Source organism: Chelmon rostratus, chromosome 9 (assembly GCF_017976325.1).
Source record: "Chelmon rostratus isolate fCheRos1 chromosome 9, fCheRos1.pri, whole genome shotgun sequence".
In the NCBI taxonomy this organism is placed as follows: domain Eukaryota; kingdom Metazoa; phylum Chordata; class Actinopteri; order Chaetodontiformes; family Chaetodontidae; genus Chelmon; species Chelmon rostratus.
Window position 1 is genome coordinate 28204421 of NC_055666.1, and position 70640 is coordinate 28275060.

Below are 70640 nucleotides of genomic sequence, written 5' to 3' on the forward strand. Positions count from 1 at the left end.
TGCAGCATGTGAAGCGTTTTTCTGCTGGCTGTTAAAAGACGATTAGCGGGCGTGTCCACGCTTTGGCAGCCAGAACGTTCAGCGAGATGCTCAGCAAACACTTTAAAAACAGAAGTTTCATTTAAAAAACTCACTGAGTGATAAATCTGGACGAGTCGATGGAGACATAAGGGCTGAAATTAAAATGCAGAGCGGAGACGACTCGCACAGTCTGGTCATTTCAGCTTTCCCTCCTCCAGCTTCGCTCTTTCTCCATTAAAGGCTCACAGCGCTGACAGTTTGATTTCAGTCGCAGCTGATAAAATCACTCTCATCCCTGTGATGTGATGATGGAGCCTTCAGTGACTCCTCAGCGGAATAATCTGGAAAATGTTTGTGTGTTATTTCATCACTGAAAAATCAACTGTGTGGATTTCGAATATTTGCAGTTTTGCGTAAACTTTTCATCGTTGAGAAGCTCCATAAGCGCCGGCGGGGGTAGCTAGCTAATATCTTATTGAACTTATGCAACGATTGCCGACGAAGAAATGTTCACAATGTGACCAAACCAGCACGAACATTAACATGAAGGAAAATACGATCAAACAGCCAGTTTAATGGAAGGATAACGAGGATAACCTGACGCTTCCAAAGCAGCAGAAACACTAGGAGGACGAACATTTAGCTACCATTTAGCTAATGCTATTGCTAACGCAAACCGCTAAGAAGAACAGAAGAAGACAATACAGTTCCGATGCTACCATTTAGCTAATGTTAAGTGCAAACCACTACCTGCTAAGAGGAACAGAAGAAGACAATAAAGCTAGATTCACCTATACTGTTAATGTTAACTGCTAGCTGCCAATACTTAGCTGCTACAATGCTACTACAGGCCTAGATGCCACATGTAACTGCCAATTGCCACACAACCATCATCTACCCCTGCCTCTCACCAACTGCACTAATGAAAGCGGGGTGGGAATACAAACCCTGGTTCGGGTAGGGGGTAGAAAGTAAAGAGGTACAGTCAAAGATGAAAGTAGGGATTGGATACAGACCCTTGTTCAGGTTGTTCAGGTAACTAACTAATTTAACTGTTTCATAGTGCATGCTACTATGAAAAATACTATGCAGTATGGAGTACATTCATTGGTATCATGTAGTAAATGGTTCAGAATAAACTCAGTTAGCTCACTAGTATTTGGATAGCAAGACTCCTGGACGGGACGCAGCCGAGGTCTGTCTCGTTTTGGGGTTTTGTCTTGTCATTTCCTGTTTTATTTTGAAGGTCTAACTCTCCTCTCGTTTCAGAGCACTTGCCCTTCCTCATGTGTCCTGTGTGTCCGCCCCGATCACCTGTTGTCTCCACCTGTTCCTGATTACCCTCCATGTGTTAAATAGTCTGCGTCTCCTATCAGCCATCGCCACAGCGTTCTTTCTCGTAAGCCTTGTTCCTCTTCGTGAGTGTTTTTTGTTTGTACCTTTGATAATCTAGTTTTCTGTTTCTCTTTTCTTACTCATAGCTTGGCCGAATTGTTTTCCTCGATTACGAGTGATTTTCTGTTTGATTGTTTTGCTGGTTAGAATCTTGTTCCTCCAGTTTTTTAGGACTGTATTTTATTTTGGTAGATTTTCTAATTCGATTTGTTTTCTCGCTCAGTATCTCCTTTCATAGCCATTGTGTTCATCGTTTTTGTTTTCTGATTTCATAGCCATAAAGATTTGTTTCTTAGCCCCATTTAGAGCGTTTTCTGTTATCTTGTTTGTTCTTGTGTGTGTGTGTATATATATATATATATATATATATATTGCTCGTGATTCCCTGTACTTCTTCTAGTGTAAGTTTCATAGCCTGTTTGTTTGGCACGAAGCGAAGAGGTTACTTGGTTGCCTGAATAAATCTCTGTGAGTAAAATCACTGCACTGCTCTGACAGAGTTGAGAATAGTTTGGAAAATGTCTGTACTTCCAGGTTAAAACATCATCCAGACTGGACGCAAATATACTCTGAGTGTGCTGCAACTGTCAGTGTCAAATCACAACAGTTTGTGGTGTCACATTTCCCGACAGCGCGAATGATTCTTCAGTTCGGATACGTCGGATTAGCGCGTGGACAGTGGAGTCTGTTTCCGTGTGGCTGTTTCGACGGAGCCGCTGAAGATATCGCTAACAGTGGAAGTTAAGACTTGCTGTAGTTTTAATGATGCGTGGTCCTCAGAGAGCAGCAAACACTGGCTAAACCTTTAGAAGACGAGCTGAGCTCCGAACCGCCTGCTCGCTAATTAAAATCCCATAACTGCGTTCAGTTGAGAGTAAACATGATAAAGTCTGACAGTCGCTCACTGCGTCGATTACACTGTTTCCTGTTTTCTTTAATTGCACATTAGACGATATAGCGTGGCTCTATGTATGCAGTATATGTCTTTAAGTGAATGAACATACAGGATGCAACCAGTAAGAAACCAGTGAGAGAGCCGACATGAAACCAGAACATCCAGTTTGTGCTGGAGAAAAAAAAAAGTCATTCAAGGTCACATGTTTTTGTCTTTTACTCTTTTTACTTCGTTCCATTTGTCTTTGTTGAAGCTTTAGCAGCTGCAGCTCCAGGGGTGGAAGCGTTGGTCCACCACTTTAGTCCACACTGAAATATCTGAACGACTACTGGATGTGTTGTCATGACGCTGGGTTCACACATTCCCCAGAGGATGAATTCTGCTGACTTTGGTGATGCTGATGTGACCTTTATAGCTCAGAGTGAAAAGTCTCCACGTCTCCTGGATGGAGATGTCGTGCAGTGTGGTGCATTCGTGGTCTTTGTGAATGTAGTAATCCCCTGACTTTTCATCTAATGTCATCGTAGCTGGACTGTGTTTCCCATCAGCCCCTGGACAAACGCACCTGTCGTGCCTTGAAGGCGTCATGATTGAAAAGGCTGATATAACCTAATATGGCACATATTCCAAAAACTCATTCACATTCTCTCAGGTTACCATCAAGTGTTGCAGCACTGAGGCCTTCAGGCCCCAGATCCAGGGACCCTGGGTGGTTGCCTGCCTTGCCATTGTTGTGGAAAAATTTCCCAGTCTGCCTCTGCAATTAGAGAGCCAAACAAACCACTCTGGAAAGCAAGTATCGTGCACGAAGTGTTTAATCTCTATAGAGAGGAGACACAGCTACAGAACCACACGGCAGTAAGCAGTTCAGAGTTGTGCTCCCTGATCAGATGTTGTCACCCCATTCTTATAGTCTGACATTCCTTTGGTCTCAGCAGAACTGGCTAACAGATGGCAACAGAAAAACAGCTGTCTGCAATAAAACTTGATGATGTCCTGTTCTCGGGAATTTACAGTTAGGTGTGATAACATCAGGTCATTTACCCTGGCACCCCTGGGAGTTAAAACAGCTCAGACTACAGATCAACTATATAAACTAGGAAAACAAAATAGAAAAGTATAGAAACATGTAAAAATTCCATCACATCTGCTCAGTAATCCAGGCAGTCTGCATGTCCACCCTTAAAGTAGGTGTTTTTGTCATTTTAGGAAGTCTGAAAACCTTTTTAGCGTCTGCTCTGGGTGAGCAGCCATCATGGAGTCCAGTATTTGGTTCTCATAATACCTCAGTAGGCAGCCGTCAGTGAGCACAGGTGACTTATTTGAGGAAGACTGTGTGGTGTGGGGGCACGATTCAAGGCTCTGGAACCAGACTAGAGAAACTCAGAATGTGTTTCGCCTGAACCAGATTCTCTCTGCTGTGCACAGTGTTAGCAGACCCCGGTTGAGCCTCCCTCTGCAGGTTTTGATGGCGGTCTGTGGACTCGCCGCCTCCTGAGGACCCTCTATGCAGCCAACCACATCAACCCCCCACGGTGTTTAACCTCCCCGCCGCTCTGATTGTACCTCAATAAAAAGTTCAGTTTAACAAGCCGAGTCTGAGATTTCAAGCAGCATTGTCTCGGCTTTTATTCTCATTAAGCAGGAGGGGGACGATGATTTCTTTTCTTTTCTTCTCAGCAGAGCGCTGAAGTGGAATTACACACTGCTGCTGCTTTTCTTCTGGGTGCTTTTATGGATCTCAGCTTCTCCTGCAGCAGGGCGGCAGATTATTAATCAGATTCATAAATAATAGAAGATGGCAGCGAGGGCCCTGGGCGCCGGGGCCACTGCTTCTTCCACAGAGAGGAGAAGTGATGGAGGATAAGTCAGAGAGAACAATATTAACACAAAGCCAGCTGGATTTATCCAAAGTCTGCATACAGTCCAGCTGAGGAGGACACCGCTCAACGTCTGTATAAAACCTGAGCTGGGTAAAATTCTGCCTGCAGCTCAGGACTGCGCAGGAAATTAGCATGAGGCTAATCCCTGATTCTCTGTGTGTTAAAGCTAACGGTGGTGCTAACCTGCTACCTGAGAGTTAAACTTTCTGTCACAGGTGACCTCTGCAGCACACAGTTATTCTGAAGAGTTTGCTGAAGGTGTTTAGTCCTCCACAAACTGAATTCAAATATTTATATTAACTTTTTTAGAATGATTTTGAATGAGCCAATCAGAAGTTAACACCATAGCTGATGGATGCTTGGAGATATTATGGGTTGCTGCACCTTCTTTTTGTTCCTTGCCTCTTTACCTTCCCTTAAACTCCTCCTTGTTCCTCCTCGTTCTCATTTGCACACTGACTCGCTGCTCGCGCTTCACTTCAGTCGACGCCGCTGATGAAACACGAGCAGTCGACGCCTTCTGACACGACGTCTGACCTCGGCTCATCAGAGGCCGGCTCAGGTGCGGCGAACAGCAGATTCTTCACGCGTGTTTGCTCCCCTGCTGCGTTCCTACATGATGAGGTTACATGGACGTGACATCACAAACATGGAGGAGCGGCGAGCGGTCGAGACGGACAGCTGACGAGCGGAGAGAGAGAGAGGAATTAATGAGTGGAGATAATTGTTGAAGGATGCTTGGATAGATAAAAACCACGAGAGCTGAACTAATGCGTGATGTTAAGATGCAGAGAGGGAAGTCAGCTGTGAAATGTGAGAACACACACACACACACACACACACACACACAGTGATCTGCCTTTTAACACAGCGGGGGTCGTGAAAGACTTCTCAGTCTTTACACTAATCACTTTGTATTGTAACGATGGATCAAATGAGAGCTTTTCACCTCTTAGAGCTCCTGGTTTTGTGCCACAGATTCAGCCTCCAGCAGCTGTTTTCATCAAACAGTCGTCCCGTCGTCTGATGCGTTCATGGTACCTGTCCTACATCACAGAGGCAAATATGGCACTTTTTACTCTACTACACTTATCTGACAGCTGTAGTTAGCTGCAGTGAAAACCACGTATCTCCAGATGTTCATGAGGAACTGAAGGATACAGTTTTCCTTCATGTCTTTGGCTAAATAAACAGTTTGAAAAGCCTCTCGGATCAGCTGGAAATGCATCGTCACCAAGCTGAAAACAGGCTGTTTTTCTGAGATACGAGGTTCTCGCAGGACAAACACATGATGATCTTATAGAATATGAAACATGGTGGAGCAACACGGTGGACTCGCTGCTCCCTCTGTAGATATAAAGACGATTCTGATTTCCAGGTGATTAAACGCTGATTAATAACAGAACTGTGAATGTTACGTCTCTGCTGGTGGATCCACTGGATCCTACATCCTGGATCTGGAACAGATCTGGAAACTTCCTCCATCACTGACTGACTCTGAGAATCTTATTTTATTAAAGGTCCAGTCAGTCAACTCTAATCCTCCCAGATCATTAATGAACTGAATGACTGTATCGATCAATGACTGATGTGAGAACTGTGCTTTACACCAGTCACACCTGTCAAACCAGTCACACCTGTCACACCAGTCACACCTGTCAAACCAGTCAAACCTGTCACATCAGTCACACCTGTCTGTGCGTCTGCTCACACAGGTGAAGTAAATCTTGCATCAAGTTGAGTTTTGGTGAAATTTGGCTCAAAAACCAAGATTTTATTGATCTTGAGGGGAAACTGTTGCGTAACATCAGCGCGATGGTCGACGAAAGCAATAATTATATCTGCAGATCAAAACAGCGATCAGCGACGATGACTCAGCTAAAACCACATTTCCGTTCTTCAGCTCGTTCACGGTAAAGTTCAGTTCGGTTGTTTTATTGAACTTTAGTGACACTGAACTTCTACATTTAATCATTTGAAATAAACGTTGACTTTATATGAAGAGTCTGTTTAAAAGGCGCATTAATGAAGCGCTTTAACATCAGAACAATCTAAAGCACATGTTGGATTTTCCACCCAGTAATTCAGGTCCAGCGAACGTCGAACCCAGAACGAGCGCCACCTCTGAGGTCGCCGCTACTTATCGGGCCGTGACCTCTGACCCCTGGCGGCTGAATGTGGAGGAATAAATGAGCAGGTTTTAGAGGGCCGAACGCAGCGGGCCCCGCAGTAAGTGGCAGTTTATGGAAATGAGAGTTGATCTTTCCACCTGGGCACGATAACCTCAGCGTTAATCCTCGCTCCTCCGCCCTCCCCCCGCCCTCCCCCCGCCCTCCTGTTCAACACTTTCATTAGAGTTTAATCACTGGCCAAAAAAAAGAAAAACAGCAAACTGAAGTTTAAAACCTGCTGCTGCTTAGCTGGACGGACGTTTAACAGAGACACGGGTCTGTCCTAAGCTCCTCAAACTGTCTCTGCTTTCCTAGCTCCTCATTTCCATCCATGTCTCCTCCTTTCCTTCCCTAATTCCTCATCATCCTTTCCTTTCTGGCCTCCTCCAGTTCCTCTCAACCTCTCATTTAATTCCTTTCCTCCTCCTCTTCCTTTACTTTTCTGTCATACTGTCCCATTTCCTTCCTCCTTTCCTTTCCCATCTCATCTTTGCCCCTACCTCCTTATTTCCCTCACTCCTTCCTTCTTTCCTTGGTACTTTCTGATTTTCTATCTTACCTCCTTGTTTCCTTCCTTCCTGATTTTTCTTTCACTTTCATGGATCCTTGCCTCCTGCCTCCTTAAATCTGACTGTTCTTCCCCTCTGGACTTCCTCCTTTCCTTCCCTGCAGCGTCCTTTCTTTTCCTGCCTTCTCTATCTCATCCTTTCCTTCCTTACCTCCTCGTTCCTCCTCGTTCTCATTTGCACACTGACTCGCTGCTCGCGCTTCACTTCAGTCGACGCCGCTGATGAAACACGAGCAGTCGACGCCTTCTGACACGACGTCTGACCTCGGCTCATCAGAGGCCGGCTCAGGTGCGGCGAACAGCAGATTCTTCACGCGTGTTTGCTCTCCTGCTGCGTTCCTACATGATGAGGTTACATGGACGTGACATCACAAACATGGAGGAGCGGCGAGCGGTCGAGACGGACAGCTGACGAGCGGAGAGAGAGAGAGGAATTAATGAGTGGAGATAATTGTTGAAGGATGCTTGGATAGATAAAAACCACGAGAGCTGAACTAATGCGTGATGTTAAGATGCAGAGAGGGAAGTCAGCTGTGAAAAGTGAGAACACACACACACACGCACACACACACACACAGATCCTTCCTTCACCAAACACACATTTTCATCTCAACCTCTCCTTTACGTTCTTACCTCCTTCAGTCCTTTCTAGACCTCCTCATTTCCTTTTTCTTCTCCTCTCTTTCCTCCTCCTCATTATTTCTCTGCATCCTTTCTTCCTTTCCTCCTCAATTTTAATTCCATTCTTTCATTCCTTCATGCCTCCTCTTTTCCTTCCCTACTTCCACTCCCCTCACCTACCTCGACAAACTTTAATTTCCTTTAGTTTCCTTCTGCACCTCTTTTTGTATCTTTGCTCCTACATTCCCTTCCTTTCTTTCCTACCTCCTCCTTTCCTTCTCTATCTCGTCCTTTTCTTTCCTGCCTCTGTTCAATTTGTATTTTCCCTTTTTTTGCCTCCTATTCCTCCTATACTTCCACCTTTCCTTCCTTCCTTCTTCTCTCTTTGCTTCCATACCTCACTCTTCCTTTTGCCCTCATCAATCCTTCTCTATCATTTCCTTCCCTACACCCTCTTCTCTGCTTCAGTTCCTTCCTTATTTCCTTTTCTGTCACTTCCACTCCCTCATTTCTTTCCCGGCCTCCTCATTGCCATCCCATATCATTTCCTGTCTTACAGCCTCCTTCCCTTCCTCCCCTTCACGTGCATTCCTTTCTTTGTTTCCTCTCCTTACATCCTCCAATATTTCCTTGAGCAAAACACACAAACAAGGTGTGCTTCCTTTCATCACAGAGGTCGTTCTGAAGCTTCCCGGTTTGTGAAGTTTCCTCAAGTTGACGTAACTTTCCTTTAGGAGTCTTTTCTTCCCTCTCGCGTGAAATCATTAAACCAGATCGCAGTCTCTTTGTTCACCTCGCCGCTCTCTTCCAGCTCCGCAGGTCTCGCTGCTTTTTCCTCAGACCGCCATTCTCTCCCTCGTCCTTTTTCCCGCCTTTGTTTAATTTCTTCTGTAAGCACATGAAGATTAATTGGGCCTCTCTTTCAACTTTTCCTGGCACCTTTCCTCTCGCTCGCTCTCTCCCTCTCGCAGGAATGCCTCTCATCATCTTTTCATTAGTGCTACCTCTGCCCTTATACATTATTCAGCCTGAGTCTCTGTGCAGAGCTTGTCCTTTATTAGACTGTCGCCAGAGTGCATTCCACAAACTCATTAAAAAACTATTAAAGGCTGATGATTTCCTCTGATAAAGCCGAGCAGGCTTCACGTTTGCTTTTCTGACTGATCTTTTGACGGGATCACACAACGTTTCGGCTCGTGTCAAGAGGAACATCTGCACGCCGGCTCGGGCTCACGCTTTTATTTAACCTTTAGAGCGGAAACGGAACGTCCGCCATGGATCTGAGAGAGCAGTGGCGACGCCCACATTACCGCCACCTCACAGCTTACACTGACTGTGCACCTTTAGCTGTTTCCACCGGCAGATCATGATGAGACTCAACCGAACATGAAACCGCTGTCAGCGCTTCTGTTTTGGTCTCTGCTGGCTGAACTGAACCACCTGGAACCTGCACAGCGTCATTGGTCCACACTGAAACAGCAGAGATGCTCGCTGTGTTCTGAGGATGAAGCCATGGATGTATTAAAAAAAGGTGTTCCAAGATGGCGCCTCATTCATTCCAGTGAAAGGAGCTCAAAGGGATTTGAATCATTGATCATCTATCAATAATTCAAATCCAATGATGGAATATTTGATATTTGTTATTTTTGTCACTTTAAGTTTAATTTGATTCTAATACTTGTACTTTTACTAAAGTCACATTTTGAATGTAGTATTTCTACATTATGGTATCAGTACTTTTACTTCAATAAATGATCTGAATTATTTCAGAATAAAACAGTAAATGTTACTGAATTGATGCATTCATGTGTTCATCATGTTAATGTTGCAGCAGGTAAAGGTGGAGCTCGTTTTTTCTGCTCAAAGTATTTTTATTGGCATATTAAATTTATACAGAATGACAAAGTACAACTACAACAATATTACTGTACCATTAAGTAATTAAATAATGATCTTCTAAAGAATTGCTTATACATACAAATAGACAAATAGATGTATAAATCAAAAATAAGCAAATGAGAAAAAAATAAAAATAAATAAATAAATCATTAAAATAAAATAAATAAGGTAGCAATCGAGATTAACAAAATAATATTCGAGTATTCAAAAAATAAAAAACGAAGCTGAATTTGTAATTTTGTTTTACTGATCTGAATGTGCAAAGTAACTAAAACTGTCAAATAAAAGTAGTGGAGTAAAAATTCTCACCTGGAGAAGAATATGCAGATACGGAAGTAAAGTACAAGTACCTAAAAACTGTACTAAAGTACTTCCTGTTGACATTGATGCTCATTTGGCCAACTGCCTCTCGTTTTACTGTGAAAGGCAGTCTTTGTGGATCACATGACGTGGATCAACACCCAATCATACTTTTGGCTGACGTGGATCGGACCGGGATCAGGACTGTGATCAGACCAGGATCAGGACTGTGATCAGACCAGGATCAGAGAGGTTGAAGAGCAGGAACCGGCAGACTGAAACCTTCCTGAACATCCTGTGCACACACTCGTCTAACACGCCTTTGTTTTATTTGATTGGTGTGGGGTTTTTTTTTTATTTTTTGCAGTATCAGCAGCATCATTAGACCCTCGCAGTGATCAGTGACACCTGTTCGCTGTGACTCCTCTGTACTTTAAAGAACATCCAGAGAGAGATGGTTTTATTTCCGCAGGGGATGTTGGAGTATTTTGGAGCTCCGCTCGCAGCTCTTCTGCCTCCTCTGACATGTTAATTGATGCTTTTCGTTTTTTTAGCGCCTCTGTTCTCTCGGCGCTCTCGGGGGAGTTGCTTCCTCTCTGTGATTTGCCGTGGGAGTTTAACAGCGGCTGTGATCACACGGGCGCAGATAAGACGAGAGCGCGCACACAACAATCAGCCTCGCGGGGTATCAGCTGATTCGTCGAGGCCTTTTAGTTTCTCTTCTTCTCCAGTTAAAGACGAGCGGAGGTGTCAGGTGAAGGGGAGTGAAGCGGGGATCATTTCTTCTTCTTCTTCACTAGAAACCAAAACATTATTCATCCTTAAATGTTCTTCATTTTTCTGTTAAAATGTTGCAGCTTCCAGCAGAACAGTTCAGATCAGCAGAGCTGAAACATTAATAAGTCAAGTTTTGTTATTTCCTGTTTTATGTTTAAAGTTTTCCTCATGTGTCATCTTTTGCTTGACAGTCACAGAGAAATACAGAGTGCAGTGAAGACTGAAGGAGGACAACGAATTGAAGCTTTCCACTTATTATCAATATTATCATTCACTGAACTCTCTCTGAACAGTCGTCTTACTGTCCAGCTGCCAAAGTTCAGATGACAGAAGAAGAGTGGAGGTGATCAGAATGTTGATGCATTTAATTACTTTATTTACCATCAATTTTCTAAAAGCCAGAAGCTTTTCAGTCCTGATCCGAACTCCAACAAGCCGCCGGTGCTCCGAGCTCTCAGCTGGGTCAGCCTCAGTCTGCTAACTGAGCTAACTAACAGCAGCTAGTAGCTACAGCAAAGAGCACAGATAGCAGCAGGTAGCAGCAGTTAGCATCAGATAGCAGCAGGTAGCAGTAGTTAGCAGCAGTGTGCAGCAGATAGCAGTGTGCAGCAGATAGCCATAGCTAGCAGCAGTGAGCAGCAGATAACAGCAGTTAGCAGCAGATAGCAGTAGTTAGCAGCAGGTAGCAGAAGTTAGCAGCAGTGAGCAGCAGATAGCAGTAGATAGCAGTAGCTAGCAGCAGATTGCAGCAGTGAGCAGCAGATAGCAGTAGTTAGCAGCAGTGAGCAGCAGATAGCAGTAGTTAGCAGTAGTTAGCAGCAGTGAGCAGCAGATAGCAGCAAATAGCAGTAGTTAGCAGTAGTTAGCAGCAGTGAGCAGCAGATAGCAGCAGATAGCAGTAGTTAGCAGTAGATAGCAGCAGTGAGCAGCAGATAGCAGCAGATAGCAGTAGCTAGCAGTAGATAGCAGCAGATAGCAGTAGATAGCAGTAGATAGCAGCAGTGAGCAGCAGATAGCAGTAGTTAGCAGTAGATAGCAGTAGTTAGCAGCAGTTAGCAGCAGTGAGCAGCAGATAGCAGCAATTAGCAGTAGTTAGCAGTAGATAGCAGTAGTTAGCAGCAGTTAGCAGCAGTGAGCAGAAGATAGCAGCAGATAGCAGCAGATAGCAGTAGATAGCAGTAGTTAGCAGCAGTTAGCAGCAGTGAGCAGCAGATAGCAGCAATTAGCAGTAGTTAGCAGTAGATAGCAGTAGTTAGCAGCAGTTAGCAGCAGTGAGCAGAAGATAGCAGTAGCTAGCAGTAGATAGCAGCAGATAGCAGTAGATAGCAGTAGATAGCAGCAGTGAGCAGCAGATAGCAGTAGTTAGCAGTAGATAGCAGTAGTTAGCAGCAGTTAGCAGCAGTGAGCAGCAGATAGCAGCAATTAGCAGTAGTTAGCAGTAGATAGCAGTAGTTAGCAGCAGTTAGCAGCAGTGAGCAGAAGATAGCAGCAGATAACAGCAGTTAGCAGCAGATAGCAGTAGTTAGCAGCAGGTAGCAGAAGTTAGCAGCAGTGAGCAGCAGATAGCAGTAGATAGCAGTAGCTAGCAGCAGATTGCAGCAGTGAGCAGCAGATAGCAGTAGTTAGCAGCAGTGAGCAGCAGATAGCAGTAGTTAGCAGTAGTTAGCAGCAGTGAGCAGCAGATAGCAGCAAATAGCAGTAGTTAGCAGTAGTTAGCAGCAGTGAGCAGCAGATAGCAGCAGATAGCAGTAGTTAGCAGTAGATAGCAGCAGTGAGCAGCAGATAGCAGCAGATAGCAGTAGCTAGCAGTAGATAGCAGCAGATAGCAGTAGATAGCAGTAGATAGCAGCAGTGAGCAGCAGATAGCAGTAGTTAGCAGTAGATAGCAGTAGTTAGCAGCAGTTAGCAGCAGTGAGCAGCAGATAGCAGCAATTAGCAGTAGTTAGCAGTAGATAGCAGTAGTTAGCAGCAGTTAGCAGCAGTGAGCAGAAGATAGCAGCAGATAGCAGCAGATAGCAGCAGATAGCAGTAGTTAGCAGCAGTTAGCGGTTACTGCGGTGCTATGCTGCCACCTGTTTGTTTGGAGGAACCCTGAACAGCTGGCCAGTTCTTCCAAACTGTTCCTTTAATTGAGGTTCAGCTCCTGTTTTTAATGGTCTTTTATCAGAAAGGAGGCACTGATGAGCTCTTTAAAAAGCAAAATGAGCTCCACTCACGGCGTTTGTGGGTGTTGGTGTAAATTAAGGGCAGATTAATGTAAATGTGAGTTTATTCTCAGCCGTCTGAGCTGAGGGGGCTGCTGGGTGTTTTGTGTTGCTGCTCAGGGCCTTTTTCTCCGCTCAGCTTCATATTTTGTATAAATGAAACAGAAGGAAACTCGTCTTGACATGAAATTTCGAGCAGTCGGCTGCAGAAAGTGCTGCGAGTAATGAGCGTCTGGTCGAGGTGTCAAATAAGAGGATTACCTCGTTTGCGGGCTTTCAAAAGATAAGTGGATGTCTGAGCGCTCATTCGGCCACGCCGTCTGAACCCCGACCTTTCGCAGATAGACTGGGGCGGGGCGTCGGGGTGGACCCCCCCCCGATCCGTCCGTCAGGAGAGCTGACATTTCCACCGTCCGGCAGAAATAAACCTCAGTCCCATTCATATGGAAATGTTTATTCTAACCTTTCAGCTCGCGGCTAATCAAGACGACTCCAGATTATCTTTGTGTAATCACCTCAGCAGGTCTGCTTCCCTCAATAGAGGCAGAAGTGTGGATCCATCTAATCTGTCAGAATTAAATGAGATCCATCACAGATCTGGATAATGGCCCCTGCAGATTGTGTGCAAAAATCTGCATTAATAATTCAGCTCAGATTTTTATTATTCATAAGCGGGAGCGAGGAGAGGCGGCGGGCGAGCTCCCAGGCCTGAGCTGCTGCTTTAAAGGAGCAGACCGCCGTTTTTTACCGCTGCAGACCCTGGACCTGGTTCGGCCGTCCACACAGCGAGGGCTGATTTCATTTAGATAAGGATGGAAACAGGTAGATGTGCTGAGTGTATGAGGAGAGCGCCTGCAGCATGACTCCCTGCAGTCACGCTAACCTCTGTGGCAATCACGCCGTTTCCTGTGGCTGCTGCACAATAAAAACCACCGCGTGTTTGTCCTGTCCGCGTTTTAATGTGAAGCAGTGCCAAATGTTACGTTAGAGGTTGTTGGACTTAAAAAGACGCGTAGAGACGCATCCAGGCTTTCTAGAACTGTTAAAGTCTACTCGAATGACGTCCAAAGAGCGACAGAGACATTCATGGAAAGAGATGTGATGGAGGCTGTGTGGAAGATAAACTTACATCCTGATTTAATCGCACACAATCGCATGTTTCGAATGTGCAAGGACTCCTTATTATTGCAGTGAAGCATTGAATAGAAAATCTAAACGTGGCATCAGAAATCAGTTTTTTTCCATTGAAAAGGAGCTCATCACTTCACCTTGAATGAGGCAGATCATTAATTTCTACACTTCACATACATTATAAACAGTATATTGTGCATCACTTGTACTCTGTGAAGCCACACATGCAGTGCTGCCAGCGATCCAGAGATATCCAGTAATGCCGGTGAATCGACGGAAGTCCTTTTCTCTGAGCGTCACTTTGAAAATGTGGTGAAAGTGCAAACTCTCAGGTACGAAGCTTTCACCGCATCGTCGGCTAATGTGCCTTTTTTGTTCGGGGCTCGCGGCGAGTGATTTTAGTGCTTCATGAAACGCCTTCGCATTCCTGCAAAACGAGCCTAAAACACGCGTCCAAGGCAGACCCACGGCAAACTGAAAGCTGTTCTTGAACCACTTGGAGTGCATGCGTGGTTGTGGTCTCTTTTGAAAGGCGACACTCTGAACTTTTATCTCCAGCAGTCAGAATCACTGTAAGTGCTGCCGGCATTGAGTAATAGAAGTCTGAGCACACTGAAGTGGAAGGTTTTTTCCACACCTGAATGCTTTTTTGCAAATAAATGCGTGCAAAGCGTTCAATAAAATTGATAACTATAGCACAGAAAATCTGTATTTTACTTGTTTTTTTTCACGGTATGTCAATACATTCTCCGTACAAAGGCAATTTAATATGTTTATCTAGATAAATAACTTATTTAGCCCATCTCTATTCATATTTAGCCAACATACACTAATATTTAGACTATATATCTTCATATTGAGGCCATTTGCTCTCGTTTAAGACCAGCCACAACTTTTCAGATTAACCTTTTTGAAGTCGATCATTAACAGCTCGGGTGGCGAGGCTTTCTTTAGGGGCGGCAGTAGTTAGCAGCAGATAGCAGTAGTTAGCAGCAGATAGCAGTATTCAGCAGCGGTTAGCAGCAGATAGCAGCAGATAGCAGCAGATAGCAGTAGTTAGCAGCAGATAGCAGCAGAAAGCAGCAGATAGCAGCAGAAAGCAGCAGATAACAGAAGTTAGCAGCAGATAACAGAAGTTAGCAGCAGATAGCAGCAGATAGCAGTAGTTAGCAGCAGTGAGCAGCAGATAGCAGCAGATAGCAGCAGTGAGCAGCAGGTAGCAGTAGTTAGCAGCAATTAGCAGCAGTTAGTAGCAGATAGCAGTATTCAGCAGCGGTTAGCAGCAGATAGCAGCAGTGAGCAGCAGATAGCAGTAGTTAGCAGCAGGCGGCAGCTGCCACCTTACCTACCCGGTAGACCCGCCCCTGGACTCAGCTGATTGGAGAAACCTGCAAGGATCAACTGATCGACATTTGTTCAGTCCAGAACCTGAAAAAACATCGTTCTCATGACACACAGACACAAACAGCCTGAGCCCCGGCGACAGACAGCATGTGGCGTCCGTGTCCCCTCGTCTCATTGGCTCGTAGTCGGTAGTTTGCCCGCGGGTTGGGCTGAATGCGGAGCGGTTGGGGCCGAGGGTCTGTGCGGTTGCTTTTTTTTGGAGGGTGCACTAGTTTTACTTAACGAGCGGCCGAAGAGGAACACACAGACTCATTAGGAGGGTGACGAGGCCGGGAAATGTTTCAGAAATCACCCGAGGACGGTTTCTGCTCCGCCGCCGCCACTTTGTGGGAAAACACCACCACAAGAACAAAACATCCCATCTAATGAGCCGGTTTCACCACAAGCTCTCAGCACACAGTGGAGTCGGAGGTGGAAACTGAGCAAGTGTGCAAACAGACTGCGTGGCGGCGTTCGTGGAAGCAGCACGTCCTCTACTTCCTGTCCAGCGGCGGCGACGCGGCTAAAGATAATAATCCCGGACAGTCGTTCGGTCGCACTGCACGCGCTCAGTGAAGCTCCGTCAGACTGACTCTTCTTCTGAGACTCATTTGGTGATTTATCATAACAGAGCCTCTTTGAAGGGCACAGCCTTTGAGAAACGCTGCTTTTTATCTTATTGTCTTTGGGCAAAGTTTGATCTCGGCTCGCTTCCTGTTTTCTTTATGAACAAGAAGAAGAAGAAGAAGTTTTGGCCTAATTAAAACTTTCCTTTGGTGCACTGTCGACTACAGGTGCACGGCTGTTTAAAGGCTGTGGAGTGGATTTGACAAAGGCAGAGCTATCTGGAAATCCGGCCCTCGGATTAAAACCATCACACCTGAGCGCAGAGGCAGGGAGTCGGTGTTAACTCGGTTTTAATGCTTTCTGTTTAATCTGGGTGGCAGCAGCCTCTCACCTTCATCTGTCTCCTGTGAAGTTCCTCTTTAAAATATTCAGAAAGCGAACCGAGGCAGGCACACGTCTGTGTTTAAACTTTAAAACCGGAGACTCTCGGCGAGATGTCAGCAAAATTCAAGTGAAAGGATCCGCTGCTTTGAGGCTCGCATTCATCGAGCCACATTTGAATTTTATGACTTAATGTTAAAAGAGAAACGCTGTGATGGCAAATGTCACTTATTGACAGAGACCGGTGTGAGTGTGTGTGTGTTCTCTGGGAAACATTTGTTTCTGCGAGGAGACCTGGAGACGCCGCCTGTCACTGGAAATGTTGATTAAAGGACCATATCGCTGGTTTTTCACGTTTTACCCCATTAACGGTGTGTTATTTAAAGTGACACTCATCTCGTTTCTAACATAGAAAACCATCAGTTCGTCAGTCCCCTTTATTTTGTTGCCAAAGTCTCCTTCATGGTGTGTTCAAGGACACTTCAGGAAGTAACACTGAACTGCTATTTTTGTCAGAAAATCCACTCCAGAAGACAAACATGGACACAGCTGAGAGATGATTGGTCGTCATTTCTTGCTGACTCTCACGTGTGAGATGTCGGAGTGTCTTTGAAAGCAACGACAGAGAAATCTCTGCCTGTAGGTAGAGTTTCTGCATGCCTACATTCTTTTGTCTATGAACACAAATCATTTTCAGTTCTTCAAACTTCAAAACTGCCACACCGTGGAGAGGTCTGTCTCTTCATGGGGTTTTTGTCTTGTCATTTCCTGTTTTATTTTGAAGGTCTAACTCTCCTCTCGTTTCAGAGCACTTGCCCTTCCTCATGTGTCCTGTGTGTCCGCCCCGATCACCTGTTGTCTCCACCTGTTCCTGATTACCCTCCACGTGTTAAATAGTCTGCGTCTCCCTTGTCTTGTGCCACAGCCACAGTCTTTGTTCCGTAAGCTCTAGTTTCCTCTTCGTGAGTGTTTTTGGTTTATTAATTTGATATTATGTTTTACCCCATTAACGGTGTGTTATTTAAAGTGACACTCATCTTGTTTCTAACATAGCATATGGTTGCAAATTTCTCCTTGGAGATAAATAAAGTATCTATCTATCTATCTATCTAGCTATCTTATAGTTTCTGGTTTATTTTCATAGCTTAGTCCTTAGCCGAATAAATTTCCTCGTTGTAGAGTGACTTTCTGTTGTTTTTGTTATTTTCCATATTAGATATTTATTGTTATAGCCTTTTGCCTAGAATAATCCCATAGCCTATTTGTTTAACACTCAGCGAAGTGGATCTTGGGTTGATTTCAATAAAGATCTGTGTCTGAGTCCTGATCTGAGTCCCGGCCTGAAAAAAACAGCAGCTTCCAAATGTAAAACAAGGCGTTGTTTGATTTCCGCACCTCCAGCTGTGGCTTGAAATCCTTTCAGTTCAGGAGCAGAATTAACTAGCATGAAAAGTGCCACAGATCAATAATCCATCACAAACAACATTTTTGCTTTTGTATGTTGGTGTTGCGTTCAATGACGGTCCAAGAACTGCAGCCTTTTTTTTTCAGAAGCACATCACACTTGGAGGAAACTCGTAAACCAACCAGCTGTTTGCGTCATCATATGATGTCACCTGGGTTCATTTTGCTGTGACCTGCCTGTCAGTCGGCGGTGGACACAGACGCTGCCAGCAGCAGTTAGCCTTTAAAATATGTTGATTTAGCAGCTGTTACTTCTTTAAGTGCAGCAAACATCTCATCCACACAGGAAGAGGAAGTCATGGCAGGACTTTAAAGGATAACTTTCATTTTTTTACAACCTGGACCTTATTTGTAGCTTTAAATACGACCATTTACTCCCCCAGACAACTTTGGTGGCATTTGGAGTCGTTTTGAAGAAATTAGCCCCAGAGGAGCGGCGCGTATATCCGTATAATGCGAGTACTCGGGGCATCCATGCGCAGCCTCTATAAACACATAATCTGCAGAAACTCGTTCATATTCCAATATTTAGTTATGATATGCTGGTGCTATTCCCCTCTGAGCCGGCGGTCGGCTAGTTTAGCTGTAGTTTGGCACAGCTGTGGTTCGTTATTGCGTATTCGTAGCCGACCGCCGCAGAGTCAGCCGTGTTGTGGCTGGCTGCTCGCAGCGAGCGGCGTTCGGAAATGACATCATCCACGTCAGAGGTAGTTGTCTAGAGACGCCGGATGTTGATAACATGCCACCACGGGCTCAGAGGGGAATAGCTGCAGCATATCAGAACAAAATATTGGAATATGAACGAGTTTCGCCGCAGATTATGCGTTATATAGAGGCTGCGCATGGATGCCCCGAGTACTCGCATTATACGGATATACGCGCCGCTCCTCTGGGGCTAATTTCTTCAAAACGACTCCAAATGCCACCAAAGTTGTCTGGAGGAGTAAATGGTCGTATTTAATGCTACAAATAAAGTCCAGGTTGTAAAAAACTAGTTATCCTTTAAGGCCCTCTGATCAGCTGATCTGACTCTCAGAGACAGTATTCATGTCTTATGGTCTGGTTGCAGCTTCACATCAGCAGCAGAGTTGAGTTGCTTCTCTGAACAGGTTGAATACGACCCCTGCGTTTGTTTTTTAATAAGTGAGAGGATTCTTCCCTCAGTGTCAATACAGATCCAGAGTTCAGGTTTTAATCACAGTCTCATAGTCCAGCAGTAGAAACAGAAGAAAAGCTTTTTTCATATTTTCAGCTTTTATTGGATTCATCCGGCGAGCGCCTCCGTCTCCTCTGAGCTTGACGCCGAGATCCCCGGAGAGATCTGTCCATCAGCCCGAGAAAGTACGACCGGCGTGCGGAGAAAATATAATAAAGTTTTGGAGAGATTGAGAGGCTTTGGAAGGTTTGTGAGCCGCCGTCGTCCACATGTGAGTGACGGAGGAGGCGGCGTGGATCGACGGGAGGGGCTGAGGATCCTCGGGGAGAACGCTGCTGCCAAGCAAACCAGGTGGAAAAAAAGCCTTTCAAAACCTCCTCTGCTCAAAATCTCCTCGTCCTTTTTCCTTCTCTCCTCCCTCACCTCCCTCACCTCCTCCTCTTCCTTCCTCATCTCCTCTTTCTCTGCCTCACAGAGGGACACGAGAGGTTATCAGGACGAGGATTAGAAAAGAGAAAATACATGAGAGGAACTTACAGCTGGATGAGAGAAAAGTTTGAAAGGTAAAGAATATTATAAACAATTATCACCTGAGGATACGAAACGTTCATCAGACAACAATAAGGAACTTTTGTGGTTCTTTAGCTAAAAAACGCAGAAGAGACTTTGGATTTCTGAATGAAACAAAGCCAAAATATGAATATTAAAACATAAAAATGGACAGTTACTGTGTGTTCTTTAAGGTAAAAGCACAATTTTTATTTATGAGACTAAAAATAAAGGAAGCAGCGTCTGACCGTCTGAAGCTCTGAACCAAAATACAGCGAAGAATGAACATTTTCTGTCTGCTGGTTACCAAAAGTTAAAAAAAAAAACTTTAATATCTACACATTTCAGAATAAATGAAATAAATAAAAACAGTATAAAACATGTTTCTTCAGTTCAAGGAAGGAGGGAAGTTCTGAAACAGGAAAAAGCGACGAGGTCAAACTTCAGTCATTTTATAATGTGTCGCACAGATGATCAAAAACAACTACTGATCAACTGATCGTATAACATCTGTAAGTTTTCTACAATGAAGGGCAAACCAAAGGAAAGAGTCAGAGAGCTTCCATTTGGCCACATTACTGAAACTCTTATGAGCTTTGGTGTGACATCTTTAGGACTTTTAATTTGGCGGGCAGGGCAGGGAATGCTTCCTCTTCCTGTGGCAGCAGCTTGTTTGAGATCTCAAACCTAAAAAATGTGACCTGGAGTTAATTTAGAGAGTCAGGTTTTGATGTTTTTTGTTGAACTCTCTTGTGCAGCAGGTGCAGCAGGAGGAGCAGGAGGAGCAGGAGGGGGTGGAGCTCTGGTGAACATGTGACATGGCTCGTGTTCGCTGCTGTCAGACAGAATGCAGCGAGACAACATCGTCTGAACGCCTCCCTCTCTGGCTCTGCCTCCTGCGTTTGCCGCAGCGTTTATCGGACTGACGGAGGCTCGTCTGTTATCGGCGGGCGGAGAGCCAGAGCTGAAGATCTGCAGATATTCTAATCAACACGTGCTCGCTGCATTTCTCTTTTGGCAGGAAGAGCTGCCGTGTTGGAAAATGTGGGCAACGCTTTCTGCCCGTCGGCTGCCAAGAAACTCTCCACCTGTCCACCAGTCACCTGACCCTGCTCCTTCCTGCACACCTGTCCTTCATTCACTGTAAACACTTCTCACCTCATTCTCTTTGTTTTTGTTGTGGTGCTTCTGTTCAATGCGTCATCACACTAGACTGCTAGACTGCACGCTGCAGCGCGTGAAGGCATCGATAAATATCGTTCAGTAATATAATGATAACAAGGATTATTGTGAAATGGAATGTTTTCTGACCTGCTTCCTGTCTGTGACTGACGTCTGCGTCAGCCATGTTGGATCTGTTTGCTGATGTTTGTCTGCCTGATGCCTGTTTTAACTTCCTGTATGAGAAATGTTTCATCAGTGTTTAGCATCATTTGTTCATGTTCTTAGCACTTTACCTGCAGGTAAGAGACCTGCAGAGCTGCACTACAGAACAGGAAGCAGAAACACACATCTTATGACCCTGAGCGGGAACGTGAGCGTCCCGATGTGAAACAGGAGCATTACGGACGACGCCTCACGAACACACTGAATAAGACACGCTCTCATCCTCACAGACCGAACCGCTGACTCGACGGCTTGTTGACTAGTTCTTGTCTTGATGAACGTGTTGTTCCGCAGACAGACGCTGATCTCAGTTCAGCCTTTTGTGCTCCGGCTCCGTGCTTCCTCTTTAGTATTCTTCAGAGTCACTGATTCTAGATGAAAGAGGCAGAGTCAGAATCACACATGCAGCTCCTCAAAGCTCTGAAGTTCTTCTTCTTTGTCTTTATTTCCTACAGTGTGAAAGTGGACGACCTGAATACGAATGTCACTGCTGGTTTTCAGAGTTCCTGTGTGGTCAGCACGACGTTTCTAAATGTTTTCATCATCGGGCGTGAAGTCAGTGAACAGTGTCCTCCACATGTTTGCTGCCTTAACGTTAACTGAAGGACTCAAGTGCATCTGCAGAACCTGAACCAGGAGCTGAAGGAGGCGACGGCTTTGAGGGTTTGACTCCAAGAGCGACGACTCACTTCATGTGGCTGAACTTTTCCTGATCCAGGTCCCAGCGAGGAAGCGTCCCGCTCATGTTTCACTGCCGGACAAATTTTAATTGACTATTTCCTTTTTCTGTGTCTTTATTCTTCAACTCCGATGCAGCTCTGAGTCGAATGTTCTACTTTTTACTTTACTGTGTTTGTGATTGTGACCTCTGATGCTGATTTTTTGCCTAATTGACCACTGTAGGGCTTCGGTCAGGAAGCACACGAGGCATCAGTATATTTTATGATCTTTACTGCAGGACTGAATGAGTACAACGATGTATTCTGGGTACAGAGCAGTTTCTGAAAATATAAAACAAGAAACTTATTGTGTACTGCTGTAAATCAAGTACAGTAAATAAACACTTCACAGTAAATAAATGCATTATATCTGTATCAATCAATTCAATCAGTCGATCAATCTAATATTCATAAGTTCTGCTTCAATGATGTAACATACACATGTAAACTGAAGGTCATCTGAAGGCGAACAACCACTCAGTTAGCTTAGAAATTACTAACTCGCGATCACACTAACAGGAAAAAATAGTAAAAAAGTATTATTTACACATTCATTTCTCATCAGTGTGAACATAACTTACATCGTCAGTGACCTATGTACCGTTGTAAACATGTCAAGTTGAGAATGCAATAAAAACGGAAGAGCAACTGACATAAACGGTCTTCAAAATAAAACGCTCACTTCAAAATAAAAGCATGAATACATTCTTAACTAGAACACTTGGAGAATTCTTAACAGTGTTTATTTGATAACTATAGATACTTTGATTACCGATGTGAGGTATTATTGAAGTATTATTCTGAAAAAACATTCTCCACATCAAGGACTTTTACATTTGGCACTTGAAGTATATGTTGATGATAATACTCTACTACTTCAGTAGAACTGTGAATTTGGGACTTTAACAGAGTATTTCTACACTGTGGTATTTGTACTTTCACATAACCAATATACCTCAAAATTAACTCCAGTAAATGTACTGAGTTACTTCTCGTCACCGGGATTATTGGAAGAAGCCAACCGTTAAACTTCAAGAACCAGCATCTGCTCAAACAGCTAGGGGGGGGGGGGGGGGGACAAATCATACAACACGCAGAGTTTCTCACTTTTAATTGGGTTTTTACGTCTTTGCTGGAACTAAACGAGGTGGTGTCACACAGTCTGTTTAGAGTCTGTCTGCTGCGTTTCCAGGCTGAAACATCAGATTTTAACACAACCAAAGAGCTAATGTTCATCTGACAGGGTCCACATTTATGTGACAGGGTCTCTTCTTCTCGCCGCCCGCCCTCGTCCAGCGGTGTGTTTTATTTTAATCCTCCTCTCGGAATAAAAGACCATCAGCAGCTGCTCTTTGCTGGAGCTGAAACGAAGCTGAATGTGTCAGACTGAGAGGAACATGAATTAAACATCCGCGAGAGAGACGGAGAGCTACGAGCAGTGTCCGGTCTAATAAGGCCGAGCATTAACGGCACAGTGTCTCCGCTCTGACTGACGCAGACGCGTCCATCTCGCCCTGCGAGGCGCCGGAAACGTCCTCTCAGAGAGACAAAATGTGTGATGTCTCCTGTTCACATCACACAGTTCTGTCCTCGAATAGAAGACGCAGAAGAAGAAGATCCAACAGGGTTCCTATTCAGGGTTAAAAGTCTGCGTTCAGCCTCTTCTAATATCCCAAAGATTAGAACCACGTCGGCCATTCTGCAGGAAGTGATGTGTCCTTCGTGTCCACAGGTGGACACTGTGGAGGTCGGGGGTGAATGGACAGTTGCTGTGTGCAGATAGAAAGCAGAGGAGACGATGAGACGACGAGCTTTCTCCATCAAATATCCGTGAAAGCAGAACATTTATTTACATTTGAGTATCGTGGCGTGTTTCCTGCTCGGAGGCGCTCGTGACGGACTTCTTCCCCCCGTTAGCATTCGCACTGTTTTAACTCTGTGAGTCTGTCTGTGAGACGCTTTCCGTCGTTTTCACTCATCCTGTCAAACGAACCTTCAGCCGTCATGTTTTCCTTGTTCATATTTTTACACTAAATGCAGGTGTGTCCGTCACAGTCCAACAGGTGCTGAAACGTAGCAGCTGTCAAAGAAAAGCGATCAAACATGTTTCACACTTTGTATTTATCTTAGTTGACATGCACATATTCACAATGTGCATAAAAGATGTGGATGGAAACGTGTTTCCGGCTCAGAAGCATCACTCTGCTGTGCAGCTTCAGCTTTTTCATGTCAGGGAACACGTGAAGGGAAGCGAGGTCAGAGGAAGACGCCTTCATTATGTCGCCGAAACCGAGACCACATTTCTTTTCTTACACATGAAAAAGAAGTTACACATGCAGTGAAAACGCATTCAGCGGGTCGTGGATTCAGCCGAGCGCGGCTCAGTGAAACGACGGAGCCGACTCTTCACACGAGCAGCGAAGAAAAAGAGCCAACAGGGCGACACGAGCCCACCTTCCCAGCAGACAAGTGGTGGACGTTCATTTGTACAGCTGAGCATCGACACTCTGGAACAGGAGAATAAACTGAGCCTCGAGCCAAAAGAAAACTGAGACGACCTTAAAGCCAACGAGTCCTCGTACCTGAACCAGCGAATCAGTCGTACGACCCCGCTTCTAATAAACCAGAATCAATCATCAATAATCAAACTGTGTTCACTGACAGCAGTTTCCTGAAGTGTTCCTGAGTCCAGGTATTAATCTCTTTATCCAATCATGTCGCTCCATCCTCGCTGTGAACCACTGAGCCTTTCAATCATGATACTCTCACCTGTTACCAATCAGCCTGTTTGCCTGTGGAATGATCCAAACAGGTGTTTCTGGAGCGTTCCACATCTTTCCCAGTCTTTAGTTGCTCCTGTCACAGCGTGTTTGAAACGTGTTGCTGCTTCAGATTCAGAATCAGCAGATATTTACAGAAATCAATGAAGCTGATGAGCTCAGACAGTAAATATATTGACCTGAAAGGTGAAAGTGTTTGTTTGATTCCTCCATCCACTCCACCTTCCTCCATGTGCAGGCTTTCTTGCTCTTTGTACTACGTCACCTCACTTCCTCCTTTTGTCCCATCATACCTACCAGAGGTCACTGCGTCTGTGAGCTTTTACCTTTTATCAATAAAGATCAATAATAATCAACAATGATCTCCTCTACAGACTTAAAACTACACATCCTGTCTCATTTTCATTGAAGTAGTTTGCTCCACCCAGACTCCAGCAGGTGGCAGGATAAAGACAGCCGATCAGTTTCATCATGTAGTTTGGGGCCTTGAGCAGCTTCCTGTGCCGCTAACTGTTGTAGCTCACTGCGGTGGAGCTCCCACTGAGGCCAGAGGCTGTCACCTGAGCCCCACCTGAGCTCCACCTGAGCTCCACCTGAGCTCCTCCTTCATGCTCACGCACTATATTCAACAGCGTCAGCAGGTTCAGGTTCCTCTGGGTCCACACCAGCGAGGACCTGGACTCAGACCACCATCACAAAGACCGCGACACAACGGCTCCTCTTCCTCCGCAGGCTGAAGACTACAGGTACACAGGTACAGGTGTGTTTTCACTCTGAGTGATTCAGAACTGTTCCTCCCAGTGTCTCAGTGTTTTTATTCTGCAGTACATTTACTCGTGTACTGTATGTAAGTACTATATTTATGCTACGTTGTACTTCTACTCAGCCACAGTTCTGTGCAGATTCAGATTGATAAAGGGAAATGAGATCAGCAGGTCATTTAGGATGAATCACTGTGGATAACGAGACTTTATTGATCCCTTGATGAAATCCACAAGCTACCAAAGGAATTAATGTGATAATTAATTAATGCATCAATAATTTTCATTCAATAATGTGAAACACTTTATTCTGAAAGAGCCATTCTGCATGTTGTTCTGTGTATTTTTGTACATAAATGATTATTTTTATTTCCTGGTGGCAGTTTATCAAAGCTTCACCTGCCTCCACCCAAACATCTGTCTCAAACCACCCCGAAGGACGTGCACTCGTCCTACCTGGCTGTGTTTTCTCAGGTGAACGCCGCACGCTGAGCAGCTACAGTTCAGAGTCCCGACACCTTTCTAAATTCCTTTTCAAGCTTCAGGACCAGGTGAAACGCTCTCACCTCATTGGCTGATTCGTCTTCGCTTGTTTTAAGAAAGTCAGATTTTAGAGCTTCAACAGCGGCGAGTTTTCTGTTTGAGTGACAGACAGGAGGCTCTGTCTCTGTCTGTCTCTCTGTCTCTCTCTCTATCTCTCTCTGTCTCTGTCTCTCTGTCTCTCTGTCTCTGTCTCTCTCTGTCTCTCTCTGTCTGTCTCTTTGTCTCTCGCTCCCTCTGTCTCTGTCTCTCTGTCTCTGTCTCTCTTTCTGTCTCTCTCTGTCTCTCTCTGTATTTCTGTCTCTCTCTCTCTCTCTCTCTGTCTGTCTCTCTCTCTCTCTGTCTCTCTTACTGTCTCTGTCTCTCCTTCTGTCTCTGTCTCTCTGTCTCTCTTTGTCTGTCTCTCTGTCTTTCTCTCTCTGTCTCTCTGTCTCTCTGTCTCTCTCTCTCTCTTACTGTCTCTGTCTCTCCTTCTGTCTCTGTCTCTCTGTCTCTCTTTGTCTGTCTCTGTCTCTCTGTCTCTCTCTCTCTCTCTGTCTCTTTGTCTGTCTCTCTCTCCCTGTCTCTGTCTCTCAGTTCATGTGGGCTTCAGCATCTGTGTCATCATTAGTATCATAACCCCTGTAAATATGCATCTTCCTCCAGTGTTTCTCTCTGACTGATCACATACATTATGGATGCTCTCCGGGCCTCTCCTCTTCTTCCTCCTCCTCCTCCTCCTCCTCTCTTTCACCACCTTTTATGACAAATACAGTTTTTTTCTCTGTTTCCTCCCACAGTTGAATCACGGTGCTTCGCTGCCATCAAGTGGCTGCAGATTCTGGACCTTTACAGCACTGAAGAAACTGATCCAGTCTCAGATTTGGCCTTCAGATCTGATTCCAGAAAGAAAGTCCTCTTTTTAAAATCTAACTTCTTTTAAAAATCAGATGTTTCAATTAACACTCTTTGTAAAAATACAGTAAATTTCTGTTTTATTATCACTGATGTTTTCACATGCAAACAGCATTTTAATGGCAATTTTGCAACATAATTTATGAACTGATCATATGTTTCAATCAATGTAGTTGAGTTGAAAATAAAGTATCATCAAGTCAAATATGAGTAGCTCCCTCAGAACTGTACAGCACTGTAGGCTAATCCATTACTTTCCACTGAGTGAAGGTACTTGTTGTGCAACATGGTCCTTCTCAGTGTGTGATATTGGATTGTTATTGTTCACTAGTTGACACAATTTTAGCTAACCGACAGACATTATTTCATATTCATAAACAACTGTTAACATAGCCCTCATTGCTCTTGGCGTCCCTCAGGGTTCATTACTCGGTCCCCTTCTCTTCGTCACATACATGCTTCCTCAAACTGTCTGGTGTACGTAGGTTGACAGGCAGGTGGGCTATTGGATGAGCTTATTACAGCCTGTCGCAGCCACAGATACCAGATTTGTATTTGTATTTTTTATTTTTCAGAGCATTTGATTTAGATGTAAAGAAAAATTTAACAAATAAAACAAACATGCCTCTAAAATACATTACAAACTGTAGCTTTAACTGTTCTTCGCAGTTGTGAGGACATTCTTTTTCTAGTAGATAAAAAAAAATGACTGAACATCTTTCTGGGTCACATGACCTGCAGTTCATAGGACACCACACAGGGCAGCGCTGATTCAAACGATACCCGGAAACAACAGAGGAAGACAAAGTTGTCAGATGTTACATTGCTGTACGAGAACTTCGTCAAACTTTTATCAACACAAACGTCAGCAGATGAAGAATCTGACGGGAGATTTGATGCCGGCACATTTCAGTCAGCACTAAAAACAGGTTTGAGACTCGTCCCAGTCTTTCACTGTTTCTACTGAACTCTAAATGTGTTGCTGCATTTCATCAGTACTGAACTTCCTCCATCTTCGTCTCTGACTCTTCACCTCTCAGCTCCCATCATGCCTCTCTGCGTCTGTGCTGTTGTTGACAGGGCATTAGAATATGATTTCAGGCTACTTCATTTGTTTTTTTATTTTTTTTCCCTCCTGCGATGCTGTAAACATAAATCACAGCGAGCTGAGCCCAGAGCTCATATAAATGTCAGGATAGACAGCGGAGCTCATAAACCTCTAATTTGATCTTTATTCATCTGGGACAAGGCATGAATAAAAGCTCACCTAGTAAATCATCATTTTCTGCTTTCTGTCAACACGGCAGGAGAGGAGAGAGAGACACCATCCATCCTCTCTGCAAGCCCCGCCTCCTGCTGCTCGTTAGGACGCCCCACTCCTGATTGGCCGGTTCAGCCTCCAGACTCGTTAAGTCTGTAGGTTTAAGTATTATAGACAATTTTTCTCATTAATTATGATAACGGGTTTATATGATACATTTTGAACATGATTTATAATGCTAATTATTAAATTTGCCCTTAAATGATGGAATTACAAAAGTTATTAAAAGGGCCAATTAATGAATCTTATTTAATTATTCTGTTGTTAATTGAACATAAAAAGTGTTGACAGCAAATACACATTACTGCAGCTTCTCCTCTTCTTTCTCGCTTTCTCTCCTCCTCATTCTCTCTTTTTGTCACCATGTTGCCTCCATCTTTCTCTCACCCCTTTTCTCTTCATCTACTCCTCACTCCTCCTCCTCTTGCAGCTCCCTCCTCATCTCCCTCGTTCTTCACTTTTCCTCTCTGTCTCCCATTACTTTATGTGTCTTCCCTCTTATCTTACATCTCCTCCTCCTCTCTAACACTCCCTCTCCTCCTCTGTCTTCCTCAGCTCCCTCTCTCCTTCCCATGTCTTCCTCCTTTCTTCCGGCTCTCCTCTTGTCTGAAGGGTTAACAGCTGCTGCTGCTGTCGGCTCTGACTGATGGAGCTTCACTGACACCTGCTGGTTAACTGGCAGAACTGCAGCAGAACATGATGAAGACCCGGTGAAAACAGAAATATTGATCAAACAATGATAACATATTTATAACTGTTTGTTACATTGTGGCATTATTGTGGATGTGTTCACTGCACTATTTTGTGCATATTTCTTACATTATGCCTATGTTTACTGTTGAGTAATTAGTGAAGTTACGTATTTAAAGGTCCAGTGTGGAGGATTTGGGGCTGAAATGTAAAAATAATATTTATGATTATGTTTTCATTAGTGTTGAATCACCTGAAAATAAGAATCATTTAATAATTTCATAATTAGTTGCTGAATTATTAATTTTGTCTCACGTCTAGTTGTTTGGAGTCACAGGAGAAGGAAAAAGCCTTGATGAGTCAATATTTTCTAGATTTAATTTCTTTCCATCTGCTCAAACATCCTGATTAGCTGATTAAAAGGTTGTGCTCATATAAACTGATCTGATGAGTTCAAAATCTCTTTATTTAATATAAAACATCTGCGTTGGTATTGACTGGAACAGAAACTCATTGTAGGCTTGCAGAAGGATTTTTAGGGTGTTTGTCAGTATTTTGGGCTGAACTGATTACTTATATCACAATTCATTATGAATAAATAAGCAAATTAAATAAGCAGAATTTCTTCGGGTTATTTGACTTCTGGTGGATCTCCACATAAATGAGCCTCTCTGTGAAGGAGGAGGCAGCATGTAGATCAGTGTTTCCGACCTTTTCTCTCCCATGGCCTGAAAATACCACAGTAATACATCATTTTACATATTTTTACATTGAATAAACAGGATTTTAAACAGCTGCTCACCGCCATGTCACGACACCCCCAAATAAACCGTGAGGGTTAATTCCCAGATTTCATTTCCATTTCATCCATTCAAATGTTCAAATATATCTTCAGTAAATTTTGTGTCCTTAATGTAATGTGTAATGTAACACTGAGGAGGTCAATATTAAAACTTGTTATCAGTTTGTCATTCAGGTTTCCATCTGATGCCTCAGAACAATAAAATGTTGAGATCTCGACTTGAGGACATGAACATCAGCCCTCGGTGGCAGCGGCTTGGTCAGGAAACACAAAGTATTTTCTGATCTGCCACCTCTGCTTCAGCTCCTGGAAGTCCGTGTCCCATAAAGGAAAACACACAGTCAACCTGTTTACCTTCAGCAACACAGTTTGAGTTTTGAACGCAGCTTTTCTTTGTCTAACCAACATCTGTTGTTTCCTGCAGCTCCTTTAAAATGTTTCACCTTTAAGATCCAAATGTAAAGAAAAATCTGTAAAACCGTGAACGACATCGTGTTTTTTGTGACTTTTGTTGAAGTTTCTGTGGGCTGACGGCTGTGGACACACTGTGGAGATGAAACTGCAGTTATGAACAGAGGACGGTGCTCAACAAAGTGGCACAATTTAATTTGTGTGTCAGGAACTGCACGACTGCGATAGACTCAGTAATGAAACCTCTCAGCTTTAAGTTCTGTCTACTTTATATTCACAAAGAGAAACGAGCGAAGCAGCCATTGTGGAGACATGCAAATACACTGATCTCTTTAATACGGGCTTCACCCAATTGGACGCTGACTTTGACAAGCAGAACAAATGCCCTGCGAGCACAAACATGTGCAGGTCAGGAGGAGCGGCGCTGATGGCCGAGGCAGAATTCAACTTTCTTTATCCTCTTTTCAACGCCGGCAGTCACATTCTGCCTGTTCGCTTACTGTTAAATTAGTCATCTGAGATTAGAGACGGCTTAAGGAAGAAAAGTTTTCCCTCAAAAGTTGATAAAGCTCTGCAACTTTATGTATCTTGAACATATGCAAAACAAAATGTGGGGACGTCAGTTCAGCTTTGTTGGAAAGTTTCTTTTCACAAACTAATTTTGTTTGTTGCACTTAATTAACTTCATCTGTTTGAGAGTTCAGAAAACTCAGCTCAGCCAGCAGCAGCAGCTCAAGAGATCACACGAGATCACACGAGATGTGAGAATACATCTTGTCAGGCTTCAGGTCATGCACCTGTGGTTTGGACCAATCAGCATCCTGTGGAACTACAGCTACATACAGGTGTGGTTCAGGTGTGACGACAGCGATGCTGTTTGTTTGTAAACAATAATGGCTGCTCCTGAAGCGGTTAGCGTAGCTGCAGCTGTAGCATCAATCCTACTGGAGAGACACTGAAGGCTTTTCTAAATGTTTTCAGACTTCTCCTGACTGGCTTTCACTCTACTACATCACATGGTTCATTGATCTGATTGGTTGAAGGTAGCCTGTGATGGACGGTGATAGACAGATGGTTCATCCAATCATCTGCCAGGTATTCTATTGAAAGCACCTGCTCTTTTCTGGTTTGTATGGAGGACTTTCCAGATGTTTCTGTGTAACAAACCATCTGCTGGTCAGGTTTGATCACCAGCTGCACAACATACGAAGTACCTTATTTTAAAAGAAGCTTTAAAGCATTCTAGGAAACGCTCACATTCACTGTCTTTTCACTTCTTTTCTTTATTTATTCTTTATTCACGTTCTTTCTGGAGGTGTTCAGGTGCTCAGAGGAGCCATCAAAAGCTGCTTCACTGTCTGCTGTAGACCACAAGTCCCTACAGAGGACAGTGAAGTCACAGTCCATCACTGGGACCTGTCTCCCCTCCATCCAAGACATTTACACCAAACGCTGTAAAAGCAGGGTCTCCAGGATCACAGAGACGCCTCCCTCCCACACTCAGCAGCAGCTTCTCCCCTCAGGCTGTCAGACTCCTGAACACCTGCTGGCCCCAGCCTCCCCCCTCCTGTTTGGACCAGGGGAAACATCTGGATGACAATAAAGTCTCTCTGGAACTACCACACCCAGCTGCCTCTGACTCCGCGCAGGCGCAGTTGCAGCAGGAAAATGGCGCCTGTCCGGATGCAGTCGTGTATGTTGACAGTTCTACTTCTGAGCGTTTTCTGTAGTTTCGTCTCTTCTTTGTACTTTCACCTCGGACAGACCGAGAAGAAATGTTTCCTACAGGAAATCCCGGACGACACGATGCTTGTCGGTGAGTTCCTAACGGGACAAAGCTTCCGGTTAACACACCAGCTTTAGCTAACTGTGTTAACTTTAGCTAACTAGCTAACATGACTTCCGTAAAGAAGTCAGTGAGGGAGCAACAACAGAGCAGCTTCAAGTGTGAACGCATGAATATATTTACAGGCATTTATGTAGCCTAAAAACACATTTTCTTAATTTGTATCGCCCTTGTTTTACTAATATATGTGAGTCAGAATCTGCGTTAATTATAATGATTAGCGTATGTTATTGATATTTTTGGGCGGATGTGTTTTACAAGTTATTTTATTATTTTTACTTTATCTTCATTTATCTGGCTTTTGTTACCCCCTGAAGTATTTTTATGTTCTTTCTGTATTTTTTATGTGAAGCTCTTGGTGCATGTGATGTCTTTGTGATAAGAGCTGCTAGTCTTGTATGAAAGGTGTCATACAAATAAAGTTTATTATTATTATCTATTATAATAATAATTCGCAGTTTGTAATTGAGAGTTAATTTATTCACTTATTTATGAAAAGTCATAATGTTGTAGTGCTTTTAACAAGTGGTGGACAGTAACGAGTATATTTAAGTACTGTACTTAAGTGAAGTTTTTAGGTATTTGTACTTTACTGGAGTATTTTCATAGATAGATAGATAGATATACTTTATTTATCCCAAGCTGGGAAATTTCGGCTGAGACGGGACAGATAAAAGTGTGAATTATCGTCTTCGTCTCCGCTCGCTTCACCATGAACTGACTTTGTTTCTGTGCTGGAAAAAGCAGGACTGAGTCATTCTGGGAGGACTCTGACTCAGTAAACTGTTCACAGGACGACGTTTCCATCATTAAATACAAACCTGAAATATGTCACAGTGAGATCATCTCAGAGGTCTGTTGAATATTTCTGCCCCGTATGTCACCATTGCTCTGACATGTGATGTGTTGGACTCGTCCTTCTGTTTTTGTCTCCCTGTCTCTCTACAGGTAACTTTCAGACTCAGCTGTATGATGAACAGAAGGCCGACTACCTGCCGTCCAATCAGGACCTCTGGATGTTTGTTGAAGCCAAAGATCCAGATGATAAGGTTTGTCCCAGATAGTAATGGATGAACCTGAAAACATCAGCCACTTTCCCTGGTCTGAAGATTTTTTAACCTCAGATTAGTCTAAATTAACGAACCTTATGTCCAGTAACTGAGCAGCCATCACTTTATTACTTCAGCTGTGTGTCCTCTCAGTCAGTGTCTCTCTGTTCCCTCCAGCTGGTTCTGTCTCGATCATACGTCTCACAGGGAACGTTCAGATTCACAACACTCTACCCAGGAAGATACCAAATCTGCCTGCAGTCAGACCCTTCACAGCGCCCCCTGTCTGCTGGAGGAATGTTGGTGAGACGACGTATTTCTGTCCACTTTGGCTGCAAGAACCTTTTTTTTTGTGCGCCTTTATGCATTTATTAAACATTTAGTCATAAACCTCTTCCAGCTTCCGTCCTAATCAGCTTCCTGTTGTGTTCTGCTCTGTGTGTCGTGCAGACGGTTCACCTGAACATCAGACTGGGCGAACAGGCAAACAACTACACAGAGATCGCTGCCAGAGACAAGCTGACAGAGCTGCAGCTGAGAGTCCGACAGCTGGCCGAGCAGGTCCAGCAGATCCAGAAAGAGCAGCAGTACCAGCGGGTCAGTGTGTGTGTGTGTGAGAGAGACAAGCAGTTTAGAATCAGCAGTAAAGAGAAATACCTGATGTCTGCCTGAAGTTCTGCTTCCTGTTTGGTTCACAGGTCAGAGAAAAACATTTCCGTGAGGTCAACCACAACACCAGCATGTGGATCTTCTGGTGGCCCGTTGTACGCTCGCTCTACGTGGTCGCCATTATCACCTGGAGCACCAACTCCTGGTAATATGTCCTGCTCTTTTGTTGACTGTATTTCTTACTCTTGGCCACATACATCAAAACATCCCACCCTGCCAACAGTGCAGTTCCTGAAGGAGCTGACTGTCCTTGATGTCAGAGTTTGTACATTCTAACAAACAGTTTGTATAAAACCAACAGAAGCAGACATTCAGTATCAAACAGATTTACTTTTTAGTATGAAAATAAACAATGTTTTATTTACAAGATAAAAAATCTACGTTTTCCTCTGTTTCAGGTGAAGCTGCAGATGTTCCTGCTTCAGTACACTTTGGACCTACAAGAAAAACATAAAAAGGGACAAACGAAGTAAAACTTGTACATTTCCAGATGTCGAAAAATAATGAAAGATTTTTATTGAACGGAGACCCCCCCCCACATGAGACGATCAGGGCTAGAACGTGCAGGATTTGGTCACCTTGAGAAGGCTGATATGGAGAGGAGCCCGAGCAGGAACTCGAGGCTATAGAAGCAGAGCAGGACGGCGCTGAGGATGACCTCCAGCCGCAGGACGAAGGTCTGCAGCAGCAGGTAGTACACGGCCAGCGCTGCACAGGGAAACAGGATGAAGAGCGACACACACGACGCCAGAGAGCGCTCGCACAGGTTCCCCTTCCAGCCTGAAGAGACACACAGAGCGCCGAGGTCATCGCCTCTCAGTCACATGACTGCAGCTGCCGCATTCGTCAGGGCTCGTTTCCCTTCAGAAGAAGCTGAAACTAACTCCCACAGTAAGAACACATTCACACGAACTGGCTGAATATGACCGTCTGTCCACGCTGAACACCTGAGAGTTGATAAAGCTGAAAACATGCTTATGTGACACCTGAGGTCACCTGCATCTGGCTGCGTCAGATGTCCAACGTCCACTAGAAACACATTCAGATATTTCCTTTGTCTCTGTTCACACACATCAGGGACACCAGCCTCTGCGGTGACGGTCTGTGGGACAGTAGAGTTAGTCAACAGGTCGTATTTATGACCTGAGATAAATCACAGAACTCAACTAAAACCGGACTGAACGCAGGTTTAACTCACTGACTCTGTCCCACTGATCAACACATGCTGGCTGTTGTTCAGCTGTTCCGTGTGGACGGAGACGTTCACACCAACACTGTGAAAACACGAGTGTGGACGCGGTTTTCTGTCTGTCCAGCTTACTGTGGTGTCCTTTTCTTTCCACCACTTATTAGCAGCTGACAGATCAAAATCATTTCCAGCTGCTCAGACAGGAAAGAAAAAACATTTGCTGTGTTTTCAGCTTGATCACAAGATGTTTCAGGATTTACGTCCTCTGAAAGGTTTCATTTGTCCTCAGTCCACAAAGAGCTGTGATCATTCCGCCTCTTATTACAACTCAAATTCAGCTCAGTGGTTGAATTGGTGTAATAAAGGTTTCAGGACTATAAACCAGCAGCCTGAACAGCACGACCATGTAGCATTTAGGACCATAAACTGCATGAATGATTCATTTTAAATCACTTACTCATCACTAATTTATGAAATTTAACACTGATTAAACAGAAACTGTCAGAGCATTCGGCCCAGTGCCTGCTGAGCTCTGGACAGCTTTTTAAATGATGGAGGATTCTGAGCAGAAAACTGAACTGTTACAGACAAGAGACGTACGTTCATCTGTGAGCAGACTCGTCTGCACCGTGCACCTCACGGATCAACCACACAGCTACACCCAATTACAGCCAGTGATATGACCACGTTACCACAAGTCTTCATCACCCACATGTGCACCTTTTTTGTGTTAAGTTGGTTAAATGACGTTAAAACATCGTAATCAGATTTAATTTCTACTCCTGAAGCAGCTCAGTTCACCAAAGCCAGCGTCTGCATCCAGACCCGCCCGGGGTCCCGACCAGGGTCCGGATGCAGACGCGGGTCGACCCCTTCAGATAGAGCCCTGATGTGTCAATGTGTCGTCTAAGTGGGTGTTAGCAGCAGATATCTAGCAGCTTTCTGACCAAACGAAACTACATATTGACCTTCAAACAGCTGCTCATTTTTGCATCGAGCCTCTTTAGCACATTGGCCACTGCACATCATGACCTTTATTAGAAAGATGCAGCACTAAATGAAAGTATTAGAGCTCAGTTGGACAGAAAACTGCAACTCTGTTCAGGTGAGTATCAGCTCAGATCAAGTACTGATTTAACTTGTTCTTAGACATAAATAAAACAGACCGAGTGAGTTCAGACGCTGCTGCTGTTGGATAAAATGCTCATCTTCATCACCAATTAAAAATAACCTTCAGCTGATGTCCACATGGTGGCAGCAAACAGGAAGTGGCCTCTGACAGACTGGGAACCGGTGGGTGATGATGTGAATGCTCATTTAATGAGATGTGGCTCTTTCTGTTGAATATTCCTGTTTGGTGTCTCACCATAAAAGATCCTGAGAGCCTCCAGACCGAGGAAGAGCAGCAGCAGCACCACATCCAGAACCAGATTATCTGACGGGTACGGGAGTAAAATCCCTGCACCGAGAAACAGAACAGGAAGTAAAAGGTTTATGTTTAAACACATACAGTATTTTAACATTAACTAAAGACGCAGGGAGACATTCTGGAAATGATTCCTTGTTAATTGGTCAGAAAATCATCTCGTCTCTAATCGTTAAGACACCAACACTATGACCTTTGACCTCTTTGCTTCAGCTGCCTGTAATTTCAAAGCAGTGACATCTGGAGTCGTCACTGCTGTAGATATTTTTAAATGAGGGTTCTTTGACATGCATTAGGGCTGTTTTGTATTTTCTATCATGATGTATTATTCTATGCTGCCTACACTTTACTGTCTAATGTGCCTAAGATTCGTAGAATGTACTCTGAGTACGTGATATGCACTTTGTTTTCTAGCATGTGCCTCTTGTTGGTTCACTTTAATGAATAAAAACTGAAATATTTCCTGATGCTTGAATCTTGGGTTTGTTACAGAGATCCATGTTCACACACAGAACTTTTACAATTTAACAGCAACCAACAAGAACTTTAACCAGTTTTTCACCAGTTTCTGGCCAAAGAGATTTCAGTCATGTTTTGCATTATGATCTGCGTCAGTACTCCAGTAAAGCCTCCAGTGGAACCATGAAAATCCTGCTTGTGGCCCAGAAACTGAAGCTCTCAGAAGGTCAAGAAAGAAAATGGAGTTATGGGCAACAGCTGAGTGGGAAAAGAACCCAAATCACATTGCAAAGTGAAGAATTAGTATTAGCATTGGAAAGAAATTGCATGCATGATCTTTGATGGGTTGAATTCAATAAAGCATTTGAAGACAAATACAGTACACATACATTTTACATGCACACCAGTAACCAGTCAGCTTTCTGCAGAAATCTGATTTCGTAAACATCATCTCAGCGTAAAACCTGGTTTGAGTGATGGAGGCAGGGGATCAGAGACACCTGGTTTTAGCCTGGAGGAAGCTGATTTCTCGGCCTTGAATAAGAGTAATCAGCTGTTCCAACATGAGCATGTGCAGGACAAAGACTTCAGACACAGAAAGTGTCAGAGAGGAAGGACAGGGAGGAGGATGAAAAATAACTGATTTTATATTTGTGAAATACAGTTAAAAATGTGGAGTTTGGTGTCCTGAAAAGGTAAAGTCTTTGAATCAGAAACAGTAACTTCCTTGATCATCAAGTTGCCATTTCTGAGGTGTCAGATTTTTGATCGCTGCAGATAAAATCTCTGGGAAATGCTTGAGGTTTGCAGTCATAGAGGTATCATGAGGAGGGGTTATATGCTGGAAGCAGATTACTCAATACAGTTATGAAAAATATATCAAATTCATGGTGCTGAAGTTTTGCTCCAAGACAATTGTAATATCAAGGTTTGTCCAACAGGTGTCGCTGTACTGACTGCTTTAAAACAATGAACTGAACTTCAAAAACAGCTGTTTCCTTTGTCACTGATAATGTGGTGCAAACATGCAAAGGCAGTAAAGCTTCTTTCAGACCTTTATAGATGAATATCAGGATCTCTGCCAGGCAGAAGGCAGCAAAGTACCAGCTATTCAGGTAGAGGAGGACCTGCAGAGGAGTGGACGAAAGCTGGAGAAGACGTGAGTCAAGGACAACAGGAATGCATCACACACACACACGCACGCACGCACACACAAACACAGATTCAGACCAGCTGTGTGCTGCAGCTCTGCATCAGTTTCATATGAAGGATACGATTGGTTGGCTCCCTGTAGACAAAAAAAATACAGCTGTTAGTGGCCAACTGATCAATGTCGATACCTCAACATTAATAGTAATACTGAGAGTAGTTTCTCAAATGAATAACTATAGACGGCATCATTAAACCAGATTTTCCATATTACCAATTATTGATTAAATTTATCTGCAAAAGTTGAAATAAACAAATAACTTAAAATTGACAAATGAAAATAATGGCCAGGGTGAGGAAAAAGCACCTGAAAGCACTAACACTACATATAAATATAGGTTAAGATTATCACTATGATGCTGAACAACAACATCCAAGCGTCACATGAATGTGGAGTAAAAAGACTTCCTGCTGACATGTAACGGAGTACAGGGAGAAAATGGCACGAAATGGAAATATATCAGTAAAGTACGAGTATTCCAGAGCTGTACTAAATGTACTTGATTACTAATTAGAAATCGTAGAAGTAGTAATATCAGTCTCGCTTTGTTGGTAAGTTAGTTAGCTTGTTCCTGACAGTAACGTTAAGATGTGGTTACAGCTTCAGTGTCCCGTGATGATCAAACGATGTTTCAGAGGCTTTAATGAACCTGCCTGCCAAGAATAAACCTCTGCAGAAATCTCTGGTGGCTTTCTGGGGCTTTAACCACCGTGTGGCCGTGTATTACAAACAGAACGCTGCCTGAATTGTGAGCTAACGTCGGCTAAAGGATGCTAACGTTAGGTTCCGCCCTCGTAACCGAACCTCCTTTCCAGCTCTGTCTGTCACACGGTTCACTATGAACCGTCACAAAGGTAAATACTTCAACGTACAACTGTTCTTATGTCTGAATGCTTTCTTTTGTTCAAGAAAGTGTGACTTACCAGGCGCCATGTCGGATTGCCATGGAAACAGCTTGGGCGGAAGTGCTCCTTCTTCGTGCTGGGTTAAAGCGGAGCGAGTTTGACTTCCTGCCCCCTACAGGCTATATGTGATACAACTACTACTATCACTACTGCGTACGGCTACTTCTACTACTGCTACTGCTTCTGTTGTCAGTGATGGAAGAGGTAGCGAGACTATTTGATTAAGTAAAAGTACCAACACAGTGTAGAAATGCTCTGTTACAGGTAAAAGTCTTGCACTCAAAATTTAACTTCAGTAAAAGTACAAAATTATTAGCATCAAAATACAATCAAAGAAACCAAAGCAAAAGTGCCTGTTATAACATCATTTTACGATGTGTGTAATAACAAGTACTTGTACTTTTACGTTTGTAACAAGTAACTAAATGCATCAAATAAATGTAGAGGAGTAAGTAAGTAGGAAGTAGCACAAAATGGAATTACTCAAGTACAAGCACCTCAAAATTGTACTTAAGTAGGCCATACTAATTACTTTCCACCACTGGCTACAACTACTAACAATAATAATAATAATGATAATGATGCTAATAAGCAAACACATTTTTTTGTTGTTGTTGTTGTTCAACAACATTCAGCAACTGATCATTTCTTCTGTTCAGCTTCAAACGACTCACAGATGTACCAGTACTGCTTTTACTGTGCAAGTACAGAAAATACTTTTTATTTAAAAGCACTGAATGGATAGAAATAACACAAAATAACAGATCATCGAGGGATTGGACATAGAGATCATGGGAAAGTACAAAGTACTGGGTGTGCAGTTCAACCACAAACTTGGACTAACAATGCAGATGTCCTGTACAAGAAGGGCCAAACTCGCCTCCATCTGCTGAGAAGACTGAGCTCCTTTGGAGTATGTAGGACATTGTTAAAATCATTTTATGACTCTGTGGATGCATCTGCAACCTTCTATGCACTGTCCAGGAGAGCTGGCTCGGCCCTGGACTGGAGGAGGGCGAGAGGAGGATGTTAGACAAGCTGACATCTATCACGGATAACCCCTCCCACCCCCTTCATGACACAGGCCTTAAGCAGCTCCAGCTCCAGCTCCAGAAGCTGTCAGACTGTTTAACTCCAGCATCATTTCATGCAGCACCGGCCTGATGTTGTTTCACATCACAACATCACAACCTTATTTTTGCACACATGATTTATGTCATCATGTTCAAATATCATGACATCTAAGATAAGAAATTTATTTATACCTTTTATATTGTTTATTTGTTTTTTTTCTCCCTCTCCTTTTTTCATTCTGCTGTAACCAGAGAATTTCCCCGGCGCGGGATCGATAAAGTCTACCTTATTTCAGCTTAATGAAATGGCCCAAAGTGAGAAGAACTACAACTCCCAGCATCCTGCTACGCCGCGCTGATTGGCCAGACTCGAGCGATGGTTTACGTGGCATTGCTGTTTGCGCGCACGCTCAGTCGTGTCGCTCCCGGTAGAAAGATGGTGTCGGTCAGGATGCAGTCGTGTGTGTTGTCACTTTTATTTCTGAACGTTTTCTACAGCGTCGTTTCCTCCTTGTACTTTCACATCGGAGAGACCGAGAAGAAATGTTTCATAGAGGAAATCCCGGACGAGACGATGATTATTGGTGAGTGTCTGCGGGGGCAGGAAGTCATCGGGTAATGCTAACTGCTAGCTCACCAACTTTAGCTAGTTAGCTAATCGGCTAACTGAGCTCAAGTTGTCTTTCGTGTTCATAGGGAGTGCACACAGACGGTTCTGTACTGCCGACGAGCTGGTTTAATCAGAAGCTACTTAACCATCGTAAACATTTCCCCAGTGTGAAGTCTTAAATACTACAACAACAGTGGTCACATTTACAGAGCTAGCTGCATTTTTTGGTATATATCGCATATGACCAAAATAATTCGCCAAGGGACGTTTCTAACTCAGGAAAGACGGTACACCAACACGGCATTAGTCGTAAGTAGTAATGTTATACTATGTAATACTTCACATTCATTAAAGAAACTGTAAATATTCAACAATATTTTAAAAAAATCAAGTGTTACACTTTTTGATGGTCCTAAGTCTGTTGTTGCACATCAACCCCTCCGGCCAAATGCAAGCCGTTAATAAACCTGACTGTCCTCTGACAGTTCACCTGTTCAAATACAGCACGACCTGCGTGACTCAGAGAGGGTGACACTACCAGGAAGTGACTGCAGCATGTCGGCTTTTACTTCTGTACACATCTGTGGTGGAGCCTGCTAATAGACAGCAGAACTGAAGGGAGAGAAGAAGAGAAGCATATCGTTCATGTGATGACTTCCTCTCAGCTCCCAGAGTGACCTCTGACCTCTGACAAACTTACCTTTTACCTGTGTTTATACATGAAGGATCACAGCCTTACCAGTAGAATCAGTAGTGATAGAATCAATGTTATCTGCAGTGTAAGAGCCAATTGATGGGGAATTTGTAGAGTATGATAATTTGGTTGAAAATGTATAAATATGCTTGGTTTGGTTTTGGGAAATTCATGATGAATACATAACTTAGTTGATTTGAAGAGAAACTTTTACTGTGAAATGTAATTTTGGCTTTCATTATGTAATGCGTCATACGTCTTTTTAATTTTGCTTACATGGGTGTCAAGGCAGATTGCAGCTGGATGCGAAGGAAGCAACACAGTTTTTTGACCGTACTGAAACGATTTGTAACCCTTTCATTTTCTGTAAAATGTGTACATAAGTTTGTTAAGTAAAAAGCATAAAAGGAAGACTTGGTTTCAGTCGAGTGATTCAAATACTGGTTGTAGACAAGCTGCAAAGGTGACACACGAACTTTGAAGACAGAGTGCCACTACATGCAGAATATACCAGATGTGCGTTGCTTCCGTTGATTCTTATTTTCAGTTTCAGGCTGAGCGTGTGAAAGAGTTTCTCTGCACAGTCATAGTGAAGCAGCACTGAGTTTGTCAGCTTTGTGTTTTGTCACTGACACTCTGTAAGACAACTACAGGTATGTTTTCGTACATTCATGCAAAACTACAAGAAGTATGCAGACAGGTGCGGTGCCTGTCATTGGATATAATTCAGACTCTTTGAGGCATTTTAACGGTTGTGTTTCTGAACTGCACGCAGCCACTGGCCTAATGTGAGCCTCCTCTCTTAGCTGGAAGTGAATTGTTGACCTTGGGAGCAGTTTGTGCGACAAACTTCATTCAACTCAAAAGTCCAATCACTTGAATTTTCAGAGCTTTGAACCAGATCTGACAGATTTAATCAGAGAATGGTGTCCTCATATGCCCTGCACACACTGTGAGATGTGGACACCTTGATAACTGTTTAGTACACTTGAATGAAAATGTGTAACCGTGAGCCGTGTGCGTCTCTCTGCAGGTAACTATCGGACTCAGCTGTATGACAAACAGAGAGAAGAGTACCTGCCGGCCACTCAGGGTCTGGGGATGTTTGTGGAAGTTAAAGATCCTGATGACAAGGTGAACAAAACAAGGACGTCAGTTCACATGAGCAACAGAAGCGTCTTTGCACTTCATCATCATCATCATCATCATCATCATCACCACCATCGGCTCAGAATTTCATCCTGATCGAACTGGTTTGTGTGTTTCCTGCAGGTGATTCTGTCCCGGCAGTACGGCTCAGAGGGAAGATTCACCTTCACATCGCACACACCTGGAGAGCATCAGATCTGTTTGCACTCCAACTCCTCCAAGTTCGCCCTGTTCGCCGGAGGCATGCTGGTGAGGAGGAGCCTCGCACACCAGACACACACACACACACACACACACACACACACACACACACACAGTTTGTTTTGTGGTTAGATCAGAGCCTTAAAGCTGCTTTCAGGTACAACTCAAAGTGACGTTTTGTCCCTGTGTTCACTGACTGAACATGTGGACCTTCAGTTCTTTCTGTACAGTCATACAAATGAAAGACCACAGGTTATTTACTCACTGAAATATTTCTATTTCTATTTAAATTTTATTTGAGTGTTCGTGTTGATGGAGGTTTTTGATAGTGACGTCTGTTGTAAATTAGCTGGTGTCTCACTGTTAGATAAAAAAGTTGGCGCTACCTCATTACTTCCTGCTGAATTTGTGTTGCAGAGGGTTCACCTGGACATTCAGGTGGGCGAACACGCCAACAACTACGCCGAGATCGCTGCCAAAGACAAACTGACGGAGCTGCAGCTCAGAGTCCGACAGCTGGTGGAGCAGGTCGACCAGATCCAGAAGGAGCAGAACTACCAGAGGGTCAGTCTGTGTTTTTAAACTGAGAGCAGTCGGAGTCCGAAGTTTCCACCTTCTTGTTGGGTGGAACGTTTACGTCATGACGGTTTGAGGATTTCAGGATTCCTTTCATAAATCTGTCAAACCTCTGAGAATAATTCAAACTGTGACGGGTCTAAAACACGATGCTGGGGGGTTTTCCAGCAGGAAAAAGAGCCTAAACACAGATTTAAGGTGGTTTTGGGGGTTCTAGATCAAGCTAAATTAAACTGTCCCGTGGTTGAACCGTCAGTTCTGCCAGAAACCTGAACTCTGACAGAAGCTTGTCGAGGTGAAAAGAGTCACGAACCGAAGTCGACTAAAGTCCATCTGTGCTGTTTGGTTTATTTTCTCATTGAACTTTGAAAAGGTTTTTTTTTTTTTTTTTTTTAAATTTGTAAAAATGTAGTTTTCTGTTCTCTCAGCTTCAGACATCATCAGCAGCCCGGCTGTTTGTACTGTAATATGTCCATCGTTGTTGAGCGCCCCCTGCTGTCTGTCTGTCCTCTGTCTCAGTACCGTGAGGAGCGTTTCCGTCAGACCAGTGAGAGCACCAACCAGCGGGTCCTCTGGTGGTCCATCGTCCAGACCCTCATCCTGGTGGCCATCGGGATCTGGCAGATGAGACACCTCAAGAGCTTCTTCGAGGCCAAGAAACTGGTGTAACTTTTCTGCTGGGGGAGGGTGTGAGTCTGTGTGTGTGTCTGTGTGAGTGTGTGTGTTTGGTCTCTACTGATAGATGCAGTACTGAGCGGCGGCAGTCGCTGCTGTCCGAGGAAAAACTGCTGAGGAGACAGGAAGCAGAGAAATCCTGCTGCACGATTCGGCTTGAACGCAACACCTTTAGATTATTATTATTATTCATGTTGTCATTGTTTTCCTCACCAGCCCTGTTTGTAAAGAGCCCCTCACGTTTGCAGTAGACTATCAGGGAAAATGTGACATCTCTATTTATTACACAGTTTTCTTCCACATGTTGACGCCATAAAACTAAAAGTTCTGCAGCAAATGAGCTAAAGCGTCGACGCCAACCAGGCAGACGTGCTTTTTATTCATTAGCCCCTCTTCTTCCTCGGTACTCACTGTGATGAGTATGTGATGTGTTACTGACCACTAGAGATGTTGTTCAGAGCATGAAGATACAACGTGAAATATCAGTGTGAAGCCTCTGAATGACAGCAGAAATAATCAGGATTCATGTGGAAAATAAACAGTTTTGGAATCCGTTTTCTCGCAGGAATATTTGAATCTGGAAGTTCTGATTTTCTAGCAGAGTGAACGGAACCAAAAATGACGACACTGAACTGTTGATGTTGAGACGACGGCAGAAAACAGGCGCTTTAGATTCTCCAAACTCTCTTTCATTGTTGTTTTTGTTCAGTCTGCTGCACGTCCTGAAATACTGCCCCCTCTGTTCATGCGAGTAACTGCATCTGCGGTGTTCATTTCTGAAGGCGCACAATGTGGATGACAGCAGGAACACAGGATTTATCTGGTGTCCATCATGCACACATCAGCTCGTAGTTTGATGTCAGAACGTCAGAGCTTTTTTTTTTGCCTTCAGGTGTGAAACATTGAAGCAGATCGTTCAGACATGTTTCTGACGTCTGTGCAGCTTTTCACTGGTTTAAATACCTGCACAGGTGGATGCTGCTATGATTGAACAGGAAGGAAGAAAAACCGGTTTCATTTTGCACCTGCAGAACTTCAGGCCCACGTACGCTCCAAAAACAGATGCTGTGTTATTCTGCTTTGTGTGTCTGCGCACACGTTCACACGTTTTTCAGCACGTTTGAGCTGCAGCTGGTTCCTCACAGGTGTGGTCACATGATGAAGTCATGTGAAGCCTTTCGCCTCATCTGTGAGGTGAATTATTGATCAACGTGTTCGTGGCGACGTCTGCTCGCTGCTTCCACGTGCAGTTTGTCTGAAATTCAACCAAACGAGACTTTTTCTGTTCGTTACTGCGTGAGTGAATCTACGTTTTTACTGTGTCCAAACTGAATGTATGTTTCTGTTGGTCTCATTCTGGCTTAGTGTCGGTTTGCTGGTGGGGGTGTAGAAGGAATATTCTGATCATTAAAACTCCGCCAACGTGTTTGAATCTGCTGAATCTTCGTGGTTCTTCAGAAACAAACACGAACATTCAGAGGAGACTTTTAGTTCCTGGAACTTTGTGATGGAAAACAGCTTCAGATCCTGAGGCGTCCATTCATTCTGTCAGATGACAGCTCTCAGTATCAGCATCTGTTCGCCGGAGACGCCTCCCTGTGTACCTCTCTGTCTTCATCAGTTTCATAGTCATCTTGAAGGAAACACCATCGTTTGCTGTCTGTCCTGATTTCAGCGACTAAAGTCTAAACTGTGACTGAATGAATCTGCTGAACTCAAACATTGATGTAGAAATGTTCCAGCGCTGCGTCACCATCAGCTCCTGACTGTGATTGGATGATCTTTACCTTGAGGTTTTTTACTTCTCAGCTAAAAACACAAACGGTCGAGTAAAGTTCACTTTTGTCGTCAGATTGGGACGGAACCAAAAACCACAAATACCTGAGTCACTAATATTCAGCTTCCACGTGATTCAGCTCAGTGAGAAACGTGAGTGAGATGGTTTGAGTGAAAATGTCCAGCAGCTGTCGGGTTTTAAAGAAGCTTTTGTCAAAGACGGCAGATGCTCCACACCATCACTCTCTTCCTGCTTTAAGGTTTTTACCTCTTCACCTGTTCGCATTTAGTTCCTCTTTATTCCTTCCGTACTTTCTGGTGGTTTGTGTTAATCTTGTATGTTGCTGGTAGATTTCAGAGATGTTTTCCGGGTTTACAGTTGAAATCAGTTGGTTTAGGCGGGAAGAGGGGCTTGAATTTATTTTCTTTTTAGAGAGATTCTGTCCATGTGAAATCTGTCTGAAATTGCACTCGAAATAAAGTTTTGTCACATTTGGTCTAAAGGACTGAGTGAATTCCTGTTATTTTCTCCACCAGATCCCAGTTTATAAAGTCACTTTGAAGAGTTTCTTATAGGCTGTATCTATATTGTATTTTGAGGAACAAACAGAAATGTGACTGCAAGCTAATGTAATAAAGTTAAAACTAACACAAATATCATCACGCCTGGTTTCTGAAGGAGAAATAAACTGTTGCTGGAATATTTCAGGGTTTGTTTTGATCCAGTCTGCAGAGAGGAGGCAGGAATGATGATCATTCTCTTTGGTCTGATGTGCTGCATGTTTGTACTCAAGTGGTGGAAGTACTCCAGTACATTACTTAACCAGCAGTACCACATCACATTTCTTTAAGTGCATTCAATGACAGAGAAACTACAGGAATGATGGGAGTACATCAGAACTGCTTCAGGCGCTGCAGTTACAAACTACAGACAGATGAAGAGTGTGTGTTTGTTATGAGGTACAGTCTGAACAGCTGACTCTTCAGTCTGAAGCTGTGCATAAAATGAATAAACCTTATTTCTACAGCACTTTTCACAACAACATTAGGCTACAAAGTGCTTTGTATGGGTGAACCAGGTTTCAAATATTTCAGGAGGCAATGGGGCAAATAGAATCAGACAATTAGAAATCATTCAAAAATAAAAATGAATAAAATACCAACTATAAGTTAAAAAACAATAATATGATATGTTGTAATTAAAACTGATTGCATTAATTACAGTTAGTGTATAGCAAATAAATGTTTTTAGTGTACACTTTACTGTACACTTGTTTTGCTGCTTTTATGACTGCAGGCTTGTTTGCAACAACAATACACACTTTATGAGAAATAGACAATAATTCTAGGTGAGGTGTCAGATAAAAATAGTGGGGTTAAAAAAGCGCAATATTTCCCTCTGAAATGTGCAATACAACATTCAAAGATTAAAATCAGTTTACGCCCAAGCAGCTCAGGATTGTACTGAAGAACAATAACTGACGAAAACAGACTACATTGGCGGTGTAATATTGCTTTTATGCTAAAAACAAAAAAAAAAAAAAAAAAAAAAAAAAAAGGTGGGAACCTTTCTACTAATTGCCGCCGTTCCTGGTCGGACTCGTATACACGCCGGACATCATTACAATCGGCTTCTGTTATTTTCCAGCGTGAAATTAACGTGTCATATTTCGCCGGTCGGTGATTGTCGTGTTGTTTTTCCATTTTTTCACTGGTTCAAACGTTAACGGACAGTCGCTGGCGGTCGGTGAAAGTCGGTGTCGCAGATTAAAGTAAACTCAAAGATGAAAATGTTGGACCCGGAGCGGCGGTGTGTATGAACCGCTACATGCTACGTGTACAGTAGCAGTTAACGTGAGGGAGGCTGGCAGGCAGCTAGCAGACAGACAGACAGACAGACATGGACCCAGAACAGACCGGTTAGAAACATGGATTTTAACTTTTGAGTTTACTGATCAAATGTTAACAAGCTGTAAAACGGAAGAGCCGGAGGGTTTGTGTGGTCGAAGAGTTAGCAAAGAATTAGCATGGGGGACAGTTTGGGTTAGGCAACATTTCCACATGAGAAAGGATGCAGGAGTGAAAAACCTGAGAGACAACACAACTCTTCACTGTCGCTTTTTACAAGCTGAAGGCTCCGTCTTTGTTTTTCTTTGAGCCCGACTGAAATCAGCTGCGAGACTGTAAAGATGATGTATTCATCGAGAAGAAAGCCTGTCCTGTACTTCAAAGAGGAGAGGAGGTAAGATGGAGACTTCTTTGTTTTTTTAACGGTGATGTGAAGTCAATCAAAAGCTGCCGCATCAGGCTGTAAAGCGTCTTGTTGCTGTTCACCTGAGTCCGGTTCAGTCAGTACACACCAGAACCAGACTTACAGAACAGGAAGTGTCTCAGACTGCTGGAGTAACACTCTTTCTTGGCCTCTCAAGAAATGAGATCTGTAAAGTTCTCCATCGACAGGAGGAGTGAGTACAGTTTGCCCCTTGGTGTTTGGACTGTGGTTCCCAAACTGTGATCCGGAGACTTCAGAGGCCTTTATCGTAATCTGGTTTTGCTTTGACTTTTACATTCGAGAGATCACAAAGTGTCCACAGATCTGAACTCTCTGGAGGTGGCTCTGAATCCTGATCCAAAATAAACGCACCTTAAATCCACTGAGGAGGACATAAAAGGAAAACACCATGTTAAAGATCCTTCTGCCACTCGCGTGTTTCTTCTTCCTGTGGCCAAAAATCAGTCAAACAAGAACTTTATCTTAATAAAATTCAACCTGAAACTGGCAAAACCAGATTTTTGATGCTCCAGATTAATTTTGGTGCTGAGGTTAGTACTCAGTGGAGGTCTTTGTCTCTGAATCTCTGAAGAGGAGCATTCATAAAACACAGTTTGGGAGCCTGTGTTGTCGGCCGCTTGTTGTTCAGCTTGTTGGCTGGTTTGTCTTCAGACGCAGGCCGGCAGCAGAGGTTTGACCCTCAGACCGCTGCAGGTCTGAGGCTGCGTTCGCGCCACATCCTTCAGCTGAAAGGCGAAGTGGGAAAACAGTTTGTGATGGTTCTGGTAGCTCCACTTGGTTCAGCTAATCAATACAGCTCAGAATCAAATTTGGGCCAAATTTGCGTTTACCTGGTGAGACTACAAGGCCAGCTGCCGGGGCAGCCATCTTGGAGTAAGACCTTTACATTCCCCAGTGGAAACAGCTGTTTTTTCCTCTTTTCCCACTCTGCTCATATGGCATGAACGCAGCATTTTCCTTTGTTTGTGTCTCGCATGTGATCATTGAAACTATATCTGATATTTCTGTATTGATCATTACACCACAGTGTTCAGGTTCACAGGAGGGAAAGTTTTTAAACCTGATCCTGATGTACCTTGAGTTTATCAGAAAAACATCATCCAGCTGCAAGATGTTCCACCTTCTTCACCAGCTGGTTTATAACTGTGTCTGCCTGCTGTTTGCTGCTGAGCAGAGAGTGACCAGCAGGTTTATCACTGACCGGCAGGTTCCTCAGTGACCAGCAGGTTTATCACTGACCGGCAGGTTCGTCAGTGACCGGCAGGTTCCTCAGTGACCAGCAGGTTTATCACTGACCAGCAGGTTCCTCAGTGACCAGCAGGTTTATCACTGACCAGCAGGTTCCTCAGTGACTTAGTATAAACACTGATTAAAAGAGAGAAACAAACTGAGGCTGACACTGATCGCTCTGCATGTCTGAACGGAGCCACTAACACGATTGCATCACATTAGATCACAGTAGACTGGATCACACTGAGTGGATCCCTTTATCAATATGAGAAACGATGGAGCATCTGACAGCTGAGCACACAGAGGAGTGAAAAGAGTTGATTTACTGCATTTCAGTCTCAGTTGGTCCATTTTATCAGTTGTGTCGTTCTGAAACAGAGCCGATGATTCGGTTTATTGTGAATATAAAACAGAAAAGCAGGAAGTGCTCGCATCTGAGAAGCTGCAACAAGAGAGCTTAGATGATTGATTAACTATCAGAACTGTTAATGAATATTCTGTCCATCAGCTGATAAAGGAATCGACTCATCATTGCAGCACTAAAATCTATGATATGAAACATGATGCTGCATTGTGTGTGTGTGTGTGTGTGTGTGTGTGTGTGTGTGTGTGTGTGTGTGTGTGTGTGTGTGTGTGTGTGTGTGTGTGAGTGCGCGCGCGCCTGCCTGCCTGCCTGCCTGCCTGCCAGTATAACCACTGAGTGTGACTTTAAGCACGATGATGATGATGAAGATGAAGTGTTTCAGTTTCATCTCAGGTTTGTGACTTTCCGTCCTTCAGAATGAAAAATCGTCTGTTCTGAGTGAATCAGAGAAATTAAAGTGATCAGATTTTTGTGCAGAGATGAAAAAACACACCCATTACCCACAATCCCCGGCGTTTTCAGGGTGTCTCTGAACCCGACTCAAACAGCCCGGCTGCTGTGAATGTCTGTGTGTCGGAGTGGTTTCGGGGGTCAGAGCTGATTCCTTGGTGGCTTCCTGTTTCTGCTGCTGGTGTTCAACATGGAGTCGTGTCTCGTGTGTTCGCAGGTTCCTCTCTGGTAAATGTACCGTCTACAAGCTGTTCGGCCTCTGCATGGTGCTGCTGCTCGTGTCTCTGCTCTGGCTGCAGCTCAGCTGTTCAGGTGACATGTCCGCCACCGGGAATGAAGACAGACGCCGCCCCCAGCAGCAACCGCCGCCGCCGCCGCCCTGCCCGGCTGACAGTCAGGCGTCTGCAGCGGACGACCCCTCCTGGGGTCCTCACAAATTGGCCCTCATCATCCCCTTCAGGGAGCGCTTCGAGGAGCTGCTGGTGTTTGTTCCCTTCATGCACACATTCCTCAACAAGAAGAAGATCCGCCACAAGATCTTCGTCATCAACCAGGTGGATCACTACAGGTGAGGGCGCACCTGCAGCAGGTTTCACTTTGACGCCGACTTTATGATCACAAGATCACAAATAGATTTTTTTTATCACATCAACATCAGGAACACCTGGAGTGAATTAAAATAACACCTGGCTCAAACATTGACTGTGACTCAGAGAGGAAGGTCAAAGGTCACTGTGACCTCACTAATAGTGACTGTTCTCTGAACGGTTCTCCAAACACGTTAGACAAGGCGGGTTTGACCACAGACTGAAGCTGAGAAAACCGTGTCTGAACGGCTGATTGAAGTCAACAGCGATCGCATCATGGCCGCTGCAGCAGGAGGACGTTTCCTGTTGTGAGTAATGGAGCCTAAAGCCATTATTGTCGTTACTTCCTGTTTGAGCACCGAAAGGTGCTCAACGAGGAGGCCGAGGTGTCCAGCACTCACTGATGAACTGGACTCAGTTGTTTCATGTGTTGTGGATCTTGCTGGTCTGAACAGTCACACACAGTTCAGCTTGGTTTGGAGTCCCGATGTTAACTGGAACCTGTCTTAATCAAAGCCAGTTCACATGGCCCACATTGTACTGATGTGTTGACTGGCTGCTCTGCCACCACCCAGTCAGCCATCTTTTTTGATGTCTCCCTGGATGACAACCAGGACTGGAGCCCCTCTGTTTGCTGCTGATCTTATTCTACACCCTAATTCACTGCCTCCACCCTTCATGGTTGCTTTGCAGCTTTACGGCTTGTAGAAATTATTTTTTAGGAGTAGAACCAATACATGAGGAAGCAACATGTGGGTTCATCCACATCTGAATTAGCATCGGATCACACAGACAGTGAACAGTGATCTGAATTAGCAGCTGATCACACAGACAGCGAACAGTGATCTGAGTTAGCAGCTGATCACACAGACGGTAAACAGTGATCTGACTTAGCAGCTGATCACACAGACAGCGAACAGTGATCTGAATTAGCAGCTGATCACACAGACAGCGAACTGTTCGGTGCTCATATCTTTTGCTCCAGCAGGAGAATGAATGGATGACTACACAACACAGCAGCTGATCCAAACTGAGAGGTTAGCTTGTTGTTTGTCTGTTGTCTGTCAGGTTTAACCGAGCGTCTCTGATCAACGTGGGTCACCTGGAGAGCGGGAACGACACCGACTACCTGGCGATGCACGACGTGGATCTGTTGCCTCTGAACGAAGCTCTGGACTACGGTTTCCCAGCGGACGGCCCGTTCCACGTGGCCTCGCCGGAGCTGCACCCGCTGTACCACTACAAGACCTACGTGGGAGGAATCCTGCTGCTCACCAAGAAACAATACAGCATGGTACTGAGCTGCTGCACGCTGAGGCGTCTGTTAACACTGTTCATCACTTCTCATTCACTCCCAGTTTGAATATTTCCCTCAGTGGAAACATTCAGTGAGGAGCTGGAACAAGCTGGTAGACCACACACGATTTTATATCTATTATGATAATATTAACCTTTCCTCTGCACCTGTCGTAGCTGTTTGGTTAGAATTGGTTTCATTTGCTCCACCTGCTGCTCATGTGGTTGGTTAGTTGAGATTCACTCCTTCAACATGTATTTGAGCATGTTTTTATGCTGTGAAACGCTTTCGTTTCATTGCTTTATGAAGTTAATTCAGAACAATGTTTGGAACGTTTTGCTTTAAATGAATGAGTCTGATTTCTGAAGTGACTCGAATGTGAGTCGGACCAGAACAGTCATTCAGAATGAGGTTTTCACAGACAGGAACTGACTCAATTCATCGCAGAGAAACGAAAAAACAAGTTCTGCAAAAGTCAGGAGTCCGAAATCTAAAGAATGAAAAAACTGATCAGTAAAAACAGTTCGGGTCGGCCAGTGAACATATTCTGCACTGACTGCAGGTCAGTTTTAATAATGCAGGAAGGAGCAGTACAAACAGGAAGGTGTGTTCAGGTGCTGTGCTGATGACTGGTGTAACTGTAAACACGCTGTCTGACAGGAAGAGTTGATTAAAAAAAGATTTATATATGTGAAAAGTCTGTTTGTGACCTCTGACACTGAGCTGTGTCCAACACAGGGAGATGTAATGATTGAAACTGTCCAGCAGGTGGGGCTGTTTCTCTTTCGGAGATTCAAACGTCACAGAGCTGTTTTCTGACAGAAGTGACTTTGGATGTTTTGCAGTTTGTCTCTTTGCTGACTTTATTGAGCAGAAAATGTTTTTATTTTTTTCAGTGTAACGGGATGTCGAACCGGTTCTGGGGTTGGGGCCGAGAGGACGACGAGTTCTACAGAAGACTGAGAAAAGCTGAGCTGCAGGTAAAAGTCTGGAGAGAACAGTGAACAGCCTCAGAAAGATGGAAATCTGTCTCGTTTTTCTTTTTAAATAAAGTTATAAGAGCCCACATCAGCGTCATCACAGCTACAGAAACTGTAACCGTCAGCGTCTCTTGTCGAGTCTGGTGTTGTGTTCAGGTCCTCAGAGTCTGTTGTTGTTTGTCGCTGCAGCTGTTCAGACCGAGTGGAATCACGACAGGATATAAAACCTTCCTCCACATCCACGACCCGGCCTGGAGGAAGAGGGACCAGAAGAGGGTCGCGGCTCAGAAACAGGTACAAGAGTTCATCTGATAAACACAATGTTGACATGAGGAGGAACTGCTCTCCTTGTGTGTGTCAGGCTGTAAAAGCCTGACACACACTCTGCTATGACACCTGAGCAGGTGTGGAGTCACTTTATCGTTTCTGAAAAGTAATTGAAACTGTTGTCAAATATATGAAAAAAAAACTTTATTAAACCCAACACGACCCCAGCTGTCCAGCAGAGAGTGCTAACGAGGCTCAAACACCTCCCTCCTCCCTGCAGGAGCAGTTTAAGGTGGATCCAGAGGGGGGGCTGACTAACCTTCGTTACCAGGTGGAGTCCAGACAGGAGCTGACCATCAGCGGCGCTCCCTGCACCGTCATCAACACCAAACTGGAGTGTGACCAGAGCCAGACGCCCTGGTGTCTTCTGGGATAGAGGGCGTCCGCGGGGCCGGCGCGGGTTCGGTTCCCACCGGAGTGCGAGTCTCTGGCCGGTCGGGGTTCCAGTTTTTGCCAGGAGACTTTCTGTGGCTGGTTTTAATGGATGCAGCTGGATGAAGCTCACGGTACAAACACACATATTGATCGCTGATTCATTGATTCTCACGCTGAACAGAGGCAGGACTGAACCACGCGGTGACCTGGACTTTAACGTCCCTGATCAAACAAAGCTTCCAGCTCAGCAGTTAAACCCCTGTTTTACATCCTGGTCCCATTCTTCATCAAACCGCTCAGTTCATGAAAAACTCAGCTGAGGTGGGCTGCTGTCGGACGTCCTGCGACGCCACACCTGAGCTGTTTGATGGATTCCTACCTGCGTGGAAGCAGAGTCTATTTTTTTACTGTGGGATTGTGCAAACGGAGCCGAAGCAGCGACGGCATCGTACTGTGAGCTCAGAGCGTCCTGCTTTTCATCCACGTCGGACTAAATGTAAAAATCCTTCACAAGCAGAAGTAGTTTGTTTGAATTTCCTGCTGATGCTCAATGAGTGTATGAACCTTTATTTTTTACAGTGCGTCAGTGAATCACCAAAGAAAAAAACTGGAGACTAATTACAACTTTGTATTTTATAATTACAGGATGTTTCTCCTCGTAATTCTGTCTCCAGGTTTCTTTCCTTTGGTGCAGGTGATGGTTCTCTACAAAGTAAACTGAGCCAAACCAGGCCGGACTGAACTGATCTGCAGCAGAATCATAAGAAAGAACCGGAACAGGAGAAGATTTCATGGCAGGAAAAATAATCAATTACAGAATCCAGCATCTCTGCTCTCGATTATTTAAGCTTTTAAAATGTATCTTTTTGTTTTGACTGAGAACCAAAACCTCCTGCTCATCATCAGTCACATGATCACTTCATTCATCTGATTAACGGTCTGTCTGTCAACGCCAGAGCTGAAACCATCTCACCACAACGTCCAGCTTGTGGTCATGTGACCTTCCTCAGCAGCTGGAGGGTTTCTGACGCCTCGTCAATAATTAAACATGCTGATGAAGATCATGTGACTTGATCAAAAGGTCCAGAACAGCCACTAATGGACCCTGAGGAGAGAAACTGTTGCTGATTCATTTTCTGCTGATTCACTTGGATCTGATCTGATCTGATCTGACCTGGTCTGACCTGGTCTGACCTGATCTGGTCTGGTCTGATCTGATCTGGTCTGGTCTGATCTGATCTGATCTGATCTGGTCTGATCTGATCTGATCTGATCTGGTGTGGTCTGGTCTGATCTGATCTGATCTGATCTGACCTGATCTGATCTGACCTGACCTGATCTGGTCTGATCTGGTCTGGTCTGATCTGGTCTGACCTGGTCTCTGATCTCTAGCAGGTTTTTTGGTTCCTTCTCAGTTTTTAACCCCCTGATGGGGCGGAAACGTCCATCAAGACCTCAGCAGTTCACATCAGTCAAATCCGGTCTGGATCTGGTTTTAAAGACAAAGAAATGAAATATTTTTGTTGTCAAACTGACTTTAAAAGTTGATCCCAGGATTTGAAAAATGTCTTTTAAAAGTGTGTTTAAAACGTGTTCGTCATTAGCTTCCTTCAGGAAGAAGCAGAAGCTCGGGTCGAGGGTTCAGAGTCACGAGAAACAGCGTTCGTGTTTTACGCCTCTCTGAGTCGTATCGATACAAACACTCAGAATTCAACGAGGAGCCGTTTCCCTGTAGCTTCACACCTGCAGGCGGGACGCAGGGCCCAGACTTCCCACGTTACCTTTGAACAAAAGTCCTCTAAACGCGTCCAGAAGCATCGTCTCCAAAACAAGTGTGGTGTTCATGGTGGGAAGCTGGTGAGGGATCCATGAGATTAGCGATTGCTGAGTCGACACTCGAGCATCCTGAAGAAGAAGAAGAAGAAGATGTTTCCCTTTGAGTCATTGAACAGTCCATGAAACGGATCTCCAGGATCCTCTGACCGATTCTTCTGTTACAGTTTGGTTTTTAGTTTTCTGGTCAGAGGCCGTTCAGTCTTTTCTCTGTTGTGATGCTCTGGTCGACCTCCGGGGGGCGCTCTGCAGTTTTAAAGGGCTGTAAGTGACGGTGTTAGAGCGTCTGTACATTTACAGTCCGCAATGTTGAACTGGTTTATTTCCAGAGACGACGGCACCGTGTATTTGTACAATATGTAGTATTTATATAAATCAAAAGTCTACAAAACATGTTGACACGTTTTTTCTTTTTTTACAACAGTGTGTGTACGTGTGTGCGTGTGTACGTGCGTGCGTGCGTGCGTGCGTGGTTCATGCATGTTGTTGAACTGAAGCTTTATATGTATATTGTCTGTAATAAGACGTGGAACCATTAGCTGTTCAGGGGCAGGTTCCATTGGCCAATCAAGCCAATGTTAGCTTCACGTTAGCTCACGAAGCTAACGTTGCTGTAGTAAAACTACACTAAGCGGCCGACAGCACGATGGACGGCGGCTGTCGACGTCTGGAACCATGACGCTGAACCACCTGCTCTCCACCAGTGGAACTCTCCGGTCAGCTCTTCACCTGGACTCGGCTGCCTGGTCGGGTTCCTCAAACGAGCAGGTTGGTTGGCCTTCTCCTCACCTTGTACCTGATGTTTCGGTGACTGTTTCACACTTTTCAAATCAACAGACCACATTCGAATGTGACGGGTCACAGGTGAAGGTGTGACACCGGCAGCAAGGTGAGGCTCCTTCTTACCTGCAGATTTTACTTTGACGTGATCACAGGGATGATGGGGCCTCTGATGGGCTTTATTTTCCTGATGGTACTAGCAGAGAAGAACTATTAGCATGTGTTTGTAGAGATGGTGAATGAAACACTCGTTCAGGTGAGTGCAGACCTGTCTGATGGTCTACATGGTAAATTTTAATCTGATGTGCAAGTTTAAAAGTTGCCCTGATGGTGGCGCTAGCTGCATTAAACCAACATCTCCCCCCTGAGCCGTCAGTTTTTTCTCCTCTTCCTGTCTGAGTGGCGTGAACACAGGTGGATCAGGCAGCCTCCGTCAGATCCGGCTCACACAGACCAGCTCTCATGGTACAGTTGTGGATTTTGGGGTAGCAGCCAAAGATGGCGACAGAGACAAAGAGGTTGTGGCGAATCTACCAACATCGCCACCACCCTCCTCCACCCTCCCGGGTGCAATTTTCACCTTTTGTTGGAGGTGACTGCAACGGGAAAAAAAAACCACCTCTCTGCCTCCACAAATAGACGCCAGCAGCACTGCACGCTGCAGCTCTGTGCTAATTTCTGAATTCCCTGCTCAGTGATTATAATGCGTGTTCTCAGCAGTAATATCAGATAATAGAAATAGTAAAGTAATAAGTCAGAGCCGGGCGGCGCGTTCACACGTATTTACAGACACCGAGGGCTTCAGGAGCAGATGTGGTGGCAACACTTCATTTTCAGCCCGTGTTAATGAATGGGGGGGATTATGCTTCTATTATGCAGCAATTAGCAAAAAATAAAAGATAAAGTGAAGGATGAGAGCGTGCGATCGTGTTCACTGCATGTCTAATAAAATACTGAGGGGCCAGACGCAGTGAAAACACAAGCTGATGCCTCATCCGGTGCCTTTTAATGTTAGAATATTAATATTAGGATGGATTTGATCCACATGTGCAGCAGCGTCTGGACGAGCTTCTTAAATCTCACTGATTTTTATTTAACTTGTATTTTTTTAGTTTGTAATATCATCTAATCAAGAAATCCACTTCAGCACATGATCAGGGCACAATGTCAGTAAAAGACATCCCATGTTCTATGTTTGAACAGTAATGTGATGCGATTCTGCATTTCCTCTACGACCGGAGAAATAATAATAATAATCACTGTAGTAGTATTCATAGTAATAGTAGTAACACAGTAAAGCTGCTACAAACATGATGATCTTATAGAATATGATGCATCGCTGCAGATTAAACCAGCCAACAGGATATAAAGCAGTTCAAATGAGCTCAAGCTGAAACATCTCCAGCAGGAATATTAATCCACAAACATCAGAGATGATGAGAAACACTGACAGCAACATTTTACTTTGTGACAGTGAAGTAACTTCATACCAACAATACACACACAAACTGTGCATGTGTGTGTGTGTGTGTGTGTGCGTGTGTGCGTGTGTGCGTGCGCGCGCGCGCGTGCGTGTGTGTGTGTGCCGGCATCAGTCCACCTACAGATGGTCGGACTCTCACTCGTCTGTCACACTCTGATTGGCTGCTTCACTGCTGCTGCTGGAAGCTTCTGAACCACAGACAGACACACACACACACACACACACACACACACAGACTATAAGGCGTCTATAGGGAGGACAGTATATGTAACACAAACTAACAGAGAACATTAGATTTGATGAACATTTCAGATTATTGGAATATTAAATATAATAATATAATATAAATATAATATTGCTTTCACAGGGCGATACTCCACTACTTTTACCTGACAGTCACCTGTCACGCTGTTATTTAAAATCTTGGGCACACACTACTGCATTAAACCAACAGCAAGGCTGTATTGCAGTATTTGTACACTGTGGTACTGTTACTTTTACTTGAGTGTCTGAATCCCCTCTTGCACCACTGATCCACAGCCTGGACCATCTGATCACCAGCTGATCCACGCTGGGTGTGAGTCCCTGTCCGGCCACTGGAGGGCGCCGTGCTGTTTGTCATGAGCTTGTTCTCTGCTCAGCACTAACCAAGCTGATGTTAATGGATCTTTTCACAGCAGACAGAGGTGGAAGGAAACAGACTCAGTCTAATTTGTCATGTGCAGAAAAACAAAAAGGAAAGAAAAGAAAATATTCATTAACGCTGAATTGTTCAGATCCTGGAATGTCTTCATTATTTCCTCAAAGTTTCCAGGAAAGTGTCAGACATTATATCTGCTTCTAATTATAGAGTCTGAGACGGTGCACTTACTAATTTAGTTTGTAAGAACCAGGAAATACGAAGAAAATATAAGAGATGGTTCCCTAGAATCTTCACAGAACTGAATCTGAAAAACTGGAACAGAGATTCACTGAAACACGTTTAGAAATTCATCCACTGAGATTATTGTTGGTCCCATTGACAAGGAAAGCAGTACAAATACACACAGAACCCACTAACAGTGTTATACTGAAACTACTGCAGTAAAGTTAACTTCAGTACATGCTGAACTTTTTCACCACCAAGTGAATGTCCTGAAACCAACATGTGGTTTCTGTACTTTGTTATTATCCTCATATATTTATCAGTGACAGAGGTCATGATATCCGCTAACAGCAGCTGTACACACTTTGTACTTCGGCAGTGTACTTCAGTACAGAACTGGAGTAAGTGTTTGATCAAATATAAACACTGATGTAACATTACGTCAAAGTACTTTTATCTCCAAACTGTACTCAGCTGAAGTATTCAGTACATTTACTGTAAACTCGTGTTAAGCTGCAGTTTATTTAATGTTCCTCTGAACGGAAACTCAGTCCTGCTGTGTGGTTAGCTCAGTCAGCTGTTAGCTCTGCTAGCTGTATTAGCTGTTAGCTCTGTTAGCTGTATTAGCTGCTAGCTATATTAGCTTTAAGCTCAGTCAGCTTTTAGCTCTGTTAGCTGTATTAGCTACTAGCTGTATTAGCTTTTAGCTCTTTTAGCTGTTAGCTCTGCTAGCTGTATTAGCGGTTAGCTCTGCTAGCTGTTAGCTGTTGGCTCTGTTAACTGTATTAGCTGTGAGCTCTGAAAGCTGTTTTAGCTTTTAGCTCTGTTAGCTGTTAGCTCTGTTTGCTGTTAGCCCTGTTAGCTGTATTAGCTGTTAGCTGTATTAGCTGTTAGGTCTGCTAGCTGTTAGCTCTGTTAGCTCTGCTAGCTATTAGCTCTGTTTGCTGTTAGCTCTGCTAGCTGTTAGCTGTGTTAGCTGTATTAGCTGTCAGCTGTTTTAGCTGCTAGCTGCATTAGCTTTTAGCTCTGTTAGCTCTGTTAGCTCTGTTAGCCATTATCTCTGTTAGCCATTATCTCTGCTAGCTGTAAGCTTTGTTAGCTCCATTGGCTGTTAGCTCGGTTAGCTAGGTTATCTCTATTATTTCACATGTGAACATGTCGAGACGCAGGACAAGTTCCTCAGAATCACAGCATCAACAATCAAACCTGATTCCACAAAAGTCTGAACTCTGAAACATACAGAAAACCAGAATCGATCATCAATAATCAAACTGTGTTTCCTGACAGCAGCTTCTTGAAGTGTTCCTGAGTCCAGGTATTAATCTCTTTATCCAATCATGTCGCTCCATCCTTGCTGTGACCCACTGACCCTTTCAATCATGATGCTATCACCTGTTACCAATCCATCTGTTTACCTGTGGAATGATCCAAACAGGTGTTTTTGGAGCGTTCCACATCTTTCCCAGTCTTTAGTTGCTCCTGTCTCATCGTGTTTGAAAGGTGTTGCTGCATCAGATTCAGAATCAGCAGATATTTACAGAAATCAATGAAGCTGATGAGGTCAAACAGTAAATATATTGACTTTGTGCTGTTTGCAGGTGAGTTTAGGGGTTTCGGAGTCGGGTTGTATGTGGTTGTAACTATAGTAACAGGAGGAGAAATGGATTTGTTGTTGTACTCGCTTCACTTTTCATCTTCTATCGTCCTGATGAACGTCGTCAGACTCGAGCTGTGACTACATGAGACCATCTGCTGGAACAGCACAGTAATGTGTAACATGATGAAGTCATGATACTCAGTGTTTGCATGAACACAGAAATATACAATATCATCTACCAACAGTATAACAGTATCGAGTATATAATATAAGGTAAAATGTAGCAACATAGTGTAACATTATATAGAGTATGGTATAAATTAAAATATATAATAAATATCATAAATTAAGTTTGCACATCAGTCCAGACAGACGACAGAATTTAGGAGGAATTATGGGAAGTTTGAAGTTTAATGTCCATCAGGAAACTCTGTCCACTCGATAGTTTGAGCCTCACGTATTAGCATACCTTCAGGTCACAGAGGTAACCATGGTTACCATCAGCTTCCTTTCTAATTAACTGATGAAGGTCGATCAGAGATGCTCGCTGTTGTTCAGACTCTGCAGACAGCAGATTCTTCGTCCAGATGTTTGGACGAGTCAGTAAGCGATCAGTGAATTATCTCTTAAAGGGATGTTTCCTCTGTGCAGCCGCTGGCAGCAGGTGATGAAGGTGTGAACAGAGTCATGATCTGAAATACACAATCATTCAGAGAACCAGGAAATATGCAGAAGAAACAAAAGATGGTTATCGATCAATGAGATTCTGATAGGAGGTTCAGGCGTCGCAGCTGCCCAAGTCCTTTAAGAGGGGACGAGGTCCAGTTCAGTGTTTAATGTGTGGCAGTCATTAAATCCCCCCCCCCCTCTCTGTCTCTCCCTCCCCTCTCCCCCCCCCCGTCTCGGCCCGGCGGCGGCCCGGCGCTGAGTTATGACATTTTTGTCATAGCTGTGCTGCAGGTGAAAACACGTCGCTGTGAAATGCAGTTTAGTTAATGGTGCACCTCCTGCAGCAATTTGTCCTCCACAGCAACACATAAATTACCGTTTAGGAGCCGCCTGCGGGCCTCCTGAGTGACGGCTCGGGCGAGCGCGGCGGCGGTTCTCAAACGGAGGTCTGGAGACTCCCCGGGGTCCTCGAGGGGATTCGAGGGAGTCCCCGTTTAAATTTCAGCTTTGATTTACAAGATTTTCCACAATTAGAGACTAAAAAGAGTCTTTAGCTTTCACTCACAAATCTGTCAGCTGTGGGATCGTGTCTGCAGAAACACACAAAGTTTATAGAAGAGAAGACCGAGGAAGAACGATCAGATTCAGTCAGTCTTAATCCTAAGAGAAACAAAAAGTAAAATTTAATAATAATAATAAAAATAATTTTATCAGAAAAAGGAATCATATTTTAATAATCCTGTAAAAGTCTTATTCTGTCAGAAGAGTAAAACAAAAAAATGCACAAGTTTACAAAATGCAGCGAGCAAACGTCAACCTGAGACTGACTGCAGACCAGCTTCTTCTCAGCTACTCTGCATTAAACTACGCTGAGGAGAAACGTCACAAGCTAAGCTAAAGCTACGAGATCAATAGAAATTAAGGTGGATTGAGCTCTTAAGGTGGAACAGTCCAGTATTTCCTGCTGTGGTTGTCTGACTCTTCGTTGAAAACAGCTCTCCCAGGGGCTGACGCGATTGGTTGATGATGGACTCTAATGACAACGTCAGGAGGTCTATGAGGGATACGATCGGGTCACTGAGGGGTTCAGGTTTCTGTCAAGTCCACCAGGGACCACTGAGTCTGCTGGTGGATGAACACGAGTGTCTGACATGGAAAAACACATTTAATCTCCATTAATTACTGAAAGTACTGGTTTCTTTACAACACACCAGTGGTGGAAAGCAACTAAGTACATTTATTCAAGTACTGGGCTTCATGTTTTGAGGTACTTGAGTACTTCCATCTTTTGCTACTTTATAGTTGTACTGTAACTCAGAGGAAACACATTTATTTGATGCGTTCAGTTACTCTGCAGATTCAGACTGATATAAAACATCATCAATAATTACAACACTAATACTTTTCTGCTTGTAACTGAGTATTTCTCCACGGTGGTATTACTACTTTTACTTGAGTAAAAGGCCTGAGTACACATTACTGGAGAACGCTTTGTGTGTCAGAGGGTCGCTGCTGTCATCGCTTCACTCGTGTTTCCTTCATTTCTTCGCAGTGAAGAATCGCAGCGTGTCGGTGTCAGAGGAAGAAACACGCCGTCAGCCGCCGTTTGATCAGATGACAGGAAGCGTCGGGAGGGAACGACAGGAAGCACAATGAGCCTGCAGGACGTCAGAGAGGAGCTGACAGACGGCGGCGGCTGCCGTGTCTTAATGTGTGTGAGTGTTTGTTACGCTGAGAATGTCGTCCAACCACGTTTCACTCTGCGTTTAACGCTCTGACGAGAGACAGACAGTAATAAAGCACACAATGATGACATGATTCCTTTAAATTTACATTTCCTCTCCATCTTCAACACTTTATTCCTGTTTCTTTTCTGGACTTTGACTCGTCTTTGCTCTCATTCAGACTGGCTGGAGGACTTTCCCGCTCGTGCTGCAGTGAGATCACCTGTGTTCCGTGCGACAGGTGTGCAGCAGAGGGCCGGCGCGTCAGCTCCCGCGCTCCGTCTGACTCGTGATGACACATTTCTCGGCTCTGAGACGTTGAATAAATGCATCAGTGTGAGCTGGACGTGTGCAGGAGTTTCTCCGCTGCGGGAAACAGAGACAGACGGTTTCATCTGCTCCTCGTGACTTCATTCTGAAATAACACCTCATATATTCGTGTGAGAAGATGCAGCAGGCGGCGACACTCAGCGGGGCGTTCGCGGGGACGCCGATGGACGATGAGTCTCGGCACGACCTCGGCCGTCGCCCGGCTCGCCGTGCAAATGGCCTCCACGTCTCGGTGCTAAAAATGAACATTTCAAAACGCGGCCGGTGTCATCGCAGACAAGTCCACAGACGTCCGACGGCCGAGTGTTTCCTGAAGTCCCAGATGAGAAGAGAATGACCCGAGAGAACGATTCAGGTCTGCAGATCTGTCTTTTGTTCTCACTCGTCCTGCAGACTGAACCCAGATCTGATTCCGTCATGTGTGACCTGCTTTAAAAGTTACTTTGATGTTGTCGTGCTGTCAGATTCAGACTGCAGATGAACACTGTTCATCTGAAAGTCTAAAGAGACTTAGATCAGCAGCAGACACGACTCTACTTTTCTTCATGCATCAGTTATTTAACTTATTGGTGACACAATGTGAACACAATCACACTAAAGGCAGAGCAGAGGAAGTGTTTAATGATCACAGAGCGCCACGTGTCCTCTCTCTTCTTCTGCAGCTGCTACATTCACTGTATAATGCCTGGCTGGATTTTTAGGTTTCATAAGTTTGCATTTGGTCAAATATGCGACCAGATGTAAACCAGCTGATTGTGGATCCTGATCTGCAGAGAAAGGAATCCGGTTTCACCTGGTCAGGTTTTAGTTCAGGTGGCTCTGTTTTTATTTATTTTAACCTTTGCTCTGTCACAGCGGTCACCTGTAGAGTGAAAGCAGGAGGCCTGACTGCAGGGAGCGTGACGATGTGAGCGGCGTTCAGATAAAAGCTCAGCTCTGATTGGACGTTTGGTGTCGGAGACTCTGCAGCTTCGTCTCATTACGTCAACAAACTTGTTTTTCTTCTCTTCTTCTTCTTCCTCTTCTCCGGACGTTCCCGTCAGCTCCGCGCCGCTGCTTTAACACCGCAAACATGCCATCGACATGGCGGGCAGACGGCGGGTAAACAAACAGCGATGAGCAGGGAGGCGTTTAGCAGCTAATTGTCTTCACGCGGGAGATGTTATGGCCTCAGTTAAAGCCTGTAAAATCCCCAGGCCTGGGGGGTGGAAACATACGCTGCTACAGGAAGAGCCCAGGGGCACAGAGGAGGACTCATACCCCCAACACACACACACACACACACACCCCTTCACCTGGATGCACACACACACGTATAAATGAGAGGAAACGCATGAGTGTCCCTCAGCAACACACACACACACCTGGAGACAAAGGGAGTGTCTATCACCAACACACACACACACACACACGCAGGCTCACCTGAGCAGCCCCCCCTCATGACACCTGTCAACACCTTCACGCGGAATAAACATCCTCTGAGATCGTCCAGCAGGTAAGATCAGCAGATCAAAGAGAGACAGTGACAGGGCTGAGCTCAGATCAGCTCCCAGACCAGCAAACGACCCAGACAAAGGACAAACCGGCGCTGGAGCGACCAGTCCAGAGAGTCCAGAGCAGAAGACGGGACAGACCGAAGCAAACGATTACAGACAAACTGCGCTGAAAGTTTCCACCTGTGAAGCTGTGAAGCTGTGAATTCATCTGAACTGAAACTGGAGCACATCAGTCCTGAAACTGAACCAAACAATGGACGGTTTAAGCTGATGAAGCCGCTGCTGCTGACGATGATGATGATGGACCAAACCAAATGATGAAGCATTTTACTGTATATTTTGCATCATCGTGTGTAAACGTGCACCTGAACGCACCATGAAGCCAATCACAGTTTGATGTGCAGCAGTTCAGATGTTTTCATGTGTGAAAGCACTCAAAGGCGCCAACTCAGCTGTGCAGCAGAGCAGAACTTTCTACGACTTCATTCTTTACTGAAGATAAAGTGACTGATGACGATCAGGAAGACACGACTCGATTCAGCTTCATTAAATTTAGTAAATCCGGCCGTTGTTTTTGCTTCCTGTCGTCTTTTCTCTCTCTTGATTTTGAACCTGATCGCCGTCACTGTCTGATGCTCCTCCTTGTTAAATCTTCCCGTTTCACTGCCCCATAAATAAAAGGCGTTCCCGGCTGTCGTCTTCACTTCCTGCCTGCAGCTGTCTGACGGCTCTGCCCACCTCCACCGCCAAACCTGAGGGGGGTTTACGGCTACTTAGGTGGTAATATATCGTCCCGGATACCGCAGGTGTCTTCCTAAAGTGGTCTGGATCAGATAAGAACTGACCCTCCTCCCCTTTCACGCCTCCCACACTTCAGCCCATCCACCCTCCGACCCCCCCTCCCACACTCAGAAAGTCAGAGAGCTTCAGGGACCTTCAGGTGATCTGGTCTGATTCTAATGAAAGTTGTGAACATGATCCATCTGAATGTTGATAGAGAGGTGGAAGCAGTCACAAAATGATTGACAAGGGAAGAGGAGGTGCTACAAGCAAAGGTCAAGGGTCAACAGGGCGAAAGGTTTGAGACGTGATGATATGACATGATTACTGCTGCTGTGTTTAAACTGAACAGGAACTGAACAGGCTCCCTGATGAACTCCTTCATTAGGACTTAACTCTATGGACGTTTGTTAAACAGATGAATCCCTGAAGCTCCGCGTCCAAAGAGGCGTGAAAGCAGCGGCAGAGAGCAGTCAGCTGACTGTCCGATCACATTCATCCATGTGTGGTGGGTGAGGATAACTGTGTGATAAACCTTTAATCTGCGCGTCCTCTGCCGGCTGCAAACCTGAAGTCCAAAATGTTCGAGCAGCATTTCCGCTGTTAGCACAGGACTGCTAACACACCGGGTGGCAGATCCTCCCGGTGGAACCTCTGTTCTTCAGAGTGCAGCTCAGACCGCTTCAGGAAGGAAATGTGAAAATAATGATATATTTAAGCAGACAGAAGAAGCTGGGTAGTAAATTTACAGACAGACAGATGGAGAGAGAGACAGATGGTACACCTCGAGCTAGAACAGCTCGGTGGTATGTTGCCTAACGTGAGCGGAGGGAAACCGGGCTGTAGGTCTTCATACCTGTCGAGGATAATAACAGGTGTTTTAGCAGCGAGATGAGTCGGTGATTGTAGCATGAGGCATTTTCTTCTTCAGAAGGAGGGAGGGGGCTTTGGCATTTGGAAGTGTAAACTGGTCGTGACAAGTGGCCATAAATTACTCTTTAAAACATCCATTAAAACTCGTGTGACACAAATAGTCAGTGATGTCATCAATCAACATACCTGAGTGACAGTGACCTGATGAATCTGCTGTTTTTGGACGCAGCACAATGTGGAGCACAAGTCAGAGAAGCATGCGAGCGCTGATTCAGTCCGATAAGTCATGATGTAAATGACTGATTACAAAATCACTCAACACAATCACTGTGAACCTGCCGTGAGGAGGGACGATTTGATTCAGTACACAGCTACCATAGATCGACACAGACGGGCGGACAGATCGTTACCATAGTGAGTTTGCATTGTTGCAGTGCAAGTGTAGCTGGCAGGCTAGTGGTAACATTAGTTGTAGCCAGCCACAATAGCCTGTCATGCTAGCTAGGAAGCTAGTTAGCAAGGCCACTTTGCATTAGTGCTACAAGAAGCTACTGTTGGACAGTGTGTTTTATCTGTACTGTCTGTGTTCTATGTTCCCACGCTGGCAGGAACATTCGAGAGCAGTAAGCTGAGCTGTAGCTGGGTGATTTCAACATCCCGAAAACATGCGTGGAAGATTTGACCTGGGGAAAAATATTGCTGCGAACATAAAATATCTCCTTAACGTGTCATATTAATAATGAGCAGAGGAACATAGAACCCAGAGAACATACAGCAGCACGTGGTAGAAACAAACTGGCTGCTTATAGAGAGCTACTGCAGCTGCCAAGCTAACCCTAACATTAGCTGAAGCCAGCTGACTTTTAGCTGCCAGTTAGCACACTAGTTAGCGTAACTGTAATCCAGAAAATAAATTAACATAGTTATTCAAGAGATGTATGCTCTCCATTTAGGTTCTTTGTTCCCTCAAAGGTTGAAACTTTGGAGACCATCAAGACAGTTACTGTAGCTGGCAAGCTAACGGTAGCATGCTAGCTGCAGCCAGCCACAATAGCTTGTTAGTAGCCTGTTAGCAAGCTTGTTTTTTTGGTTGCTATTTGAGAAACAGTCATATAACACAGCTAACATTTTCAGCTCTCTGTTCCCTCAAAGGTCAGCGCTGTCAAGATGGTCTGTGATTGGTCAATGGCCCCCGGCCCTTGCGGTCAGGTGATGCAGCTGTGTGTCCCCCTGAAGATGAACTGAATCCGTCAGCACGAGCTGAAGCTGAAGAACGTAATGTGCATGAGGCAACAAGTTTTCTGTTTGTCAGTGAAATACGTGTGTGTGTGCGTGCGTGTGTGTGTGTGCGTGTGTGTGCGTGTGTGTGTGTGTGTGCGCGTGTGTGTGTGTGTGTGTGTGTAATCCCTTTAGGAGAGGAAGCTACCTGCCAAATGCCAATCATGTACCTTTGTGGTATGTAAACAGTGACAGCACACACCTCGTTTGTTCTGGACTCGACCCAGCAGTCTCTGTGTGAAACTGGATCACAATGAACCAGGGTGTGACTTTTCTTTATAGACCTGTCCATCAGCAGGTTGAGGAATTTTAATTGCATGCTGAGATTTCCATCCACGGATTAAATGATTCAATTAAAAGGGGAAAGAGTAGCACTCGTTTGTAAATTGATGTTCTTCTCTGGGAAAGTTGGGCTCAGCATATTTGAAAAAGCCTCTTTAATGTCAAATTGATCTAAATTAAGCCCACATATAAAACACACACAGTCCATTTACCATTTACTGACTGCATGAATGACATATAAATCATTACTGCTGCAGCCACATGTTGTTTGCACAAGTTAAATGGAGATCACCTGTGTGTAACTACTGTATTTGGAAGGTCTCCAGCAGGTTAGTCAATGAGCAGATCAGATGATCTCCAGGGTCTTAATTCACAAGTTCAAGCAGCACAAACATGTTACAGAAGTTACAACAGACAGGAAACAGGTAAAATAACTAAACAACATTTTAAATACAGAAAAAGTTAGATGCATTACACACAAGACCTGAAGATATTTTATATCACCACGTATGAACTGTGCAAATATACAGTATATGTGCACGTTGGTCCATAACGCAGCTCTGAAAGCTTTGCTGAGGTGATGAAGTGATTTTTCAGGAGTTATACTGAAGTAGCTTGATTTTTCTGACATTTCTTCTTAATAACCAGACAACATACACTGACATACATGATGCTAATGTATCATTCAGGCTCTGCTTGTAAACCACGTCTTCATTGACTGCTGATTTTTATCAGAAGATTTCCTTTAATGCCAACAAAATCTCCACTTTTTTTTAAATGAGCTGCATCGTGCTCTCCAGAGGATGAACCTAGACTTTGATGAGCTTTGCTCACCGGATGTGATCGAATGGCTGCTCTGTGGATCAGTTAATTGCAGCTTGTGACACTGAGTAACAGAAATTCATCACCTTTAAAAAGCTGCAGGTTGTAACAGCGTCTCCTCCGCGTTCCCGTCGGCAGGAACCGACTTCTGTCGGCTGATGTTTTGGCCTCGGGTCTGCACTGCTGGGCGGGGGCCAGCAGTTTGATGGAGGAGAGAAACTCAAACTGTAAAGGCAGCGAGGATTAAAACATCAAGCCTGTGAAAAGAAACGCTGACAGCCGACTGACTGATAACTACTGTGAGAACGCAGCGCAGAGACCAGACGACAGCAGCAGACAGGAAGTTCGTCACTGTGGTTCAACCGGACCGTAAGTTCATATGATGTCACTGCTTCTGGGAACACTCGTTTAAAATATGTTAACCTCACATGTAGAGTAAGAATATCAAACACTTCCAAACACAGAGAAGAAAAGGCCCAAAACCAGGAGAGGAAGCAAAACCGAGAGTTTGAAAAAACGGGACGATCACGCCACTAAAACACAATATACTGACACCGAAAAAAATATAGATTTAGCAACATGTCTCCTTCATTGTTTTCACATCAACAGATTTAAATCTTTTTAAATCTCCTTTCATTGAAAGAATAATAGTGATCGACGCGTTTAATGAGCGGGACATTCCACAATCTGAGCTCATGCTGTTCAGGATGTGTGTGTGTGCTTCATGGGTAAAAATATATATTTATGTAAATGAGTGTGCATGTTTTAACAGCTTGTGTGTCTGCTCTGTGTGTGTGTGTGTGCGTGCGTGTGTGTGTCAGCCAGCTTTATGCAGTCTGCATCACAGATGGGCGAGCGACTTGATACCCTCCTTAACTCAAGATGTGTCAGAGGGAGAGAACAAAAAGAACGACAGAGCAGGAGAGAAAGTGAGAAAGTGTGTGTGTGTGTGAGAGAGAGAGAGAGAGCGAGAGATAAAGAAAGTGTGTGTGTGTGTGCGAGTTACTGAGTGTGCGTGAATGTAAGACAACAGACATTAGGTGGAGGTTTAACCCTCTTACCTCCAAATGAAGCAGCAGCACCCTCAGGTGTCACCAGGGACAGACAGGAGCTGTGTGTGTGCGTGTGTGTGTGGTGGTAGTGGTGAGGGTGAAGGCAGAGCACCGCCCTCGGCCGTTGGAGGTGAGAAGAGCTAATCCTGAGTTAAATGATCTGGCACTTTACAAAATACACGACAATTACACAGTTAATTATACTAAGACTTCACACAGAGCCCATGGGTCACAATTAACATGGGCTTCACACACACACACACACACACACACACTGCCAGGTGTGACACAAACCTACTGCTATAGAGTGTGTGTGTGTGTTGAAGTGTGCACTGATTTGTCTGGATGTACAACAGTGTGAATGTGTGCAGACTGAGACAGAAAATTTTAAAAATTGCAGACAGCGAAGACGTGTTTCGAGTATTTTGTCCACTTGGGGACAGCAGAACAACCTCTGAACACATCTGACGTCATCTTTTGAGGAAGCTGCAGTAGCATGTTAACGTGTTAGCATCCAGCAGACGCAGAACATGATCATCCTGTTGGAGTCATGTTTGTGTCCAGTTGATGAAGCTAAGTCCAGTATTCACCTCCTTTTAGCTCCGCTTTGGTCTCCACCAGCTCCCGAGAAAAAATATCAGGCTCTTTAGCTGCTAAAAGCTACGCTCTGCAGCTAGCGTCTCACTGCGTCTGTCTGCTGTTTGCTGCTGAGCAGGTGGCGTTCGGGCGGTTTATCAGAGCTCGTTTGATGTGTGAGACAACCAAGACTGGGAGCTAAAAGAGGCTAAAAAGCTAGGGTAAAACTATGACTGACCTCTGTCACATCACAGTCAGCTGATCTGATTAATTACAGTCATGTGACTCTACTTCTGTCAGACATATCAACATACCATGTGCATGATGGAGTGAACTATTGCATCAAATCAGGTTGCAAACCCTAATGAATGTCTTTGCCTGGAAAGAATTAAGTAAATTGTAAATTGGTTGCTAGGAAACATGTAGCACTGTCCAGTCATAAACAGGAAGTCAGTGTAGCATCACATGCTGTGATATAACCTTAAAGAATTACATTTTCAGAGGGTCAAATTACATATTCAAGTTAACTGCAAATCCTTTGTAAATATGGGTCTGACTTCGTTTCTTCATGTCTGCATTCATGTAGAAATCTGTGTGTCAGGAGTAAGTGGGTAGTATTAATTAAGCTAAGCTAATCAGCTATATTATTGGCATCATTGTTTGTAATTTGAAGTATGTTGTATTTTTTTGTTAAGGGTGAATTTAAAGTACTCTCAGTTTCAAATCAACAATTTTAATCCTCAGTCTAAAGGCTATATATATTACCTGTTAGTAGCATTAGCAGTATGCTAACCGACTGTCAGTTAGCATACTACTAGCATAAGCATTCAGGTACGGTAGCCTATAGATGCCTAACAGCTACAGCTGGCAGTTATGTGGGTATAAATATTTGGTCATAACTAATCTCTATGTAAGAACAAGTTTGTAAGCTGCAGCATATTTTAATTTAGACACGTGTAGAAAGTTTAGCTAAGCTAGCTTAAGAAGGGCTGCTGCAACTGCTAAATGGAATTCAGCCATCATGCATTTTACTGTTTACATGGTTCCTTCTGTGATAGGTCGCAATGTCTTCCTGTTGGAACTGTTGGTGGAACAACGTCAACGACACAAGAACTTTCACC

General features: G+C 44.2%; 4 protein-coding genes across 4 annotated transcripts; 3 read left to right on the forward strand and 1 right to left on the reverse strand.

Moving 5' to 3' along the window:
• The first annotated feature begins 31336 nt into the window (after positions 1 to 31336).
• On the forward strand, positions 31337 to 36309 carry LOC121611724 (transmembrane emp24 domain-containing protein 9-like). Its single transcript, XM_041944397.1, has 6 exons — positions 31337 to 31485; positions 32464 to 32564; positions 32742 to 32867; positions 33015 to 33161; positions 33263 to 33378; positions 33632 to 36309. The coding sequence occupies exons 1-6, from the start codon at positions 31338 to 31340 to the stop codon at positions 33633 to 33635; spliced, it is 642 nt and encodes a 213-aa protein (XP_041800331.1). The 5' UTR covers position 31337; the 3' UTR covers positions 33636 to 36309.
• Positions 33549 to 38466, reverse strand: tmem216 (transmembrane protein 216). Its single transcript, XM_041944398.1, has 6 exons — positions 38441 to 38466; positions 37582 to 37595; positions 37362 to 37455; positions 35789 to 35881; positions 33812 to 34013; positions 33549 to 33670 (listed from the first exon to the last, which is right to left on the reverse strand). Exons 1-6 carry the CDS (start codon positions 38448 to 38450, stop codon positions 33655 to 33657), a joined length of 429 nt encoding a protein of 142 aa, XP_041800332.1. The 5' UTR covers positions 38451 to 38466; the 3' UTR covers positions 33549 to 33654.
• A 1454-nt stretch (positions 38467 to 39920) lies between these two features.
• On the forward strand, positions 39921 to 45673 carry LOC121611362 (transmembrane emp24 domain-containing protein 9). Its single transcript, XM_041943905.1, has 5 exons — positions 39921 to 40079; positions 41833 to 41933; positions 42072 to 42197; positions 42567 to 42713; positions 43245 to 45673. Exons 1-5 carry the CDS (start codon positions 39932 to 39934, stop codon positions 43392 to 43394), a joined length of 672 nt encoding a protein of 223 aa, XP_041799839.1. The 5' UTR covers positions 39921 to 39931; the 3' UTR covers positions 43395 to 45673.
• A 1129-nt stretch (positions 45674 to 46802) lies between these two features.
• Positions 46803 to 54292, forward strand: b4galt7 (xylosylprotein beta 1,4-galactosyltransferase, polypeptide 7 (galactosyltransferase I)). Its single transcript, XM_041944333.1, has 6 exons — positions 46803 to 47418; positions 49731 to 50081; positions 51169 to 51394; positions 52294 to 52377; positions 52567 to 52671; positions 52925 to 54292. The coding sequence occupies exons 1-6, from the start codon at positions 47366 to 47368 to the stop codon at positions 53078 to 53080; spliced, it is 975 nt and encodes a 324-aa protein (XP_041800267.1). The 5' UTR covers positions 46803 to 47365; the 3' UTR covers positions 53081 to 54292.
• The last annotated feature ends 16348 nt before the right edge of the window (positions 54293 to 70640 follow it).

Coding starts and splice junctions, on each gene's coding strand:
- tmem216 (XM_041944398.1), bottom strand. Junction 35,882..37,361: donor CCTGATATTCATCTATAAAG/GTCTGAAAGAAG, acceptor TTCTCGGTGCAG/GGATTTTACTCCCGTACCCG. Junction 34,014..35,788: donor GGCTCTCAGGATCTTTTATG/GTGAGACACCAA, acceptor GTGTCTCTTCAG/GCTGGAAGGGGAACCTGTGC.
- LOC121611724 (XM_041944397.1), top strand. CDS start 31,338: ATGGCGCCTGTCCGGATGCAGTCGTGTATGTTGACAGTTCTACTTCTG. Junction 32,565..32,741: donor CCAAAGATCCAGATGATAAG/GTTTGTCCCAGA, acceptor TGTTCCCTCCAG/CTGGTTCTGTCTCGATCATA. Junction 33,162..33,262: donor AAGAGCAGCAGTACCAGCGG/GTCAGTGTGTGT, acceptor TTTGGTTCACAG/GTCAGAGAAAAACATTTCCG.
- LOC121611362 (XM_041943905.1), top strand. CDS start 39,932: ATGGTGTCGGTCAGGATGCAGTCGTGTGTGTTGTCACTTTTATTTCTG. Junction 42,198..42,566: donor TGTTCGCCGGAGGCATGCTG/GTGAGGAGGAGC, acceptor TTTGTGTTGCAG/AGGGTTCACCTGGACATTCA. Junction 42,714..43,244: donor AGGAGCAGAACTACCAGAGG/GTCAGTCTGTGT, acceptor CCTCTGTCTCAG/TACCGTGAGGAGCGTTTCCG.
- b4galt7 (XM_041944333.1), top strand. CDS start 47,366: ATGATGTATTCATCGAGAAGAAAGCCTGTCCTGTACTTCAAAGAGGAG. Junction 47,419..49,730: donor TACTTCAAAGAGGAGAGGAG/GTAAGATGGAGA, acceptor GTGTGTTCGCAG/GTTCCTCTCTGGTAAATGTA. Junction 52,378..52,566: donor TGAGAAAAGCTGAGCTGCAG/GTAAAAGTCTGG, acceptor TTGTCGCTGCAG/CTGTTCAGACCGAGTGGAAT.